General features: G+C 35.3%; 4 protein-coding genes across 5 annotated transcripts in view; 2 read left to right on the top strand and 2 right to left on the bottom strand.

Moving 5' to 3' along the window:
• The first annotated feature begins 1,189 nt into the window (after positions 1–1,189).
• LOC141296003 (XK-related protein 6-like) lies at positions 1,190–24,697 on the top strand. The gene is made up of 3 exons (XM_073827288.1): positions 1,190–1,779; positions 21,309–21,505; positions 23,730–24,697. The coding sequence occupies exons 1-3, from the start codon at positions 1,190–1,192 to the stop codon at positions 24,695–24,697; spliced, it is 1,755 nt and encodes a 584-aa protein (XP_073683389.1).
• An 18,485-nt stretch (positions 24,698–43,182) lies between these two features.
• On the bottom strand, positions 43,183–47,036 carry LOC141296377 (ras-related protein Rab-39A-like). The gene is made up of 2 exons (XM_073827626.1): positions 46,822–47,036; positions 43,183–44,112 (listed from the first exon to the last, which is right to left on the bottom strand). Exons 1-2 carry the CDS (start codon positions 47,034–47,036, stop codon positions 43,695–43,697), a joined length of 633 nt encoding a protein of 210 aa, XP_073683727.1. The 3' UTR covers positions 43,183–43,694.
• Positions 47,037–48,984: 1,948 nt separating this feature from the next.
• Positions 48,985–57,963, bottom strand: LOC141296156 (protein FAM167A-like). Of its 2 annotated transcripts, XM_073827437.1 has the most exons (4): positions 57,841–57,963; positions 55,901–55,996; positions 55,349–55,790; positions 48,985–50,011 (listed from the first exon to the last, which is right to left on the bottom strand). In XM_073827437.1, exons 3-4 carry the CDS (start codon positions 55,685–55,687, stop codon positions 49,751–49,753), a joined length of 600 nt encoding a protein of 199 aa, XP_073683538.1. In that variant the 5' UTR covers positions 55,688–55,790; positions 55,901–55,996; positions 57,841–57,963; the 3' UTR covers positions 48,985–49,750. The 2 variants fall into 2 exon arrangements, with proteins under 2 accessions (XP_073683538.1, XP_073683537.1); XM_073827436.1 differs by having other exon boundaries at positions 55,349–55,996.
• A 2,055-nt stretch (positions 57,964–60,018) lies between these two features.
• The window catches only part of LOC141295761 (bis(5'-adenosyl)-triphosphatase enpp4-like), a 10,493-nt gene continuing 9,226 nt past the window's right edge, over positions 60,019–61,285 (top strand). The window contains exon 1 of the mRNA XM_073827031.1: positions 60,019–60,155. The gene's annotated coding sequence lies outside the window, so the exon portion shown is untranslated. The remainder of the gene's footprint in view (positions 60,156–61,285) is intronic.

Raw genomic sequence — 61,285 nt, 5'->3', positions numbered from 1 at the left:
CATTGCTAAGAACTTCATTTGGACAACTTTTAAGATTTTTAAGATTTTTAAATAGTTGTATTTCAGCCGAATTTTGTTCTATCCTAACAAATACATACATCATCCATACATCAGTAAAAAGCTTATTTATTCAACTTTCAGAAGATCATAAATCAATAAAAAAAAATTGACCCTTATGACTGGTTTTGTGGTCTAGGGTCACATTTAATAATGGCAGAATTTATTTATTTATTTATTTTGTAATGACAAGGGTTAAACCCACCTTCAGAAATATTCATGAAAGTATGATTTTTCCTGAAAAATAATATAAATAATATATATATATATATATATATATATATATATATATATATATATATATATATATATATATATATATATATAATTTAATTAATATATCCTTTTTATTTTTTTAAATATATTACTAAACATGTAATAATAGCGAAATTTATTTATTTTGTAGTCAAAAAAGTTTGTGTACAGATAATGATTTTCACAATAAAGGCCACCTTGAGAAATATTCATGCAAGTATGATTTTTCCTGAATAATAATAGAGGAAATAATTATTCTTTATTTAATTTATTTAAGTATGAGAGTATGAACGTATGATTTTTCCTAGACAATGATGGTGGAAAGATTTATTTTTTGTTAATGTGTACAGAAAATTGACTTTCAACAAAAATAAAGTGCATGGTTTATTTATGGTTATTTATTTTTTTGTTTGTCTATATGTCCATTTAATTATTTGTTTGTTTAGTCAAAAACGTAAATGTTTGTGTACAGAAATAAAAATCAGAATATATATAATAAAAAATAATCAGAATTAGAAATATTTATAAAAATGTTATTTATTAATTTATATTGTCTATACACACACAATAACAAACACAAATATATTTAGCATTTTTCTAATATACAAAATATACTTAGTATAGTAGACATATATATATATATATATATATATATATATATATATATATATGTGTGGCACTACATGACTACTGTGCAATGAGAAAAACTGTTAAAATACAGCATGTTTCCAGACATTTAACTGGTAAATTATTCATGAGTCCTACAAACAATTTTAAGTAGCATCGTCTCACACACCCCCCAGCACAGGTATCGCGGAAGTGACGTCACGGAGCGCGGAAGGAGAGGGGGGGGGGATGAAGCGTTTCAGAGAGCAAGATGGCAGCAAAATCCGATGGCGTGGGGGTCGTTACCGGTTTCGCCCAGCTGCACAACCTGGACGAGGCGGTCGGCGACGATGATGCGCTGGACAGCGCGGCTATACACATCTGCCACTGCTGCAACACGTCGTCGTGTTACTGGGGCTGCAGGAGCGCCTGTCTGCAGTCGCTTCTGGGCGACAGGGATGCTACTGGAGGAGGAGGCAGGCGGCCGAAGCAGCAGCAGCAGCAGCCGGAGGAGCGCCTGTGGCTGGACTGCCTCTGGATCGTCCTGGCGCTGCTCGTCTTCTTCTGGGATGTCGGCACGGACTTGTGGCTAGCCTTGGACTACTACTCCAAACGGGACTATCTGTGGTTCGGGCTCACGCTGTTCTTCGTGCTGGTGCCGTCGGTGCTGGTCCAGATCCTCAGCTTCAGGTGGTTCGTCCAGGATTACACGGGCGGCGGGCTCGGGGCCGTGGAGGGACTCAGCCGGAAAGCCACGGCGGATCTGAGCTCTCGCATCTACAGCAGGGACAGGTGCTGCGTGATCTCCATTTGGGTCTGGCATGCTTGTGTGCACATCCTTCAGATGGGACAAGTGTGGAGGTAAGACGCTGAAGTGATGCACAGAACAGATGTGGTTGTTTACGCCAAGTCAGGCAGTCTAGCTCAGTTGAAACACAATGTTTTCTTTCTGTCGCTTTATGACTCGTTCAGTGTCCTCTAACCATCTGTGTAACGATGCCAAACAGTTCATTTCAGCAGAATGACGGGCTCACTTTGGGCTGGAGAGTGTGAAATCGATAGAGCTTGTAATTAATTTACTTGAATGACCTCTGCAAGAGGAAAACAAACCTCTGTCTGCTTGGGTTGGTTTTGCTGCATCCAGCTTGGGCTTGATCTTGTAGGATGTTGCTTGCACTTTCAGGATGTTGTCAATATTTCAGCCGTGCCAAGGTCATATTTCATGCTGATTGAGAAGCATGTGTGTTTTGGTTGAGGGGTTGCATTGGTCTTGCATTGGCATTCCTCTTTTGAGTTGAATAGGGACAATTTTGGTGTATGGTTTGTTGGGATAGGGCAATATTTGGCTGAGAAACCACTATTTGTAAATCTGGAATCTGAGGGTGCAAAAAATCTAAATATTGAGATAATCGCCTTTAAAGTTGTCCTAATGAAGTTCTTAGCAATGCATATTACTAATCAAAAATGAAGTTTTGATATTTATGGCTGCAATTCTGCTAAATTATATTAGGTTTCTTCTTGCACGCTGCACTCTTTCAAAGTGAAATGAATGAATGAGGCTAAAAGCATATTTGTGACCGTGGACCACAAAACCAGTCATAAGGGTACGTTTTTTGAAATTGAGATTAATACAAACAACCTTTTTAAAAATCTGAAGGTAGAAAAAAATTAAAATATTGTGAAAATCGCCTTTTAAAAAGTTGTCCAAATGAAGTTCTTAGCAATGCATATTACTAATCAAAAATTAAGTTTTGATATATTTATGGTAGGAAATGTACAAAATATCTTCATGGAACATGATCTTAATATTCTAATGATTTTTGCCATTAAAAAAAAAGAAATTTGACCTATGCAATGTATTGTTGGCCATTGCTACAAATATACCTGTGCTACTTAAGATGTGGTCCAGGGTCACATATTTATTATTCTCACAATCGTATTACTTATCTTAAATTTTTCTGATTTTAATATGATACATTTTAATTACAGACAGTGTAAAATAAATAAAACATGATGTATTTTACGATTTTAGTAATATATTTTAGTTTTTTCTACATTCAATTTTTTGGTGAGGTCAAATGTGCTTAATTGACATTAAGTAATGTCAGAATGTTAGTAATAATAATAAGAGTTTAATCCTAAAATTAAACAAGCTATTTTAATAAGTTTTAAGATAATTTTACAGTTTATAAGAGAGTTCATAAAACATACAAATGCAATTGCAATGTTTTTACAACATCACTCTATATATATATATATATAATATTTTAAATTTTTAAGATGTTTTTATTTATTTTACAGTGTATTATTATTATTATTATTATTAAGAATATTTTATTATAAATAATTAAATAAATGTATAAAATATATTTTATTTAATAATAAAATATATTTTATACATTTATTTAATTATTTATAATAAAATATTTTTAATAAAGTAATAAAATATATTACAATGTATTTGGAGTTACTGATTTAAACAAACTAGTAGTCCTAATGTACTTCAATAGTTAGTTTAAAGTAATAAAAAGTAATACAAAATTTATTTATGTATTTTTTTTGGGGGGGGGGGGTTGTGATAAAAATTAATACTTTTATTTAGCAAGGATGCTTTAAATTGATCAAAAGTGACTATTTAAGACATTTATCATGTTAAAAAAGATTTTATTTTTAGATAAATGCTGTTCTTCTGAACTTTCTATTCATCAAAGAAACCTGAAAAAAATCTACTCAGCTGTTTTCAACATAATAAAAATAATAAATCTTTTTTTGAGCAGCAAATCAGACTATTATTATCATGTTATTACTATTATTACTATAGGCTCATGTAACTGGAGTAATGATGCTAAAACTTCAGCTTTGAAATCACAAGAATAAATTACATTTTAAAATATATTCAAATAGAAAACCGTTATTTTAAATAGTAAAAACATTTCAAAATTGTACTTTTTGCTGGAGTTTGGATTAAATAAATGCAGGCTTGGTGAGCAGAAGAGACTTAAAATTTTTAAAAACTTAAACGCTTACTATTCAAAATATTTTGACTAGTAAATTTCTTTTTATTTATTTATTTAATTTTTTAGACGTGGCGCAAACATGTTGTTGACTGATTTTGTGCGGTTCATCTAATTTCCTGCTTTATTTACTGGTGAAATGGTACAGAATCTTATGAAACGGTCGTATAAAGTGGAACATGTGAACATTCACTAAATGGCATTTTCATAGAAATGATTAGATTAGTGAAGGATTCTTGGCTTCATGATTTTTTTTACAGTCAATCCAGTTATCATATTACAGCATTTCCAAGTAATAAATTATAATTTTTGCGCTCTGTTCTGTTCAATATATATAATCGCCTGTGATTAGCTCCATACAGCTCCGTAACCTGTTTCCATTGATATGTAAGAATAGCTTGTTGTTGGTGTTTGGCTTCTTCAGCGGGGCGACAGGAAATGTTTTCGGTGTCTGCAGGCCTGAATAAGACAATTAGTTGACTGTCACGCCGGTTAAGATCATCTGTCGGACTCAGGGGTGACCAGAAGCTGACAGGCGCATGCAGGCAGAGAATTTGTTCCCCGTCGGCGGCGATGGCGGCAGCGCTCACACTCTCTGGATGCACATATGCTTCCCTTGGCAGAGATCTAACACTGATGAGGGCTGATTGCGGTGTTCAGAGTGTAAGACCCCAGCTTGACTCTGAGCTCTCACAGCGTGAGAATCAGTGATGCGCGGGTCAATGTATAAACAACCCGAAACCGACCGACATTTTCAACTAACCCGCCCGCAACTCGGACCGCAAAAAAAAAAAAAAGTATATATTGTACCCGACCCGCTTCCTGACCCGCATGTTTAATATTTGCGACTGACACCAGCGATTATATGCGGCTGCGGTGGAGATGCGTTCACTGTCAAACATCATTCGGCATTAATTAGGTAGGCTAATTTTGTCAAAAGACATGTTCTTGATTACAAGAAAAATACAGATTGTTCTTGTTGTGATTTATTTTGTCTTTCCTTTATACAGATTTAAATAGTTTCATTTTCGAAGTATACCCTAAATGATGTCAGTGATTCTCCGATGTTAAATATGATCAAGAATTATTTTATTTCGATCTACAGTGTAATAAAAGTTAAGAAAAAGATTAGCCTATAGCCCTAAATATATATAGACTACAAGCTAATTCATTTTTTCTTAACTTTTAACTTCTTCTAAAAATGATCAAGAATATTAAATGAACTTAATAGGCTATACGACTTTTCTTATACAAACATAACGAATGCACTTCAAAACGAAGTTTTCATATATAAATTCAGGAATCACGAATATGACAAAATAATATTATTTTATATTTGTATAGCTAGTTGTGTCAAATGAATAAGGAAATTATAGTGCTTTGAATTTATTAAGTAGCCTAATGTTTAATTTCGTTCGTTTCGCTCTCTGGAAATGTAAAGAAAAAATACCGTTTTTACTTGGAATTCGTTTTTAATCACAAACCTAATGTACTTCAATAGATTTTTTTCAACTAAAAAAAATATTTGTTTGTTTGTTTGTTTATTTATTTATTCTACAGTGTATTTGGAATTACTGATTTAAACAAACTACTAAGCCTAACCCTTAATATTGGGCTCTAAATAAATAAAATAAAATATTATTGACATTTATTTATAATAAAATATTTTCTATTAAATATAAAAATAATAAAATATATTACAGTGCATTTGGAGTTACTGATTTTAATAAACTAATAGGCCTAACCCTAAATATTGGCTCCAAAAAAAATCATCCTGTATGGCAAAAAATGATTTTTTAATTTAATATTGTTGTCTTGTTTTCCTGTACAAATCGTCACCTTAGAATTATAAGGTTCTATCTGCATTCTGAGCACTTTTGAGATATTGAGCTTCAAAGTTTTTGCGTTCCATAGACTTCTTAGAACCATTTTTGTTTTCTAAAAAAGAAGGCCCAAAATGTACACAGCTTACAAAAGAAACATCAAATAATGTAAATAAGTTGTAAGAATAAGAATATGTGAATAACTCAATTTTGACAAAAATGTCAGATAGAACCTTATAATTCTAAGGTGACGAAATATCTAAACAATCTTAAATCAAGATATCATTGTAAAATTATTGAATATATTAAGTGTTGTTTTCTGAAAAATGTATCAGAAGTAAGTGCATTTATGCTTAAAATAAGCAAAAATCAGTAAAAAAAAAAAAAACAACAACTTAAAAACCTAAAGTAATTCACCTAGCAATAAAAACAAAAACCTAATTTGCATTCTAGCATCTGTTATTATCCCTCTGGACAGCATCCTAATGAAATGGGTGATTATTTGATTGGAATTAGTTCTTTCTTTTTAAATTTAGTTTAAGCTAAAAAAAAAATACAATTTGCTTTGGCAACTAGCTGAAATAAAATATTCATTATCTTTTAAATTTTATTTCAGTTTTTATTTAATTTAACATTTATTTCATTTCACTGGAAAGTTATTACATTTTTTTTTATTTTATTTTTTTTATTGGAATTAGCTATTTATTAGCTTCAGGGTTATTGTAGTTAACTAAAACTAGAACGAAAACCATACAAATTGTTACTTAAAATAAACATTAACTGAAATGAAACAAAGTATAAAAAAACTTGTTGCCAAGGCAGCATTTCTCATTTTAAATTGGTTTAATTTGATGTACTAAAAAAAACTAAAACATGACCCTGGACCACAAAACCAGTCATGAAGGTCATTTTTTAAAATTGATATTTAATAATAAATAACTGAATAAAAAAAGCTTTCCATTGGTGCATGGTTTGTTAGGATGAGACAATATTTGGCCAAAATACAACTGTTTGAAAATCTGGAATCTGAGGGTGCAATAAAAATCTAAATATTGAAGAAATCGCCTTTAAAGTTGTCCAAATGAAGTTCTTAGCAATGCATATTACTAATCAAAAATTAAGTTTTGATATATTTATGATAGGAAATTTACAAAATATCTAATATCTTAATATCCTCATGATTTTTGGCTATTGCTACAAATATACCTGTGCTACTTAAAAGACTTTTGTGGAATTAAATCAAACAATTAACAAAAAAAAAAAACTATTTAAAAATGACTAAAAATAACAAAAACACAACAAAATTTCTAAAATGTAAACTAAAATTTAAAAAAAAAAAAACTTAAACTTTTTGGCAAATATTTGTTTTAGTTTCAAGAAAAAACATGCTTAATTTTTTATATGATTTTCAGAAACAAAAAATAAAAAATTGCACTGGAAAACAAGACAAAATACTGAGTAAGAACATCATTTTTTGCAATGTGCAATTTTGTGCATGTGGTTCCTCAAATAATTTGGCTTAAAATAGAATATCACAAAGACTTGAGCACTGACTATACAACCAGTAAGGAACCACATACTGTAGCAACCTAAAGTAATTCACCTAGCAATAAAAACAAAAACCTAATTTGCATTCTAGCATCTGTTATTATCCCTCTGGACAGCATCCTAATGAAATGGGTGAGCTGTGGGTCCATGCGGTCCTGTTACACAGGCATGATCTGTAGTCCAGCATCTGGTGTGTCTGTAGATGTTGGCATTGACACACTGACCTGAATTCTCCTGTATCTGTTCCATGCACTTTCAGTCACCCCGAGCCCCAGAGCTCACACCTTTCCCTGGCCCCTTACTGGGCTTTTACTGCCTCCACTTAACCGCAGGCCGAGCAGCTCCTGGGACGAGACAGACACAGCTGCTCTATACACTTCACCGCTACACGGATCTCTGCTTTCATGTTTTCTAGTCCACCCACTTGTGCAACCTTTACCTTGTTAAATGTTCAGCATTTGTACATTGTTTATTTATTTAACTTGAGCTCTTTTTGTAGAATGACATGAGAATACAACAGAAGGTTTCCGGTGTCGTTGCTCATAGCATGAAAATTATAGGTGATGTGTCTAATGTTTTTGATGGTAACATTATTTGATTCTTTGTGCAATTACAGTTTACAGTTATGCATTTTATCTAAAGCAACTTACAATAAAAGGACCATAAACAACTTGCCACAGAGTCAAACTATATTTTCATAGTGTATAATGCCAGGTTTATTAGAAAGCTAGAACAAGTAACGATGAAGAATGAAGATTAATGCTTTTTTTTTTTTCTCTCGAAATATTATTATTTTGGTAACACTTTACAATAAGGTTCATTAGTTAACATGAACTAAGAACAATACTTAAACAGCATTTATTAATCTTAGTTAATGTTAATTTTAGCATACTAATTAAAATCACAAGTTGCATTTATTAACATTAAGAAAGATTAATAAATAATGTAATAAATGTATTCGTCTTTGTTCATTCATGTTAGTTAATACATTAACTAATGTTACTGTTATTTTAGTATTATTGATATACTGTTATAGTTTTAAATAATTTGTTTATATATAAATTTGCAATTTTTGAATTTTCCACTTTTATTTTAATTTTAACAGGGTTTTTTAATTAATTAATTAATTGTATTGTGTTTTTGTCATTTTTATATTTTTTGTGATTATTTTTTTTGTCTCTGTTCAAATTAATTTTTCTTTATTTCTTTTTTTTTTAATTTAGTTTAAGTTTAAAAAAATACAATTTGCTTTGGCAACTAGCTGAAATAAAATATTCTTTATCTTTTTATTTTTATTTCATTGAACATTTATTACATTTCTTTTATTGGAATTAGTTCTTTCTTTTTAAATTTAGTTTAAGCTAAAAAAAAATACAATTTGCTTTGGCAACTAGCTGAAATAAAATATTCTTTATCTTTTAAATTTTATTTCAGTTTTTATTTCATTTAACGTTTATTTCATTTCCCTGGAAAGTTATTAAAATGTTGATTTATTTTATTGGAATTAGTTCTTTCTTTTTAACATTTAGTTTAAGTAAGAAAAAAATACAATTTGCTTTGGCAACTAGCTGAAACAAAATATTCTTTATCTTTTTATTTAAGTTTTTATTTCATTTATCATTTATTTAATTTCCCTGGAAAGTTATTAAAATGTTGATTTCTTTTATTGGAATTAGTTCTTTCTTTTTAAATTTAGTTTAAGCTAAAAAAAATACAATTTGCTTTGGCAACTAGCTGAAATAAAATATTAATTATCTTTTAAATTTTATTTCAGTTTTTATTTAATTTAACATTTATTTCATTTCACTGGAAGGTTATTAAAATTTTTTTTATTTTTTTTATTGGAATTGGCTATCTATATAGCTTCAGGGTTATTGTAGTTAACTAAAACTAGAACGAAAACCATACAAATTGTTACTTAAAATAAACATTAACTGAAATAAAACAAAATATAAAAAACTTGTTGCCAAGGCAGCATTTCTCATTTTAAATTGGTTTAATTTGATGCACTGAAAAACTAAAACATGACCCTGGACCACAAAACCAGTCATGAAGGTCATTTAAAAAAAAAAAAGATATTTAATAATAAATAACTGAATAAAAAGCTTTCCATTGGTGCATGGTTTGTTAGGATGAGACAATATTTGGCCAAAATACAACTGTTTGAAAATCTGGAATCTGAGGGTGCAATAAAAATCAAAATATTGAAGAAATCGCCTTTAAAGTTGTCCAAATGAAGTTCTTAGCAATGCATATTACTAATCAAAAATTAAGTTTTGATATATTTATGATAGGAAATATCTAATATCTTAATATCCTCATGATTTTTGGCTATTGCTACAAATATACCTGTGCTACTTAAAAGACTTTTGTGGAATTAAATCAAACAATTAACAAAAAAAAAAAACTATTTAAAAATTACTAAAAATAACAAAAACACAACAAAATTTCAAAAAATGACAAATATGCAATTAGAAACTATAGCATCTTGATGACACTAAAATAAATTTGGTATGAACTTAAATTCAGTTTGAAACGGTCAATATGCACAGGGATATTTCTGATTTAATAATGTGTTCAGCTTCTAAACCTGAGTAGCTCTTACATCTCCTTGGCCATATAATCCTCCATCATCCATTTAACCTTTCAGATAAATGTGAGCCTCAACTATTGTTTCTTTTTATTGGCGAATTAGATTAATTGGACTTTCAGGGAAGATTGCAGCCATAGTTCCAGCCTTTGCATGTATGAGTGTTCATAAGGGTTATGATTGTTCAATTCATTCTGCAGCTGCGACTAAAAATATCATACAGAATAGAATACAGAAAATTGAAAATGGGATTTGCAGGATAGCGAATAACTTTCAGGGACTGACATAGACAGAAAGTGCTTTATTTTGAGAATCTACTGTTATAGTGAGACTGTTTGAATATCATGCATTTTCTTTTTTTGTGTGTGTTTTTATGTTTTTGTAACTTTTTTGCGAACAGTTAGTATTAAACAGGCTTTTTGCTTCTATAGAGACCAGAATATTTATCTGGCATATTCCTGAAAGTTGCAGAAATTCAGAAAGAGAGACATTTTACGGTGTGTTCACACGGGGCGTCAGCGTCAACGCTGCCCATTGAGTTTGAATGGGTGACGTCAAGCGTTGCCGAAAAGAATTGTGGATCCAAATGACAATTTTCACCTGAAATTTGGAGCCAATTTACAGGGGTGTAAAAATGACTTATGAGATAGGTCTATTAGTAAAATCTGTTGAATTTAGCAATCTTTGTTTCATTATATGCCAATGGTAACAGTTCAAAAATGGCAAAAAGCACTTCTTGTAAAAGTGCTTTTTGACATTTTTGAACTGTCACCAGAGAAATTGTGTACAGTTGTCAAATTTTCTCATGGAGCCATATTAAGATCTCCATATCTCTGGGATCGAACCATCGAGGGCCTTTAAAATGAAGATACCAAAAGGAAAGTTTGTTAAGAACCAGAATCTAAAAGGGCAGTAATATATCTTTAATACCTCTTGAGTTACAGACATGCACACTTGGGGCAAAAAAACACTTTTGCCATTTTTGAACTATCACTAGCCTATAATCAAACAAAAATGGCTAAAGTCAACAGATTTCACTAACAGACCTAGCTATCTCTATGTAAAAATAAAATAATAATGCTGCCATCTTTCTAAAGTCATTTTTAAACCCCTGTAATTTGGCTCCAAATTTCAGGTGAAAATTGTTATTTTGACCCCCATCTACAAAATAGTGGATTACTCAGTGCATATACATCTGTGACATTTAATATTTTGGCTTTCATAACTATATATGTTTGTCTTTTTAAATAAAAAATTTGAGCCAGGGACCTCATTTTTATTTCAGTTGCAAATGGTTCATATTAAACAGGCTTTTTGCTTCTGTAAAGACCAGAATATTCATCTGGCTGATTTTTGAAAGTTTCAGAAATTCAGAAAGACGGACATTTTTATTGTGATCTAAAAATTACAGCATATTTTCATAGTGCATCTGACTTTTAAATGTTTTTATGATCGTTCCCCTTTAATAAATGCTTAGAAACATGTCTCAATAGCTAAAAAACACAAGAAGTGCTTTTTGACATTTTTGAACTGTCACCAGAGAAATTGTGTACAGTTGTCAAGTTTTCTCATGGAGCCATATTAAGATCTCCATATCTCTGGGATTGAACCATTGAAGGCCTTTAAAATGAAGATACCAAAAGGAAAGTTTGTTAAGAGCCAGAATCTAAAAGGGCAGTAAGATATCTTAAATACTACTTGAGTTACAGACATGCACACTTGGGGCAAAAAAACACAAGAAGTGCTTTTTGCCATTTTTGAACTATCACTAGTAGTCTATAATCAAACAAAAATGGCTAAAGTCAACAGATTTCACTAACAGACCTAGCAGTCTCTATGTAAAAATAAAATAATGATGCTGCCATCTTTCTAAAGTCATTTTTAAACCCCTGTAATTTGGCTCCAAATTTCAGGTGAAAATTGTTATTTTGACCCCCATCTACAAAATAGTGGATTACTCAGTGCATATACATCTGTGACATTTAATATTTTGGCTTTCATAACTATATATGTTTGTCTTTCTAAATAAAAAATCTTAATAAAATAAAACATTTGAGCCGGGGACCTCATTTTTATTTCAGTCGCAAACGGTTAGTATTAAACAGTCTTTTTGCTTCTGTAAAGACCAGAATATTCATCTGGCTGATTTCTAAAAAGTTGCAGAAATTCAGAAAGAGAGACATTTTATTGTAATTTATCTAAAAATGACAGCATGTTTTCACAGTGCATCTGACTTTTAGATGTTTTTATGATCATTCCCCTTTAATAAATGCTTAGAAACATGTCTCAATAGCTAAAAAACACAAGAAGTGCTTTTTGACATTTTTGAACTGTCATCAGAGAAATTGTGTACAGTTGTCAAGTTTTCTCATGGAGCCATATTAAGATCTCCATATCTCTGGGATCGAACCATTGAAGGTCTTTAAAATGAAGATACCTAAAGGAAAGTTTGTTAAGAGCCAGAATCTAAAAGGGCAGTAAGATATCTTTAATACCTCTTGAGTTACAGACATGCACACTTGGGGCAAAAAAACACAAGAAGTGCTTTTTGCCATTTTTGAACTATCACTAGTAGTCTATAATCAAACAAAAATGGCTAAAGTCAACAGATTTCACTAACAGACCTAGCAGTCTCTATGTAAAAATAAAATAGTAATGCTGCCATCTTTCTAAAGTCATTTTTAAACCCCTGTAATTTGGCTCCAAATTTCGGGTGAAAATTGTTATTTTGACCCCCATCTACAAAATAGTGGATTACTCAGTGCATATACATCTGTGACATTTAATATTTTGGCTTTCATAACTAAATATGTTTGTCTTTTTAAATAAAAAATTTGAGCCAGGGACCTCATTTTTATTTCATTTGCAAATGGTTCATATTAAACAGGCTTTTTGCTTCTGTAAAGACCAGAATATTCATCTGGCTGATTTTTGAAAGTTTCAGAAATTCAGAAAGACATTTTTATTGTGATCTAAAAATTACAGCATGTTTTCATAGTGCATCTGACTTTTAAATGTTTTTATGATCGTTCCCCTTTAATAAATGTTTAGAAACATGTCTCAGTAGCTCTAAAAGTCTGTTTCCTCAGATTGCTCAACAGACTGTTAAATTGTAAAGCTTTTATGAACTAAACCCAGACTATTTCCTCATAAAAGATTCTGCTGCGAGAACCTGAGCTGCGCACAAGCCTCAGTGTTAAAGTTGTGTTCAATTATTGATTGCAGGCACAATCTGTGAAATTTTCAGGGTAAAAGCATAAAGCCTGTGAACTGAATCTATCCTCCCTGCGGGAGTTTCAGTAACAGCTCTCCAGAAGAGAAAGAGAGAGAGTTTACAGTGTCTCAGCAGGTTCTTTCTCTTAGTCATGATGCACTCGCTGGAAATAGCGCCTGAATACTTCATCTAGGGGTCAAATGAAGGAGCAAACGTCATATTTTCTCGTTTCACAAAAATCTAGATGATTTACCGTAGACATGCATATCTTAAAGAAATAGTTTATTTACCCTCTGGCCATCCAAGATCAGATTTGAAGCATTGCATCTCTTGCTCACCAATGGATGTGAATGGGTGCCATCAGAGTCCAAACAGCTGATAAAAACATCACAATAATCCACAAGTAATCCACACCACTCCAGTCCATGAAGGTTGTGTTATTCCTTGACATTTAGAGACACTTGTTTCTCCATGTGGGAAAACTCTTCGGTGCACGCCAGGATGCATAATTAAAATTTTATTCAAAACTTTTTACAATTTTGACTGTGACATACAGTTTTAGAACTAAGAGACAAATTTAATAAATATCAAACAGCTAAATTATCTTTAAATAATGTATAACATATCATAACAGAATAAACACTCTGCTGGAATGCATTTGAAATCATTTGCCGATCCTCGTGTTGAATTATGCAGGTCTCTGCTGGAATCTGTCACCACACATTTGAATGTATTTGCTGTTTTGCAGTTGTCACAGTGTTTTTAGAGTGTTATTCAGTGTTTTTCCAGCTGATATTTTATGCAATATATGTTGGCCTAGAAAATAATTCACTTGCAGGGGCATTTTTGCTTGTGCGTTTTACATATCTTACATTACATATGTAAAATGCACATACAAAAATGCCAAAACAGCCCCAACCAAGCACAATTTCTGACCCTCGTATTCGGAGTATTTGCTTTAGCTCTTTTTCATGGATGTCGTATCATGTGGTAATATTTTCATATTCTGTGCTGTTGATAAATGTGTGAAGGATAATGTACAGCTATGGTAATTAATCTCATATTACCCTGAAGGGGGTTGTTTTGTGATTAATGACTGACTGTCACTTTTCGTTATATTTGTATAACTAGAATAGAGTTCGTTTTGAATTTGAGGCATTTTTCCAACTCTGGCTCATTAGAAAAACATGCTTGTGGCGGCATTTCTGCAAAATTATATTATGTTTCTTCTTGCACACTGCACTCTTTCAAAGTGAAATGTCTAGTGAATGAATGATGCTAAAAGCATATTTGTGACCGTGGACCACAAAACCAGCCATAAGGGTCAATTTTTGGAAATTGAGATTGATACATACAGCTATTTGAAAATCTGAAATCTGAGGGTGCAAAAAAATCTAAATTTTGAGAAAATCATCTTATAAAGTTGTCCAAATGAAGTTTTAAGCAATGCATGCATATTACTAATCAAACATTAAGTTTTTATATATTTATTGTAGGAACTTTACAAAATGTCTTTATGGAACATGATTTTTGGCATAAATAAAAAATCGATTCTTTTGACCCATACAATGTATTTTTGGCTATTGCTACAAATATACCTGTGCTACTTAAAACGTTTTTTTTGTCCAGGGTCACATATAGTTTCATCCAAAGCATGAAAATGTAAATCTGGCAGTGTTTTTATTACAACGGTTTTGTTACAAATATCATAACACAACACTAAACCCTACTTTAAAGCTCACTGATAATGTTAACTTAAGCAAACATAAGAAAATCTCATTTGCTGAAGCAACAATGGCATTTTAGTTTGTTTCTACAAGTCTTTGAGCTCTTTAATCATGACTGGTGTTTCACAGGACCGTATGCTTTGCATTGAGCAATGCTGAACCAGGTGTGCTAACAAGCAAGTTTACCTCATTAGAAAAGCCATGCATATGGAGCTGTTTATGTGATGCAAACTTCAAAACGTGTTAGTTTACAAATCATGCACCATTATAAAAATGTTTTGAGGTCATAACATAGTATTCCAACTGAAAATAGGGCTTTAAAGCCTTGGAGCCTTTGCAAAAATATAAGTTGAGGCACATATTTCCATTGAGTCAAGGTTGCATTTTTCACTTTACCGAAACGTTCTTAATTTCTAGTCCTGCTCATGAAATGTATTTACTTTTGTGGAGCTCTATAGTATGGAAGCCCATTTCTGCAATGAAACCAAAAAATTAAAAAGGTAATTGCAGGTTAAAGGTTATTTTTATCTTTTTATCAGAGTTTACACTAACAAGTTTTTGGACTGTGAGATTTTTAATGTTTTTTAAAAAAGTCTCTTCTGCTCACCAAGCCTGCACGTATTTGATCTAAAATACAGCAAAAACAGTAATATTGTAAAATATTTGTACCATTTAAAATAACTGCTTGCTATTTGAATATATTTTAAAATGTAATTTATTCCTGTGATTTAAAGCTGCATTTTCAGCATCATTACTGTAGTCTTTAGTGTCACTTTAGAGACTTACTTAAAAAAAAAAAAAAAAATTCATACTGTCCAAAAACTTGACTGGTAGTGTAAACTCAAAACTCACAATTTCTGAGAAAAAAGTCATAGTTGTGAGATAAAAAGTTGCATTTCCTTTTGAATTTTTATTCTGTGGTGAAAACAAAAAGTGATTGCAAGAGTAATGAAGAACAAAATAATGAGAAAAGTCACAACTGCCTTTTTTTTTTTTTGTGGAAACAAGTTTGCATGCTATAGCCATTTTATCATCTTATGAAACTATTCATATTTTGTTTTTGTAAATATATGCAAATGCATATATTTACCTTCAGGTGTGCAATATGTAGAATTTCTTTAGTTATTCAATCTAAAGATATAACACTTTCCTAGTAAGGCTGGGATTCAGGTCTAGATTTCTCTTTCTGAACAGCATGTCTGTCTCTCCGCTTTACAAATTTCTATTTTATGCCTTGTTTGGATTCATTTTACCCATTTTCATTTGATGTCTGCTCAGTCCCATAATTCTGTTGCAGTTTGGTTGTTGTGTGTTCTCCCTCACCCCATCCTCATTTCATGACTCCATTTTGTTCTGTTTGTTTTGCTTTAGTTTCCCTGATGGACTGATGATCTAGACAGAAGCAGTTTGGTTTGGGACAGGGAGGTTTACTCGCTCACAGAGAGAAAGAAAGAAAGAAAGGCACTTCTGGAACAGAGCGAGATGAGTGTAAGTCTACCTCTCTGTCTCTTTATTTTCCACTTTACTTTTGTTTCTGTATTATTAAAGCAAAAACATGTTTCACATTTCATTATCTCTAACAACTTGTTTTACTTTGTAAATGCACTTTGCGCTCAGGAAGTGCTGCAAAGTGAGAGGGAAAGAGAAGAAATTTGGCGTATCACACGCATGCATAATGTTCCCAGTCATTTTTCCATTGTGTCTCTCTGTATGTTTGTTAGATGATATGAAACAGTAAAAATCCTTTTTTCATAGTATCCCGAGGGAGGATTTGACGGGAAAACTCCAGGATTTCACAGAAATGCAAATCTTTCATCCAAGGTGTCAGTCACACTTGTAGATAGAGAGCAAATCTCTGTAATTCTGTTTGTCTGTATTTAGACTCTGGAAAAGATCATTGCTTTATATGAATCTATGTACCGGCAAATTTATTTTTATTTATGGTTTTGTCGCCTGCATGTTAAAGACTGAGAAATTGGAGATCGATGGGTTGCATTAATATGGCTTATCTATTGTATATTCTCTCCTTTCTAGAGCTAGTTCTTCTTTTTCTTGTTTCTTTTTAAAAATAAATTAATGCTTTTATTTAGCAAGAATGGATTAAATGGATCAAAAGTGACAGTAAATACATTTAGAATGTTAGGAAACAAAAATATTTCTATTTCTAGTAAAAAATTCATCCAAAAAATCCGCAAAAATCACTGTTTTCATACTTTTATTCAGCAAAGATGAATTAAATTGATCAAAAGTTACAGTAGATAGATTTATAATGTTAGAAAGCATTAAAATATTTATATTTCTAATAAAAAATGTATCCAAAAATCTGCAGAAATCACGCTTTTTATACTTTTATTCAGCAAGGATGCATTAAATTGATCAGAAGTGACAGTAAATACATTTATAATGTTAGAAAACATTAAAATATTACTATTTCTAATAAAAATGTTTCCAAAAATCTGCAAAAATCAAGATTTTCATACTTTTAATCAGCAAGGATGCATTAAATTGATCAAAAGTGATAGTAAATACATTTTATAATGTTAGAAAACATTAAATTTTACTATTTCTAATAAACATTGATCCAAACATCTGCAAAAATCACTGTTTTCATACTTTTATTCAGCAAGGATGAATTAAATTGATCAAAAGTTACAGTAGATAGATTTATAATGTTAGAAAGCATTAAAGTATTTATATTTCTAACAAAAAATGTATCCAAAAATCTGCAGAAATCACGCTTTTTATACTTTTATTCAGCAAGGATGCATTAAATTGATCAGAAGTCACAGTAAATACATTTATGTTAGAAAACATTAAAATATTTCTATTTCTAATAAACATTGATCCAAAAATCATGTTTTCATGCTTTTATTCAGCAAGGATGCGTTAAATTGACCAAAAGTGACAGTAAATACATTTATAATGTTAGAAAACATTAAAATATTACTATTTCTAATAAAAATGTATCCAAATATCTGCAAAAATCAAGATTTTCATACTTTTAATCAGCAAGGATACATTAAATTGATCAAAAGTGATAGTAAATACATTTTATAATGTTAGAAAACATTAAATTTTACTATTTCTAATAAACATTGATCCAAACATCTGCAAAAATCACTGTTTTCATACTTTTATTCAGCAAGGATGCATTAAATTGATCAAAAGTGACAGTGAATGAATGTATAATGTTTGAAAACATTAAAATATTTCTATTTCTAGTAAAAATTGATTTAAAAAAATCTGCAAAAAATCACGGTTTTCATACTTTTATTCAGCAAGGATGCATTAAATTGATCAAAAGTGACAGTAAATACATTTATAATGTTAGAAAACATTAAAATATTACTATTTCTAATAAAAATGTATCCAAAAATCTGCAAAAATCAAGATTTTCATACTTTTATTCAGCAAGGATGCATTAAATTGATCAAACGTGATAGTAAATACATTTTATAATGTTAGAAAACATTAAATTTTACTATTTCTTATAAACATTGATCCAAACATCTGCAAAAATCACTGTTTTCATACTTTTATTCAGCAAGGATGCATTAAATTGATCAAAAGTGACAGTAAATACATTTATAATGTTAGAAAACATTAAAATATTACTATTTCTAATAAAAATGTATCCAAAAATCTGCAAAAATCAAGATTTTCATACTTTTAATCAGCAAGGATGCATTAAATTTATAAAAAGTGATAGTAAATACATTTTATAATGTTAGAAAACATTAAATTTTACTATTTCTAATAAACATTGATCCAAACATCTGCAAAAATCACTGTTTTCATACTTTTATTCAGCAAGGATGCATTAAATTGATCAAAAGTTACAGTAGATAGATTTATAATGTTAGAAAGCATTAAAATATTTATATTTCTAATAAACATTGATCCAAAAATCATGTTTTCATGCTTTTATTCAGCAAGGATGCATTAAATTGATCAAAAGTGACAGTAAATACATTTATAATGTTAGAAAACATTAAAATATTACTATTTCTAATAAAAATGTATCCAAAAATCAAGATTTTCATACTTTTAATCAGCAAGGATGCATTAAATTGATCAAAAGTGATAGTAAATACATTTTATAATGTTAGAAAACATTAAATTTTACTATTTCTTATAAACATTGATCCAAACATCTGCAAAAATCACTGTTTTCATACTTTTATTCAGCAAGGATGCATTAAATTGATCAAAAGTGACAGTGAATGAATGTATAATGTTTGAAAACATTAAAATATTTCTATTTCTAGTAAAAATTGATTTTAAAAAATCTGCAAAAATCACGGTTTTCATACTTTTATTCAGCAAGGATGCATTAAATTGATCAAAAGTGACAGTAAATACATTTATAATGTTAGAAAACATTAAAATATTACTATTTCTAATAAAAATGTATCCAAATATCTGCAAAAGTCAAGATTTTCATACTTTTATTCAGCAAGAATGCATTAAATTGATCAAAAGTGAAGGTAAATACGCCTATAATGTTAAAAAACTTTATCATATTGATTTTTCAAATAAAAACGGTTCATAAATCCTCGAAAAATGAAGACTGAAGACTGGAGTAATGATGCTGAAAATTCAGCTTTGATCACTGGAATAAAAAATATTCAAATAGAAAACAGTTATTTGAAATTATAAAATATTTAACAAAATACCAGTATTTTTATCAAATAAAAGCAGCCTTGGTGAGCACAAGCCACTCCTTATTTCAAAAATGTTGCTACTAAAATATTTAACTGTGTGTCACGGTCCATCCTATGAATTTGTGGCTAAATTTATCAGCTTTCATACAGTGATTTTAGTACATGCACTCCATGCTTTTAAGGCGGTATCGATTAACACGGGAAATAGCTTGGATGTCATGAAACCCAACATTACTGTAACCTGCACCCATTCCCATCCCATCCGGGTCGATATGAGTGGCACAGCTGTGTACGGTGACTCATTCAGCTGGAAACATAAAGCAAATAAAGGCTGCTCACTGAGTGACTTCCTGTGGTACTGTTAGAGAGATTTGAGATATAACTCTTTCTGACTGCCGTTAGACTCATGCCTGAAGCCTGCCGGATCGCAGAGGCTTTAATATCCCGGTTTAGGCAGTGCAGTATCTACTGGCTATATATCAACACAAAGAGGTTGTCTGTTTGTTTGCATACAGTCAATATTGGCCATTAATCATTATAGTGCAGAAATGTCCTACAGTGACTGTAAATAAATGCAGTGTTAATATGCAAACTGTGAAATTGCTGAGATGCATATGTGGTATAGTGTGAAATCGCACTCTGTTTGTCTGTTTTCACAGCTTTACACACCAGATTATGTGAGCAGGGTGTCGGGTTATTATATAAAATAATACCATAAATTAACTTCTTTTGATACTTGAAATAAATATAAAAAGTATAAAAGCCAAATTTTGCTAATGCAAAATATATACACTAATAGTCAAAAAAAAAATTTTAAATTGTTTTTAAAGAAGTCTCTTCTGCTCACCAAGCCTGCATTTAATTAATCCAAAGTACAGCAAAAATTTACTATTTAAAATGACTGCTTTCTATTTGAATATTGAAATGATAGAAATTTAGCAAGGATGCCTAAAATTGATTAAAAGTAATGATAAAGGTATTTATAATGTTACGAAAGATTTCTAAATCTTAAAATCGTACTGTTCAAAAACTTTTGACTGGTAGTGTGTAACCTAAACTAAAATACTTAACACTGGAGCAAGGATGCCTTCATGTCAACCATAATATGTTAATATTGCTCCAAATATTTGTTATAAAATGAGCATAAGCGTAATGCAAATAAGAGATGTCCAAAACATATCATGTTTGGGTCCTCCAGGAACAAGATGGAGAAACGCTGATGTAACAAGTCTGCCCTTGATGGGAAACTCCTGCTGCCGTGTGCTCGAGGTCATTTTATAGACATAAATAATTCACACTCACGTCCAGAGTTACTGTGCCTGAAGCAGCCTGTGAAAATGATGGGCACATGCGAATGCTACAGTTTATCGCACATCTCTTTTAAATGAGTGATATTCCAAAGTTTTTTTAATAGGATACATCAATGTATTTAAATTATGTATATTTTCAAGTTTTGAGGACAGAAAGGACCCCTGATGTTTTGTAACCATTTCCATTTCTTGTAAAATGCATTGATGGGAAGTCAGATGGTGATGCCAAGTACACAGTTAGAGAAATAGATGGTAAATTGCTTGTTCTTGGATGCAAACCACATACATTTTTTTTAAATCAAAAACTGGAGATTTCCTAAATTTCAGAGCCAATACATTTTTTGACAAGAACGTTACTCATTTTTCCAGAGATGCATATGTTTTTTTTTTTTTTTTTTTTTTTTTTAGCTATGAGTCTCATTGTAAAGGGCCATTGGTCAATTAATAGTGCTAGGTTTTTTAATGCATTTTTTTTAGTAATGTTTTGATCTTCTGAACAGGTATATCCGCACGATGTACCTCGGCATCCAGAGTCGACGGCAGAAGGAACACAGGCGGCGCTTCTACTGGGCGATGATGTACGAGTATGCTGACGTCAACATGCTCCGGCTGTTGGAGACGTTTCTAGAGAGTGCCCCCCAACTGGTGCTACAACTGTGTATAATGATCCAGAAGAACCGGGCTGAGACACTGCAGTGTGAGTGTGAACCGGATATTAGTGGAGTTAGTTCAGACAACTTCAGCCTCTTTGTGTTAATATATAAACAATACTAGTTTAAACAGCAGTTAGATTTTAAATAACAATTGCAAGAGTTGAAGTGATACGAATGTCATGCAAGCTAAATTTAGCTTTTTTATTTAGGCTTCAGAATTCATAAAATGGGCAACTTCCATCCTGGAGGGCCACTGTCCTGTAGAGCTTAGCTCCAACCCTGAACCAGCTAATCAAGGACTTACAAGGCATACTAGAGACTTCTAGGCAGGTGTGTTGAGGCAAGTTGGAGCTAAACTCTACAGAACACCGGCCCTCCAGAACTGAGTTTGGACACCCTTGGTCTAGATCAGGGATGGGCAACTTTGGTCCTGGAGGTCCGGTGTCCTGTAGAGCTTAGCTCCAACCCCAATTAAACACACCTGAACCAGCTAATCAAGGTCTTACTAGGCGTACTAGAAACTTCCAGGCAGGTGCGTTGAGGCAAGTTGGAGCTTAACCCTTCAGGACAGTGGCCCCCTAGAACTGAGTTTGGGCACCCTTGGTTTAAATCATGGAAGGGCAACTTCAATCCTGGAGGGCCACTGTCCTGAGGAGTTTAGCTCCAACCCTAATCAGACACACCTGAACCAGCTAATCTAGGTCTTACTAGGCATACTAGAAACTTCCAGGCAGGTGCATTGAGGCAAGTTGGAGCTAAACTCTACAGAACACCGGCCCTCCAGAACTGAGTTTGGACACCCTTGGTCTAGATCAGGGATGGGCAACTTTGGTCCTGGAGGTCCGGTGTCCTGTAGAGCTTAGCTCCAACCCCAATTAAACACACCTGAACCAGCTAATCAAGGTCTTGCTAGGCATACTAGACACTTCCAGGTAGGTGTGTTAAGGCAAGTTGGAGCTAAACTCTGCAGGACTCTGGCCCTCTAGAACTAAGTTTGGACACCCTTGGTCTAGATCGAGGATTGGAAACTTCGGTCCTGGAGGGCCACAGTCCTGCAGAGTTTAGCTTTAACCCCAATTTAACACCTATACCAGCTAATCAAGGTCCCACTAGGCATACTAGAAACTTCCAGGCAGGTGTGTTGAGGCAAGTTGGATCTTAACTCTTCAAGACACTGGCCCTCCAGAACTGAGTTTCGACACCCTTGGTCTAAATCATGGATGGGCAACTTCGGTCCTGGAGGGGCCACTGTCTTGCAGAGTTTAGCTCCAACCCTAATCAGACACACCTGAACCAGCTAATCTAGGTCTTACTAGGCATACTAGAAACTTCCAGGCAGGTGCGTTGAGGCAAGTTGGAGCTTAACCCTTCAGGACAGTGGCCCCCTAGAACTGAGTTTGGGCACCCTTGGTTTAAATCATGGAAGGGCAACTTCAATCCTGGAGGGCCACTGTCCTGAGGAGTTTAGCTCCAACCCTAATCAGACACACCTGAACCAGCTAATCTAGGTCTTACTAGGCATACTAGAAACTTCCAGGCGGGTGCGTTGAGGCAAGTTGGAGCTAAATTCTGCAGGACAGTGGCCCTCTAGGACCAGATTTAGATGTCACTGGTCTAGATGAAATCCACTGCCACTTTCCTGCAGAGTTTAGCTCCAACCCTAATCAGACACACCTGAACCAGCTAATCTAGGTCTTACTAGGCATACTAGAAACTTCCAGGCAGGTGCGTTGAGGCAAGTTGGAGCTTAACCCTTCAGGACAGTGGCCCTCCAGAACTGAGTTTGGGCACCTTTGGTTTAAATCATGGAAGGGCAACTTCCATCCTGGAGGGCCGCTGTCCTGAGGAGTTTAGCTCCAACCCTAATCAGACACACCTGAACCAGCTAATCTAGGTCTTACTAGGCATACTAGAAACAGAGTTTAGCTCTGTTCCAGCTGTATCCAGCTAAACTCTGCAGGACAGTGGCACTCTAGGGCCAGATTTAGATGTTACTGGTCTAGATGAAATCCGAAAACAAGTGGTCATAGAAGATTAATTTAAAAGCATGTAAATACCCGGTGTAAGTGGTAATATGTCTTGGCTGACTGCCTGTTATAGGATCACTGATAACACTGATAATCTTAATATCAGGTGGAAATGGGGATTATGACATTGGTTCTCAACCACATTTCTGTGCAGTGTTGGGGGCTCCAGGAGCGTGGTTAAGAACCACTGGCTTATAATAAGTATACTGTAGAATGTCTCTGATCATAAACAACTCCACAGGTGTCTCCTCTGTTGCCTCCTTACTCTCACTGGCCTGGGTCCTGGCTTCGTACCACAAGCTCCTGCGTGACTCCAGAGACGACAAAAAGAGCATGAGCTACAGAGGTGCGCTGATCCACATCTTCTGGAGGCTTTTCACCATATCCTCCCGGGTGCTCTCCTTCGCCCTCTTCGCTTCCATCTTCCACATCTACTTCGGCATCTTCGTGGTTGTGCACTGGTGCGCCATGGCGTTCTGGATCGTGCACGGCGGCACAGATTTTTGCATGTCCAAATGGGAAGAGGTGCTCTTCAACATGGTGGTGGGCATCGTGTACATCTTCTGCTGGTTCAACGTGAAAGAAGGCCGAACCCGGTACCGCATGGTGATCTACTACTTTGTGGTGCTTGCCGAGAATACGGTGCTTACTTGCCTGTGGTACGCCTACCGAGACCCGATCACCACCGACTCCTATGCAGTGCCGGTGCTCTGCGGGGTTTACCTAACCTTTGCCTCAGGGGTGGTTTTCATGGGCATCTACTACGGGTTCCTTCATCCGATGGGACCTAAAATAAGGGTGCTAGCCAGCTCCTGTTGTGCCGAGCTTCTTTGGGGACTTCCGTTACCTCCGGAGGCTGAGCCCATGGCGCCCACCCCTGGACCACGAGCGTCCCAACCCACTCCCACCCGGGCTTCCATGGGGGCCTTTGGTCACCAGGATGATGCCTCATTGGACACTTGCCTGCCTGTGTTTCAGGTGCGCTCGCCTGAGCCCACCACTCCCTTGGGCCGCTACCGGCCGGAGGGACCTCTGATCAAGATCGACATGCCCAGGAAACGCTACCCGGCCTGGGATGCGCACTTCGTGGACAGGCGCTTGCGAAGGACGATAAACATCCTGCAGTTCATCACACCCGCCGCCGCCGGGATCAGGTACAGGGACGGACCACTGCTGTATGAGCTCCTGCAGTACGAGTCATCCCTGTGACGTCTGACGTCCACGTTTAGTTTCAGATCTGCCACGTTTCGCAAAATGCATGCCATTTTGGTTATAAATACGTACTTGTGTGTAAAAGAGTGTAAGCATTAAGCACTGCACATTTTTCGTTGACGTGAAAAGCCTCCAGAAGATGTGTATATATTTTATATGTATATACTGTCTCTTTTTTACAATATCCGTTTAGAAATGTGTCCCCATGAAGGGATATGTATGCGTCATGGTGTTTACAGCCAGCGGAAACCATTACATTGGAAAAATGGAGATCGGTTGACCACATCAACACCGCCTTGTGTTCTTAACAACTTTTAATAATCTATACTAGCTAATTTGTTATTTCAGAGCTTATTTTCACACTTGCGTTGATTGATATACGCCTGCTATAACCTAGACTTTGCATTGACCATGCAATCAAAACTCACTTATTTTCAGTAAGAGTTGTTTTGAGTAGGACGTTCTACTAGCAAACTCCAGTAGAGCGATTCGGCGACCTCTAGTGAATAAATCGCTGTACGTGCCCCTTTATACTGACCTCTGCAGGCGAGAATCCACCTTTCAGACAAAATCCAAGTGGCATTCATTGTCTGTTTGCCTTAAAATCTGTATTTAGCTTGTTAATATGTTGATTATTGTATTCTTGGTTATAAAAGAAATACCTCATTTACTATGTATAGCACAGTTCAAATCCATTAAACCCTTTGCACAATAAGTATGGTTAATATTGCACTGAGAATCATCTGTAAAGTTTAGTGGGAATTTATATTAATAATTAAATAATAAAAGCACACAGCTCATGGGCAGTTATGAAGGAAGAGTTTTGTACAGAGAATAGCACACTGAATTGATTTTTAAGTGAATTTCCTCAATTATTGTGATGTTTTCGTTTTTTGTTCACACCGCAAACCTCTTTATTTTTCAATTTTTTATAACAAAATGTTTTTTAAATTAATTTTTAATTATGTTGTCATTTTTAACATGCATTTCTAGTAATTGCATAATTCCACTGAACAACAAATGTCGAGTTGGATTGGTCGCCGTCACTGCGTTCACACATGCGACTGGAAAACAAATCAGATTAAGCCCAGATTCGGATGCGGTGTGAACATAGCACATATTTTATCTCATCAGAAATAAGCACAGAAAACTCTCAACAAGGTGGCGTTGTATGACTGGTCATCTCCATTATTTCAACCTCTTTTCGAGCATTTAGACTGCATAGTGTGCATACAGTTACTACTCTCATCTGTTTGTCTAGTGTCTTCATCCAAAATTCCAAGTAATAAACTTGTGAGGTGCAGAAATGTGGCTGTGGTTCTCCCGAGGAATCCTGGCCCACATATTTTTCCTATGTGTAATGATGTAATTGTCAGTTTTTTAACATTTAATTTTATTCTAAGGTGCAACAAGATGCTAAACTAATGGCATTTGAAGTTATCTTTTCCTGAATATACCTGAGTGTATTTACACCATAGGAGGATTTTGCGATCGTTTGAGAAGAGGATGATAATTGCCTCAACACACAGGGCTTGCTGCCACCTGCAGCGCGAAACAAAGCCAAATCACATCCTCTACTGTAACAGTCTCTCTCTGCTATTGGTGCATCCAGCCGCCTGTCAAGGTCATCCTTCTTGCTGATTGGTGCTTATAGTATAGCATTTGTTTCTTAATATCTAAGCATGCCGTTTCTTTTTTGGTGCTACTTTGATTATTTTGCCATGTGACAACTGTGGGATTATTAAAAGTGCATCAAGTGATTCTTTTTTTTTAAAGAATTGGTTTCGAAAAATTGGTTTTACAACAATTTTAACTCAGAAGGTTGCTCGCAAATTTCACAATTTTCAAGAAATGGAAGTAATGCATTGATTTAAAATGTAAAATGTTATTCTCTTGTAAAATGTACTCATAATAATCTTTTTTTTTTTTTACAGCTTCAGTGTTGGGGAAAGTTACTTTTAAAAGTAATGCATTACAATATTGCGTTACTTCCTAAAAAAGTAACTAATTACGTTACTTAGTTACTTTTTATAGAAAGTAATACATTTACATTACGTTACATTACTTTTGTGTTACTTTTTAAATCTGGGCAGGGTTTGCTTGTTTGTTTTAATATAAAAAGTTGGATTTGTAGCAAATGTAAAAGCCCTTTCACACCAAAAAAGCCTAAGGCTAAAGGAACTTTTTTGAAAAAGTAACTAAGAAGTAACTTACTTTAGTAGTTACTTGGAAAAAGTAATCTGATTATGTAACTCACGTTACTTGCAATGCGTTACCCCCAACAATGTTGACATTAGCTAATATAAATATAAAGAGCTCTCACTAAAAAGGGTAAAATAGTCTATTTTAGTCAGACTGAGCTATTTTAAACTATATATATTTAAAAAAATAAATGTTGAGTATATTTCTATCAACATTTGCCATCTTCAATGTATTAGCGTTTGGGATACATGTAATGCTCCCTTTGAATTTGGCCAAAAGAAAAGTTTTAAGAAGGCAGCATGATTTATTTTTCAAATGTAGCCTTGCATCTCATGCAATATTGCATTATTTCATATTTTAATGCATTGTATCAGCAGTTTTTTGGTGAGTAAAACATGAACAAAAAATTACTTGGTGCACCTTTAACTCTAAATTGTCTTCAGTGTCATGGCCCTTGCTTTTCACACAAATTCATTGTCATTTTCAGTTTAAGAGCAAACCTGAAGCAGCACTGGCTTGGTGCACCACATAGAGGAGATCACATATGTCCTTGACTCCATTGTGCCTGCTTTGATCCCAACAACTAGATGCCATACAGGTGCATCCAGCAGGTGAAAAGGGTTCTTGCCAGGTTGGAAAAAGAGCTCCAATTGGCACGTGTTTCCCCTAAAATTGCTCTTAAGTGCTGAGTCTCTTGCCTCGGCTTCCTCCCTGGTTGCTGCTAGCCCTTCCCTCACATTAACATGTGGCTCAGGTGTATTCTGGTGCAGATATTCATGTTTTAGATTTCCCTGCAAATACAAATCTATAGTAATAGGTCATCCTGAGGACAGTCCAGTTCCTCCAGCGTTCATCTCAAGGCTGTGTGTGTGATTTCTCTGCATGTTTTGCTTTGATTTCGCTCATCCACTGCATTCTGGATCACTGTTGTTTGCTGGAGAAACCTGCATCTTTTCATGCTGTCATTTTGAGTTTTGCCAAAGTATGTTTTTATGTTATTTGATGGCTGCCAGATGTGCCGCACTACGTCCGTCGGTGCATCTTCACTCATGCACATCCGTGCTGTAAATATTAGGCACCTATTGGTCTCCTTTGGGCACTAATACACTGTGATTAGTTCTCCTTCTAACCAAGCAGTGAGCATCCAAGGTTTAGAAACAAGCCTCCACTGCTGAGGACTGTATTATGAAATCTAACCATGCTGAAAACACCTCAGACATTATTGTTGTCCTGTTAGACAGTACTTGCAATGATGAAGTCAAAATTAATTTTTGGTTTACTCAGGCATTTTATTTTCCTCTGACAGACTTGAATCATCTACCGTCAGAGAATGCAAGGGCTTCCTTGATATGGACAGTATTAGATAATATTGCAGCATTCAGTTATTTATATAGCTGTATATTATAATGATACATTTATTATTATACATTGTATTGTAAAATATAATATATAATAATGAAGCTTATACCACTATGTTAAACTAGAGCCTTATTTATTGGTTCCATAAAGAACCTTTAACACCCATGGAACCTTTCCAGGTTCTTTATAGTGGAAAAACACTCTTAAAAATAAAGTTTCTTTATTGGAATCTGTGGTTCCATTAAGAACGTTTTACCATCCATTGAACAAAAGTGTAAATGTTCATTACACTTAAAAATGAAGGTTCTCTATTGGCATCGATGATTCCATGAAGAACCGTTAACATCTATGGAATCTTTCAATTCCACAATTTCTTTATAGTGGAAAAAAGGTTCTTGTGATTATTCTATCATTCGAGGAACCTTTTCATAGTTCCTAGAACTATTGACAGAAGTTCCCACTTATTGGCGCATTCGCACCGTAGTAACTAGGGATGTATTTAGTTATAGGAACTCTGTTTGGGGAACTAAATTAGATCCTATTTCAGAGTAGAGTCTAAAACAGTTCTATCCATCTTATTCTTCAATGTGCAAGTAAGTCTATGGGCACTTATCTACCTGGATGCATCCTCGGATGTAAACAACAGCATGGATTGCACGGTTAATCTACTACTGAATATGTTCTGCTAATTTATGCTGTCTAAACCACAGAAAAAACATGTGGAAGCTGCTCAATTGTATAAACAAGACTTAATAAGCAGGAAAGGGCGCAATAGTTTGGCAAATGTTAATAAGTTAATAGGAGGTAATACATAAAAGCAGTATTAATTAAGATATTAGCATAATATTTCACCTACCTTACTGGAAATTATAAGCAAACACAAATTCTTGCTCTGGAAATCCTAGTTCAGTTTGGCCAACCACAAACTCCTTTTGTCCCTTAGACAATGTTTTGCACTCTTCTTCTTGATTTGATCTAACTTTTGGCAGTCCATAGTACTCTTAGTATTAGTACAGTCCAAAACATGGCAATAATTGACCACATTCAGCAGCAATAATCAGCAAACTATGCGAGTTTCGTTCCCTTCACTGGCATTGCTTAAATTCAGTGCCGCCAATATGGCTGATTGATGATGAGTTGTGGAAACACTATAGAGAAATAATGAGAAGAATGACAAAATGCAGTAAACAGTAAAACTGTTTGTACTACAAACCGGTGTGTTCATAATTAAAATAATACATTAAAATAACATGGTAAGACACACTGATTTGCAATATTAAGCAGTAAAAGATGTTTATACAGCTACAAATAGCAGGACGTGGATGAGACCGGAAGCCTGACCCATAAAATTGTCAAATTTACAGGAAAAATAATGTGGATTATAGGAACTACCAGAGACGTAAGTAGGCAATACGCTGATTGGCCAAATGCATACAAAACACTGTCTACCCAACATTTTTCCACAAACATGGAAAATAGCAATTATGGCATTTATATACCTGTTGTCTGCAGCATTGTGTTCTTTTCTCAGACTCGATCATGTTTAACAATGCAAGCTATCATCGCCCTGCTGAAAAAAAACAGCTAAAACCAGCTTAGGCTGGTTGGTGGGTCTTAGCTGGTTTAAGCTGGTCTACCTGGCCAGGCTGGGAAAGTGGCCAAAACCCCTTCTAAAACCAGCCTGCTGACCAGCTAAAACTAGCCTAAAACCCGCCAACCAGCCTAGGCTGGTTTTAGCTGTTTTTTTCAGCAGGACGGAGATTTAGTTAAATTTTAATGCTCTTTCAATCGTGCGAATCGTGTGTTTACATTCCACCTCCATTATTACAACAGCTCGGATCACACCATCCTCCATTTACCTTTTGTTGGCGTTCAGGGTTGCCAGGTTTTCACAACAAAACCTGCCCAATTGCTACTCAAAACTAGCCCAAAAGCAGCCCAATCGCATTTTGAAAGGGAGGTCCCTCCCAGTAAAAAAAACTATTTTTTTTTGGTGGTGGGGTTCCCCTGGGAAAATTAGCATTCCAAGGGCTAAATATTACGTTATTGGAGTCGCTTCAATTTGCGGACATGACAAATAACCTGCAGCAACAGCGTTAAAGTAGCTCAACTTGGCAACACTGTTGATGTTCATAAAAATGCCCGAGTAAAGGCGTCACTAGCTGCATTTCCATTATAGATTTGCGCAAAACGTTGGCGCTATTTTATAAAGTATTCCGAAGTGACAGCGTTTCCATTAACTGATGTTATGCGACTGAAGCTTAATTTTTTCCTCTCGCGATAAGTCATGGAAATGGATTTTTGTAGGATTTTGGCTATGTTTAATCGAATGACCTGTAAATGTGAAAAAAAAAAAAAAAAAAAAACATTTCCATTGCTGTTTTGCGAAATATTCCTTTATTGAATTGCCTGAAAAACCACCTCATGCAAGCGTAAAAACTTTTTTGCGATATATGGGAGATTCCGTTTGGCGTATTTTCAGTTCACAATTTCAATTTGCACAATTTCAAGGTAATGGAAACACAGCTACTGTTGGCCCCTTCAGAGTTCCTGCTTCCGGTGCGAATGCAACCAGGAAAAAACGTCCAGAAAGGGAAATTGGTTCTCTAGGAACCACCATAGAACTAACTAAGTTGCGAAAGCCCCTTTTAGATAAAAATGGTTTGTTTTTAGAACTGTTTACTGAAAGGTTCTTTGGGAAACTGAAAATGGTTCTTCTATGGCATCGCTGTAAAACATCTTTTGGGACCTTTATTTTTAAGAATGAAGGGATTTTAGAATATTAAAATGCCCTTCACACTTAGACAAAAAAAAAATATATTTTATGAACTGTTCAGCTTTTGGAAGCTTTATTTTTAAGACTGTACTTGATTTTCACAGGCATCTTAAAGATGGCTTCCGCCAGGATGCCATCATTAGGATGTGATGTCGGTAGGAATTTCATTTGCCATTATTCCATTTTCCACCCATTTATTTTACCCCGTGGTGCCTTAAAACGTCGGTGCTTCTAACCGCCAAGGCAACCAGTTCAGCAAACAACAATGCCAGTAATATTTCTATTTTTTGTTTTTGTTTTCAAACGTGCCAATGCAGTAAATGGAAACTGTACATAAACACATGTAACATAGCAACACGCCAGAACGATGATGTAAACATTCCAGCGTTGGCATGGTTATGTGACTGCATTGGAATAGACGCTCCACAGACGGCGGCGAAGCAGTACTAGACATCGGCCTTTACTAGCCCCTTAAGAGAGGCAAACGTTAGGGCTAATGTTCATTGCTTTGTGATGTCCAGTACTGCTTCGCCTGTGATGAGAACAATATCTTCAAGGTGCTAAAACTGAACCATATTTTGTATATTAAGTTTTAAATGTATAGATTTGTTCTTGTAAAGCCTTACCTTGTACTGATCGACGTATCAGACTGTTCATCCAAAAAAAATTACAGAACACAAATGTCTTGTATATAATGTACAGTAGAAGTATGTTTCTGTTGTTATGTACAGATGAAGATGTTTTTATCTATATTGTTTTGTTTTTGTGATTCGGTGGGAACTGCTTGATGAATATGATATAGACATTACAGTGTTGCTTATGTATAGAATGTTTCTGGTAACCCTGTAATGCTACATTAGCAGTTAGAATAGGCGTCAAATATTGTTTTATTTATTTTCTGTTTTAAACTCTCCTCGGCACTGAAATATTAGAGGACGAGGTCTTTTTTCGGGTTTAAAACATTGGTTTTTCACCTCATTGTAAGACGTTTGCACATTTTGTTGTCAATTCGACATAAATATGTTTTAGTAAAATGGTGTAAATAAGTTACTTTATGTTCAAGCAGGATTGTGAAAAGAACAGGTTCAAAGCTCAAATGGACAACTACGGTTAATGAATACAAATTCAACAATCAAAATGCAGTTCCTCAATTCCAGACTATGCAATTTAAAAAATGTATATTTTGATTTTGATTTACTTCAAAGTAGGCATTAAATATGGCATTGGATTTAAATGTTCTCTATCTTTAAGTTTAGAGTATTTCTGGTTTGTTTTCTTTATTTTACTTCGACATATGTTGGACAGTTATGCCAAGTGCATTGAATAATTTCTTTTTTAAGGGTTTATGAGCACGACTGGTGAAACGGTTACTGTTTAGAAGAACGCAGAAACTCAAACAGTAAAGCTGAATTTTATTAAATTGGTTAAGCTTTATATTTACATGCAGATTTCCTTATTACCCAAGTCGTATCCTTTTACATTGAAGCTATTCAGTGTAAAATGCAATGCAAGCTAAGCTGTCATGTATATTTTCAGCTTCAGTATAGTGTTATAAAAACCAGCTGTCACTTCTGATGACATCTGTAGGGTGGCAAACCAAAGTTGTTTCAGAAATACCCTTTCAGCTTATAAATATTACCTTTGCTGTAATATTTCAGATTTCTGATCCTGTCAAACACAAGAGCGTATTCTTTGGTATCCAAACAGTACAAATAGTGAAGCTGCTTTGAGAAGGAATGTCACTTTTATTTTCATCCCACATATGATTTATTCACATGGAAATAGAAACTTGTTATACAATATAATATATATATATATATATATATGCTGAAAAGCAGAGTGCAATATATTTTACCAATACTGATGGTCTAAAGGTACATTTGTTATGCGTATGTTCATTTACGATAAACTTTTATGGTTTATTCATGTCTCACAGTAAGTTTTGAGTGTATAATAGAAACTGAATATTATGTTTGTCATAAAACAGATTGACTTCAAAGTATAAAATAGTTTGATGGGACAAAAGAACAGCACAATAAGAGGTTCCTGCGATTAGATTTGGAAATGCATTCATATAAATTCATGTTGAGATTCTTCTTGATGAATGTTTATTTATAGATTGATTTAGTTTTTCGACCAACAGGAGTGTGATGTACTGTAGTGCATGAACGATTTCATGGTAGCCTTTAAATGATATTGGGACTTGCATAAAGAATAAGTTGTATTTGTAAAATCTAAATAACGTCAAGCAGAACTACAGGTTATGTTTGGATATTGAATATAAAGTGTTTTAGCTCTCTTATGGCCTCAAACGATTATTCAGGTTCTTTGGTGAGACGTGGATTGTCGCTTTTCACGTTTTCACCGAGTAAAATCTCAACATGCGTCATGATGTAATATACAAGACTTTTATTTCATGCAACACGTGTAATTCACACAACGTAGTCGTTCCGAGCAGGAGTCTGAATTGTCTGAGGTCAAAGTGTGTGCTGTGTAAAGGACATCTCTGTTGTATGTATTAACGAATCTTAGATTTTGCTATATGCATCCTTGTGGAATGTGAAATTGAATGTTTTGTGTGTTTATGTATCAGTCTGTACTGAAAGCGAAGCACATCTGAACTCCGAACCGGCTGGTTAAACATGCAGGGAATGTTACTTGATTAAATTGTGTTTTCGTTTGTTGTTTGTTGTTTGTTGCATTTTATTTGCTTTTGGATCACCCAAAAATTAAATATGCCAAAAATGTCCTTCCCCCTCAGGCCATTCAAGATTCAGAAGAGTTTGTTTCATCATCAGATTTGAAGAAATGATTCATTACATCACTTGCTCACCAACGGATCCTTTGCAGTGGATGGGTACCGTCAGAATGTCTAAACAGCTGATGAAAACATCCACAAGTAATCCACACCACTCCAATCTATCAATTAACATCTTGTGTTTCTAAGAAACAAATCCATCATTAGGATGTTTTAACTTGAAACTGTCACTTCAGGCTAAAATATGAGTTCATAATAAAACTTCCTCCAGTGTTAAAGTCCATCCCCTGTTGTTTCTCACATTAAAATCCACCCACATACAGTATGTCACAAAAGTGAGTACACTCCTCACATTTCAGCGACCATTTTAGTATATCTTCTCAAGTGAAAATACTATAGAAATGAAACTTGGAAATATTTTAATGTAGTCAATGTCCAGCTTGTGTAGCAGTATACATTTACTGTCCTCTGAAAATAACTCAACATACAGCCATTATTGTCGGAATAGCTGGCAACAAAAGTGAGTACACCCTAAGTGAAAATAGCAGTATGTTGTTTATCCATGCAAAGCCACATGTCCTATTCATCATGTTTGTTTTCGTCTGCTTGACAGGACCATACAAACTTGTGTATCTTGCATTAGAGCAGTTCAAATTTAGTGCTTCAAGCACAATCTCTCATGACCACTGGATGTTCAACATGGCATCTCATGGCAAAGAACTCTCTGAGGATTTGAGAATTAGAATTGTTGCTCTCCACAAAGATGGCCAAATCTATTAGAGGTTCAGTAACACCCTGAAACCGAGTTACACTACAGTGATCAGGGTCAAACAGAGGTTTTCCAAGATGGGTTCCATTCAAAACCATACTTGGAAGAGTCGATCAATGAAGTTGAGCACTCGTTTTGTGCGTCAGGTGCAGAAGGTGCCGCACACTGCAACAAGTCAGTTTGCATAGGTGTCGTCCCAGAAGGAAGCCTCATCTGAAGCTGGCTCACAAGAAAACCTGCAAAACAGTTTGCTGAAGACAACCTGTCCAAGAGCATGAATTACTGGAACCATGTCCTGTGGTCTGATGAGGCTATAAGATAAACTTGTTTGGCTCAGATGGTGTCCAGCATGTGTGGAGATGCCCTGGTGAGGAGTACCAAGAAAATTGTGTCTTGCCTACAGTCAGGCATGGTGGTGGTAGCATCATGGTCTGGGGCTGCAGGAGCTGCTGTTCATTGAGGGAAACATGGATTCCATTATGTACTGTACATTCTAAAGCAGAACATGATGCCTTCCCTCCAGAAACTAGGCCAACATGATAACGATCCCAAACCAGTGTTGTTTTCGTCAACGATGACGATGACGAAATCATTTCGTTGACGCCACTTTTTTTCATGACGATAACGAGACGATGACGAGATAAAAATGGCTCGTTGATGACTAAAACATGACGAGACGTGTGTGAGTTTTCGTTGACGAGACGAGAATAGACGAAAATGTTAGTGGGTGGTCCGTCAGACGTTTAAAATGCATGACATTTCCGCTTATTGTGCATGCCAATTAAAGGTTGTATCAGCGATTTCTAGCCTAAAACATGAAGTGTCAATTTCAGCTGACCTTTCTTCACGATCCGCTCGCTGCCTGCCCCATAAATTGTCTGTGAAAAAAACGCGTCTCTCTGGTCAGCCTAGGGTCCGAGATATGCCAAAAAAACAATCGGCGCTATCAACTATTCCACAGATAAACAAACAGTGTTCCAACCAATCAGCGTCAGGGGTTTGGTGTTGTGGACTTTCCTACTGGTGCTGGGATGTGAGGGAGGCGGAGCGAAAGTCCACAACACCAAACCCCTGACTTAAAAAGTATCTGCCGCTATGGCAAGCCGTTTTAGCATTAAATACTCTTTGCTATACTAGTATGGCAAGCCGTTTTAGCATTCCATCCTTGTTTGTCTTTTATGTTCTAAAACATTCCTTCATTATTGTAATTATTGGTGAAAATGGTCGATCCGGAAGTTCACATTGTGTTGAACTATAGATCTGCTATTTTCAGAACTTATAAGTGACACTACCCAACAGCAAAATACTTACTGACCTACATTAATTTGTTAAAAGACTATTTTTTTTCCCTTTTTTTGACTAAAACTAGACTAAAACCTTTTTGACTTTTCGTCGACTAAAACTAGACTAAAACCTTTTTGACTTTTCGTCGACTAAAATTGGACTAAAACTATCACATATAGAAGTGACTAAAATTTGACTAAAACTAAGAAGCATTTTAGTCCAAAAGACTAAAACTAAGACTAAATCTAAGATGGTTGTCAAAAACAACACTGTCCCAAACACACCACCAAGATGACAACTACCTTGCTTGAGGAAGCTGAAGGTGAAGGTGACGGGGTGGCCAAGTATGTCTCCAGACCTGAACCCTATTAAGCACCTAATGGGCAGTGCCAGATAACAATACTGTTATACAAAATATTAACACTTTGGACAAGTTCACTTAGGGTGTACTCACTTTTGTTGCCAGCTATTTTGACAATAATGGCTGTATGTTGAGTTATTTTCAGAGTACATCAAATCTATACTGCTATACAAGCTGCACATTGACTATTTTAAAATATATCCAAGTTTCATTTCTATAGTATTGTCCCTTGAGAAGATATTCTAAAATGGTTGCTGAAATGTGAGGTGTCTGTTTTGGTTTGTAACTGGTGCTTGATCCGTGCAGATTTCTCTCCTGATTCAGACCAGACAACCGTTTAATGGAGAGAGCAAGTTTTGAAGCAATGATTTTAAGTAAAAATGTCTTAATGATTGATTTGTTTCTTGCAAACATGCAACTTTTGACTTTTCAAGATTTTAGCTGATGGACTGGACGGCACCCATTCACTGCAGAGTGCTGTAATGCTGCATTTCTCCAAATCTGGATGGCCTGAGGGTGAGTACATTTTTAGCAAATCTTCATTTTTTTTTTTTACTTCAACTATTCCTTGAAGTTAAATATTTTAAGATAAATTATGGGTTCAAAACAAGTTCAACTATGGACAGGGTTGTCAGTCACCACAGAAAATGATTTAATCTCATCTTTCCGTTTGTAAAAACAACAGTACATTTACAATGGAAGTCAGTGTAGAGAGTAAACGCAGAGTTGTGCAACATTTTATTTTTTAGCGCCAATAATGTTATTTAAGATGTAGTGTAAAAGTTAGTTACTGGGGTTACTGGCTTCACATGGTCCGAAGATGAAATGTTGATTATAGCTTTGCACAGACCAGGTTAGTAAGCAATTTTCTCAGACATTGTGGCTGCAATATATATTTGTTTTAGTGCAATGCCTCATTGACTTCCATTGTAAGTGCATTACTGTACACATAATACCAAGCTAACAAAATTATGTTCTAAGAATGTTTTGCTAATGTTCCCATTCATTTATTTCTTAATATTCTCTGAGCATTCAAAACGTCCAGTTTTGTAAAATACAGATTAACATTCTATTTTATTATTTTGCAAACATTATGGAAAGCATTTAAAATATCCAACTCAAATGCTTCAGAAGTTTGTTCCATAAATGTTTTTGTGCAACATTTTGAGGATCAACCTCTATTAATGTTGCTGTTTATAGCGTTGAGAGAACCTTGCCAAAACATTCCGAGAACGTTCCATGTTAACTGAGTACTTGTTTGCTGTGAATTAAAATCATTTTCTGATGCTGTCAGTAGAACTGGTTTTGAACGTGGAACATGAAAATGTAATGTTTTTGTTTGTTAGCTTGTTAGTCTATTTCTCACCACTAAAAGTATAAATACTAGAGAGAAACCATTTATCACTTTTGTGAGACCAAATATAACTTGCAACAAACCTTGTATTTATTTATTACCATTTATTAATAAAGCAGTGCAGGGCGACCCCAAGTTAAAATACCTACAGGAGACATCTGACGTACGACCGCGGTTGATTTCTCAGTAAGGGGTGATTGTATTTACCCATAAATGTGTTTTAAGGATATTCTATTACTTGAAAGGTAGTTTAGCAGTTAGTTGTCTGGTCAGGGTTTATATTCTAAAGTATGTGTTTGAAACGTTTGGTAGTTTCTGTTTTTAGAGAAAAGGCTGTTTTTTACTTGTCAGACTGATTATAGTTTATTTTTGACTGGATCTATGGATTGTATTAATGTAATTGCGTTTATCCGAATGTTAAAAATGGATTCAAGAAATCTAGGTATAAATTTATTTTTTAATTTCGTGTGGCGTGTTGTCTGAACATGTACGGAATCTGAAAATGTATATTATTCTTTAGATATGACTGTTTCGATTTGGCTGTATCTTTGATATGAAAAATCGTCTGTGTTTCAGTAGCTTTTACGATTTTATATTTAAAAAAAAAAAAAAGAGAGAGAAGCCCAAAAAAGAATTATTAGAAAAACAACAATTGTCTGTGTAATTTTGCATGGGTGTGCCATAGTTGATGATTTAACAGCATAAAGGGTATTTTGAAGATTCGGGTATATTACCATTTATTATTTTAGTGACTTTTGTTCTTATTTTGTCTGGTGTCTTTGTAATTCAGAGGATTTATCATTTCATCATGTCAGATTGTGAATGGTTTTCTGTGGTCTCGTCTCATAAAGAGAAAGTATCTGATTTCATGAGGCTGCTCTTCAACAATCACCAGCAAAAAATCAACGTCTTTGTTTAGTTACTGTTTTCAATTTGACGCAGGTTTTTGATTCTGAAATAGAAATAGTTGAAGTTTTAGTTTTGTTTTGCAATATTGCTACATCTCAGTCTTAACCTCAAACTGTATTTTAATGGACTAACATCAGCCGGCCGCTACACACCGTGTGTACAGGGCAGATCAGGGTAAATAGCAGCGTAGTTCATGTGGTTTATTTTGTAACTTACAGAAATACAGTTGTCTCCACAGGCATAAGTGAAGACATACAGTTATTTTGTTAATTTTTTACACTGTTTATGGATTTGGGGAATGTGCCAGGTTTTCAATTTAGACACATGCCATTATGAGTTCAAATATCTTTATGTCTGTTCTGTTGTTGGAAATTTTATGCAACATCTAAAGTTTTGTTATGAAGATGATACAAAGCTTATATGTATTGTACAGATTCCACAGATGAACAAGATACAAATGTACACATGGACAGATGCTTAAATTTTGTATCTTTGTCATTTTAATACAATAAAATGTGACGGAAAACATTTAGACTCATTTTTTTCATTTGTTTCCTGAACAATACAGTTTCAAAATCTAGTCTAAATACAAGAGAAACCATCATTCAATGGCCATTTAGTATAGTCACATTAGTTTCATTATCACCAAATGTATTATAGAATTAATGCAAGTTTAAATACTGCAATATCTACCTTATTTATCGCAGAATTAAGCAATTTTCTGTTAAAGTGTGAGAGCTCCAATTCATACTAATAACTAAAAGTAGGCCTATAATAAAGTACAGTAAACTGTAAAAATATTTGCACTACAAACCAGTGAATTTATGATTGATAAATTAAAATAATATGGTAAAAGATAGTCAAGCCTGAAATTATTCATACCCCTGGCAAATCCTGACTTAAAGTTACTTTTATTCAACCAGCAAGGTTTTTTTTTACCGGCAACGACACAGGCTTCTCCCAAAAGATAAATACAAAGATAATACAAGAGGCATCATTGTGTAAAAAAATATCACTCATCTTTTATTTACATTTGAACAAAAAGTGGCATGTCCAAAATTATTCATACCCTTCTCAATAATCAATAGAAAAGCCTTTATTGGCTATTACAGCAATCAAACTCTTCCTATAATTGCTGAGCAGCTTTTTGCATGTCTCCACTGGTATTTTTGCCCATTCATCTTTAGCGATGAGCTCCAACTCTTTCAGGTTCGAGGGTCTCCTTGCCATTACCCTGATCTTTAGCTCCCTCCACAGATTCTCAATTGGATTTAAGTCAGGACTCTGTCTGGGCCACTGCAAAATGCTTTTGTCTGCTAACCACTCCTTTTGGGTCGTTGTCATGCTGAAATGTCCACTGGTGCCCAAGGCCAAGTTTCTCTGCAGACTGCCTGATGTTGTTGTTGAGAATTTTGATGTATTGCTCCTTTTTCATGGTGCCGTTTACTATGATTAGGCTCCCTGGTCCACCGGCTGAAAAACAACCCCCGAAACATTAGGTTCCCACCACCATGTTTGACAGTGGGGATGGTGTTCTTAGGGTTGAAGGCTTCTCATTTTTTACGCCAAATGAAGGCTACATCATTGTGGCTAAACAATTCCATTTTTGTTTCATTTGACCATAAAACAGAAGACCAGAAGTCTTCTTCTTTGTCCAGATGAGCATTTGCAAAGGCAAAGCGAGCTTTTGTGTGCCTTATCTGGAGAAGTGGTGTCCTCCTTGGTCTGCGTCCGTGGAACCCAGCGGTGTTCAGTGTCCGTTGGACTGTCTGCCTTGAGATGTTGCCACCAGCAGAGCCCAGATTCATCAGGATGGCCTTGGTGCTGATCCTTGGATTCTTCTTTACCTCTCTCACTATCCTCCTGGCCAGCACAGGTGTCACTTTTGGCTTCTGACCACGTCCTCTGAGATTTTTCACAGTGCGGAGCGTCTTGTATTTTTTAATAATACTTTGCACTGTAGCCACTGGAACTTTTCAAAAACATTTAGATATGGTCTTATAACCCTTTCCTGACTTGTGAGCAGCCACAATGCGCAGCCGCAGGTCCTCAATGAGCTCCTTTGTCTTAGCCATGACTGTCCACAAACCAACAGCAGAGAGCTTTTGTTTTTCATCTGTTGAGTTGATTAAAACAGCTGTTCCCAATGAATCAGGGTAATTAGGATGCTTTAGAACAGCTTGGACTATTTGGAATGGTATAGAACTTTGGATTTTCCCATAGACTGTGACAGTTTGCAAAGGGTATGAATAATTTTGGACATGCCACTTTTTGTTCAAATGTAAATAAAAGCTGAGATTTTTTTTTTTTTTTTTTTTTTTTTTTTTCACAATGATGCCTCTTGTACATCAAATTATCTTTTAGGAGAAGCCTGTGTAATTTCCGGTGAAAAAATAATAATAATAAACTTGCTGGTTGAATAAAAGAAACTTTAAGTCAGAATTTGCCAGGGGTATGAATAATTTCGGGCTTGACTGTACCTGTTTGCAATATCAAGCAGCATAACGAGCTGTTTCGTTTCACTAAAATACATTGATGAAACCGCAAGTCTCACATTCACATTGCAAAATGGCAGTACCCGATCTTAGGTTATAATTAAAGGATTAGTTCACTTCCAGAAGAAAAATTTACAGATAATGTGCTCACCCCGTTGTCATCCAAGATGCTCCAGTCTTTCTTTCTTCAGTTGTAAAGAAATATATAAAATATCAGGATAGTGGACTTAAAGGTTGTATCAGCGATTTCTAGCCTAAAACATAAAGTGTCAATTTCAGCTGTTGTGGACTTTCCTACTGGTGCAGGGATGTGAGGGAGGCGGAGCGAAAGTCCACAACACCAATCCCCTGACGCTGATTGGTTGGAACACTGTTTATCTGTGGAAAGGTTGGTAGTGCCGATTGTTTTTTTGGCATATCTCGGACCCTAGGCTGACCAGAGAGACGCGTTTTTTTCACAGACAATTTATGGGGCAGGCAGCGAGCGGATCGTGATGAAAGGTCAGCTGAAATTGACACTTTATGTTTCAGGCTAGAAATCGCTGATACAACTGTAACCCTTATTTTCTGCTTTGAATGCTCCAGTCTCTTCCGCGTGGATAACATAAATAAAACACGGGTTACCAGGGTGATAATTCTCGTTTCTTTCTTTAATCAGAAGCATCGGCATTACAGCATGAACAGCCGAACTCGCACAACTCGCTTCCACTTCTTCTCTCCCTTTCCCTAAGCACGCACTGCCTTAAAGGGGCAGGGGCACAAAATATCTTTCGGACTAACATATATAAAACTTTGCATTAGACACATGAAAATGCATGAAAAACCTTTGTAAACAGATTCATTCACATTTCTTCTTATTCCTTTTTTTTTTTTAAACTATGAATTGACAAAATAAAATAAAACAATGAATTCAACATAAGGTTACACAACCTTTAAGACACTAGTCAACAAATTTGAACGTGCTCCCTTTAAACCAAGGCCATAGGTTGTATATATTATAAAAATGACTGATCGTTTCGCTAAAAAAAAACTTCTTTCTCAGCTGGGATTGTTTGAAGCTGCATTTAAACTGCAGTTTGGAAGTTCAAACTCGGGGGCACCACTGAAGTCCACTTTCCTGAAATGTTTTCCTCAAAAAACAAAATAATAAAAAAAAAAAATTTCTTTACAACTGAAGAAAGAAAGACTGGAGCATCTTGGATGACAGTGGTGCCCCCGAGTTTGAACTTCCAAACTGCAGTTTAAATGCAGCTTCAAACAATCCCAGCTGAGAAAGAAGGTTTTTTTTAGCGAAACGATCAGTCATTTTTATAATATATATATATATACTATCAATATATATAAATCAATAAATTATATACTTTTTAACCTCAACGCTCGTTTTGTCTAGCACTGCCATGCTGAGGGTAGTCGAAACAGTTCCCTTTTCTCTCTCCTTCTGTTCCCAGTATCCCCATCAGATTCCATTCCCTTCCTGCCTCCTGAACCCTATCTTGGAGCACACCTCGTGTGATGCACAGTGTAAAATAACATGGTTCAGTGTTTTTTGTAACCCCACAGTTTTCACAATTGACTTCAAAATGGTCCTACATCGCTGTTTTTGTAAAGAGCGTTTGACCTTTTTTGCATGTCCACTTTGTAAACACTGGGTTGGTACTTCTGCAGTTTGGTAGGACGATTTTAATGTTGGAGGAGAAAATGGGAGATGGGAGTTTTTCGATATACCCTAACTGTATTGACCCGGATTACATAAAGTATGCATGCGCATGGCAGTGTTAGATAAAACGAGCGTTTGAGGTTAAAAAGTATATTATTTTTATTTATTTTTTTTAGAAAATGGCCCTTCTTCCTTAGCTGGGATCGTTTAGAATCATTTGAAGCTGCATTTAAACTGCATTTTGGACATTTAAACTCGGGGGAACCATTGAAATCTTCTATATGTAGAAAATTCCTGAAAATTCCTTTTAGGTGGAAGAGGTGGAAAGTGCTCAATAGTGTTAATAAATTACAAAAAAATTATTCAAACACATGCTTTTATTGCATTAAAATTGTTTTATCTTAGTTTACTGCAATAAAAGTAATGTTACTGTCTGAATTAAAGTCAATCGGTCTGTATAACTATTTTCATTGGAAGTTGCTTATCAATGCCTTTAGATGGCGCTGAAGTATTTGAGACCTATTTCTATAGAAACAAGTTTTGTGAAAAACAAAATAACTTTAAACAAAATAATTGTTAATAAAGGTAATTTTTACAAATGTGCAGGTTTTTCTGAGCATTTATTTGTGTGTGCAAATGACAGCTGTAAACATAATGTTGATAATGTAAGTCAGCAAAACCAAAATACTATTAAAATCTGTCTGAAGGTAGTTTTAGTTCCACTGAACAGGTGCACCATTTCCTCTTTCACCAAATGAATACCAGACACAGACATGCAAAAAAAAACTTAAAGGGCTCATGTTAAAAAAAAAAAAAAAAAAAAAAAAATATATATATATATATATATATGATTTAAAATGATTTTGTATTTTTAACATTTTTTTACTGAGCTTCACAGTTTAAAGCATATATATAGCATATTAAAATATATTTTGCACAGATTTTTTTATGTGATGCCATATTGGATTCCTGATATAAGCCCTTTAACTACATACTGTTCAGTGCTGTTTTAATATGCATGTAAAATACTGTAGTAAACATCATTTTCAAGTCTGAATCACACATTAAATTCATCTGCAGCAAGCAGACTTTTTGGTCACAGATGGCTCTTTTGCAATAGTGGCCCCGACCGTAAACCCCTGCCAGTCGTCTCGGCTGTGTATTTTGCCTCGCTGGTAGATGTTATATATGCCTTTGGTCAGAGTCTCAAACGCCTCACTGACATTAATGTTCTCTTTTGTGGACACCTCAATATAAGCCACCATGTTGAGTTTTTTAGCCACAGCTTCTCCTTCGCTCTTCCTGACCTGTCGTCCCACGGCTAGATCAGATTTGTGACCCACGAGCAGGAAGAACATTGGGTTCGGTTTCACGTAGTCCAGGACTTCCTGATGCCAGCTGCCCACACGGTCAAACGTCTGTCGCTGCGAGACATCAAACATCAGGATGCAGCCCACGGAGTTCCTCATGTAAGACTTGCATATGGACCTGCAGAAAAAAAAGTCAAAGTCATGCTCTTTGAAAAACTGAGTCTGCACAATTCAGCACTTAAGATCAATTAAAATAAATAAAACAGACATGTTATAAAAGTTGTAATTCCTAAAATGATATTTCAGCAAGAGCTGTAAAGATCAGAAGGTTTTTAATTTCCTTTATTTACAAGGTAAGGTGTTTAAAGTGATTGAAGTAGCCTACTTGAATTTGAATTAGATGCCTGGATGCTTTCAACTTCAGTGCTAAAACTATTTTAAATATAGTGAATTCAACTACAAACTCTATCATAATGCGCAATGTTTCTATCTAACATGTATTTTGAGGTGCAGCTTGTCAAATTAATGGTTTCACTAGTTAGCAGTAAACCGGTTTCCTGACCTGAATATTCGTAAATTTGTGATGTTATCTTTAGAATGCAAATATTTTATTTGTAAATATCATGCTGTTTTCGCTTATTTCAGTTAATGTCATAAAACTAGCCAGCTAAGCCAGAAGTAGTACCAGACTGACCGTGTCGTATAAACAGCTGAAGAGGAACAGACAAACCGAATCAATTGTCATTTATGCTGGAACCTGATTTGATTCAGATCGGTACTTCAGATCGTGAATTATTTGATTCAGAACGATACTTAGGATCGCAAATAATTTTTTTAGATTGGAGCTTTGGATCAGAAACCATTTGATTTCAATTGGTATTTCGGATCACAAATCATTTGATTCGGATCATTACTTCGGAGTGCAAATCATTTGATTCAGATCGAAACTTTGGATCACAAATCTTTTGATTCAGATCGGTACTCCGGATCGTGAATCATTTGATTCAGATCTGTACATGGGATCACAAATCATTTGATTCAGATCGGAACTTTGAAAGGTGAATCATTTGATTCAGATCGGAACTTCGGATCGCAAATAATTTGATTCAGATCGGAACTTTGAAATGCAAATGATATGATTCAGATCGGAACTTTGAAATGCAAATGATATGATTCAGACCGGAACTTTGAAACACGAATCATTTGATTCAGATTGGAACTTTGGATCGGAAATTATTTGATTCAGATCGGAATATTGAAATGCAAATGATTTGATTCAGATCGGAACTTTGAAACGCGAATCATTTGATTTAGATCGGAACTTCGGATCGCAAATGATTTGATTCAGATCGGAACTTTGAAATGCAAATATTTGATTCAGATCAGAACTTTGAAATGCAAATGATTTGATTCAGATCGGAACTTTGAAATGCAAATGATTTGATTCAGATCGGAACTTTGAAATGCAAATGATTTGATTCAGATCGGAACTTTGAAATGCAAATGATTTGATTCAGATCGGAACTTTGAAATGCAAATGATTTGATTCAGATCGGAACTTTGAAATACAAATGATTTGATTCAGATCGGAACTTTGAAATACAAATGATTTGATTCAGATCGGAACTTTGAAATGCAAATGATTTGATTCAGATCGGAACTTTGAAATACAAATGATTTGATTCAGATCGGAACTTTGAAACGCGAATCATTTGATTCAGATCGGAACTTTGGATCGCAAATGATTTGATTCAGATCGGAATATTGAAATGCAAATGATTTGATTCAGATCGGAACTTTGAAACGCGAATCATTTGATTCAGATCAGAACTTCGGATCGCAAATCATTTGATTCAGATCAGAACTTAGGATCACAAATCATTTGATTCAGATCGGAACTTTGAAACGCAAGTGATTTGATTCAGATCAGAACTTCGGATCGCAAATCATTTGATTCAGATCGGAACTTTGAAACGCGAATCATTTGATTCAGATCAGAACTTTGAAATGCAAATCATTTGATTCAGATCGGAACTTCGGATCGCAAATCAGTTAATTCAGATCGGAACTTTGAAACGAGAGTCATTTAGATTGGAATTTTTGAGAGCGGGTTCGACAATCCTTTGATTCAGATAACAGTCCATTTGAAACGTTATGTGCTTAATTTCTCTTTTTGTTCTTGACATGATTACATAGTTTTGTTATATTAGTCTATTTTTATTTACCTGTTTTATCTTTTTTAAAATCTGAAAGATAAGACAGTGTTTGATAAATGAGATCCAAAGTCCTGGAATTTCATTTTACAGTATCTGTTCAAACCCATTTAAAAATAATAAGAATAATGATAAAAATTAAAATTAAAACAAAAATATTTATATTATAATTAAAATAGTGAAATATGTTTAAATGAGTGAAATATATTATATAATATTTAAAATAGTTAAAATGTGAAAGGTAACACAAAATCATCAGACCAGTTTTGGCCAATAGAAAAGTTAAAGAACTGCATTAAAATTAAAACATTTAAAACATCTGTGACAACTTGACCTGACTTGATTTATAAGATATATAAATTTCATCCAGAGAGCAGTTCAACCTTTAATTTATGATATTATAATGACTTCTGTCTTATCATTGTGTTCTATTGTGTACCCAAAAATGCTGATACTGAAATTGAACTTTGGAGGACAAAAAAGTTTTGAATTATGATTTTAAAAAGCCTTGGCTTCCCTTATAATTCATCTGTAGTCTGTTGTCCCTCTTCTATAATATATAATCAGCAGGTTTTGAATTCAAACTTGTTGTAAAAAGAGAGACATTACAATAAAATAACATCAGTAAGCATCAGTGTAAACTCGTGTATTAGGTTTCATTGACAAAAACTCACCTAAATCTCTCCTGTCCTGCAGTGTCCCACAGAAGCAGTTTGATCACAACATTAGGGTCAAGGTTCATGTTATGCACCTTAAAATCGATTCCCAATGGCGACTGGCGGGATTCATCAAATGTTCCTTCAGTGAAGCGATGCAGAAGAGATGATTTCCCTACAGCAGAGTCTCCGAGAATGACTATCCCGAATCTGAAGTTCCACGGCACTTCCATCGTGTGCGGCTTTGTTACAAGCTCTGTCAGTGTCTTCAAAGTCTTTTCTATAGGCCTTTCCCTCTGGTGACTGAACAAACAGGTTGAAAAGTACAAAGAGGGAGAGGTTTGCAGAATAACGATGCATACACACCTATTTCATAACAATAGGTGCCTGTGAAAATGGGGCAATGCAAACAACCGAAATCTTTTACTGTCGCATAATGAGAAACAGTATATCTGTGAGAGGACGCGATATGTGCTGCAGAATGTTGTGAAATATGATATGCAACACTATACTGTCAAAGCTTTCATAAGACAAATGCTGCAGGATATTAGTTTGAATCTAAGTTCAATTAGTGTTTGATCACCACACTAATACTAATATGAATGGTAATGGTGATGCTTAACACCACTTTTATAAACAGCAGTATTATAATTAATTAAGTATATTGTTTGTGGCTGCTCCTGACCTTTTGTGAACTTTCCCCTCAGGCTCTGATCTCAAAATAGAAGGAATTGCAGAAGAAAACGGTGTTTGGGAGAACCGGTTTGAACTGTTGGCAATGCTTTCTTAAAACTAGTTAATGGTGTTTTCCTCTGATAAAATATGACAACAGATGTGTTAGAAAGGTTTTAATTATACTAATACTTCAGCTAGTGATTTGCAGTAGCTACTGCAGAAGGTTTTTAGTTTTAATAATAAAATAAAATAAAAATCATATATTCTCAAATTAATAGTAGTTCACCACAAAATGAAATGTTTTGTATAATATGCTGGTTTTTAATTTATTTAATGTTAATAAATAAATATAAATAAAAAAAAGATTAAAAAATAATTGAAAAAAAATTGAAAAAAAAAAACATAAAATAAAATAAATTTTAAATAAAATAAAAATGAAATAAATAAAAACATATTAAAATATCATAAAGCAGTTTGTCTTTAAAAGTAGTTCACCCAAATAATAAAATAAAATAAATTCATATATACCCAAAAATGCAGTATGTCTTTAATAGTAGTTCACCTAAAAGAATGAAAATTCTTGTATAATATGCTGCAGAAGGTTTTTAATGTCAAATAATCAATAAAAAAAAAAATAAAAAAAAAATTAAAATAAATGTATAAAATAAACAATAATATACTGTAGAAGTTTTGTAATGTCTTATTGAAAAATAAATAAAATCAAATAATAAAATAAAAGTAATTTTTAAAAAATCATAATGCAGTTTAAAATTAATTAAAAACATTTAAAAATCATAAAGCAGTTTGTTTTTAATAGTAGTTCACCCAAAAAATGAAAATTCTGGTATAATATACTGCCGAAGTTTTTTATTGTCATATTAAAAAAATAAAATAAAATAATAAAATAAAAAATAATTTAAACAAAAACATAATGCAGTATAAAATAAAAATTCTGGTATAATATACTGCAGAAGTTTTGTAAAGTCATATTGAAAATCAAACAAAATAAAATAAAAGTAATTTTAAAAAATCATAATGCAGTTTAAAATAAAATAAAATGAAATAAATAAAAACATTTAAAATCATAAATAATAAAGCAGTTTGTTTTTAATAGTAGTTCACTTAAAAAAAATTCTGGTATAATATACTGCATACGTTTTTATTGTCATATTAAAAAATAAAATAAAATAATAAAATGAAAATGAAATAAATAAAAACCATAAATAAATTAAAAATCATAAAGTTGTTTTTAATAGTAGTTAAAAACTATTAAACTACCCAAAAAAAACAACAACAAAAAAATATATACAGTTTTTTAAAAATCAGCAATAGTAATTTTTATTCTGGTATAATATACTGCAGAAGGTTTTTAATGTGATGTTGAAAAATAAAAAACATGAAAAAATAAAATAAATAAATACCCAAAATGCAGTTTGTCTTAATAATAGTTCACCCAAAAAATGAAAATTCTGGTATAATATAATTTTTTAATGTCATATTGGAAAATAAAATAAATGAATTATAAACATTTTTTTTTTAAATCATAATGCAGTTTGTCTTTAATAGTAGTTGAAAATTAAAAGTCTGGTGTACTATACTGCAGAAGGTTTTTGATGTCACATTGAAAATAGAATAAAACAAATCATAACATTTTAAAATGCAGTTTGTCTTTAACAGTAGTTCGCCCAAAAATGAAAATTCTGTCATCATTTACTAACAAATATTTGCCATCATATACTCACATAAATATTTCTAGTTTAGAAAAGAGTGTGTTCAATGTTGTTAATTTCACACTGAAAAATAAAATACAATTCAAATGAATTACAGTTAAATAATAAACAAGATTAGATTTCAACATTTGCTTAATAAAATAATCACTTATTATTTGCTGTTGTTTTATTGACCCTGGGAAGTTCAGTTGTATGAAACAAATAGTAAGCTCTAAAGAATTAAAAGATAAAGATGGACATAAAAACAGCTGGTAAGAGGCCTTTTAGATAAGAATTCAGTTGCTGTTAATAAAATTACAGAAATAAATGGCAAAACAGTTTTAAACATAAAATTTACATTTTCATGTGTCATATAATAATAAACACAAATTACACTGTACAGATGATTAAGGTTAAAATTAACTCGTTGCACTTTAAGGCAATGTAAGCACAACTACAGAAACAATCAGAGACATCCTGAAAATACCATTATCCTATAATATTTTATAAAACCACTCACAATCCTTAACCAAAGATAAAAACCCACTCCTTTGCGTGCTGCGTTAGCTGAGGGAGAACCGGCGAGAGTTGATGTTCATCTTGGTGACCCCGATGACCTTAAGCGGCGCAGAGAGGCCTAATCCAGGAGACATGGGGACGTCACACAAATCTGACATATCGTCTCGCTCCTCCAGCTCAAATGTGGCGTCGTTCAGCATCTTGCGATGTTGGTTACATGTCTGAACGATCCTCAGGTTGTTGATGTCGCTGCGTAGGCGCAATAGCTGACGGGCAAGCTGCTGGTCCTGCAAACGCATCTCAGACTGCAAAAGAATGGGAAGAGTTACAAAAAAAATTCATATCCAATTCAATTCATGTCTATATGATACTTTTTGTATGCCATTTCTGCAGCTCATGTGGCAGTAAATAGACATATAAGACAAATAACTGTTTCTAGACAGGTTGTAGCCTTCTCTTGAGCCAAAATTTGCCATTGTTTAGCTTGGAAGTCAAAGATTTGCGAACCTGTTCTGAAGTCCCGATCTGAATCAAATGATTTGTAATCTACACTTTGAAGCTCCAATCTGAATCAAATGATCCACAATCCACACTGCAAAGTCCTGATCTGAATCAAATAATTTGCAATCTGCACTTTGAAGCTCCAATCTGAATCAAATGATCCACAATCCACACTGCAAAGTCCTGATCTGAATCAAATAATTTGCAATCTGCCCTTAAAGTCCCATTTTGAAACGAATGATTTACGAACCCACTCCAAAGTCACGGTCTAAACCAAATGATTTGCAATCCACGCTTTTAAGTACCAATCTGAATCAAAAACTCACGCTCCACACTCCGAAATCCCGATCTGAATCAAAAGATTTGCGAACCCACTCCAAAGCTCCAAACTAAATCAAATGAATTGCGATCTGCCCTTAAAGTCCCATTTTGAAACGAATGATTTACGAACCCACTCCAAAGTCACGGTCTAAACCAAATGATTTGCAATCCACGCTTTTAAGTACCAATCTGAATCAAAAACTCACAAACCGCACTTTGAAGTCCCGATCTGAATCAAAGATTTGCGCTCCGCACACTGAAGTTCCGATCTGAACCAAAAGATTTGCGCACCCACTCCGAAGTCCCGATCTGAATCAAATTATTCGCGATCTGCGCTCCGAAGTCCCGATCTGAATCAAAAGATTTGCGAACCCACTCTGTAGCTCCAATCTGTATCAAATGATTCATGATCCGCTCTCCAAAGTACTGATCTAAATCAAATAATTTGCAATCCGCAGTTTGATATCCCGATCTAAATTAAAAAAATTGTGAACCCGCTCCAAAGTTCTGATTAATTTAATTTAAATTAAATGATTTGTGATCTGCCTTTAAAGTCCCGTTCTGAAACTAATGATTTGGGAAACCACTCCAAAGTCACGGTCTAAATCAAATAATTTGCGATCCACGCTTTGAAGTACCAATCTGAATCAAAAACTCACAATCCACGCTTTGAAGTACCAATCTGAATCAAAAACTCACTGTCATGATCGGGGCTGTGGGTTTTCCCTCAGCCACCTGAGGTCGCTGTTTGCACTGCACTCTGATTCATCACGTCTGTTTTGTCATTACCACTGATTCACACACAGCTGTTCACAATCTGGACTCTGTATAAGAACACTCACACTTCATTCCGTTTTCAGGTCTGCATTGTCTTATGTCTCCTGTTTTGTCTGTTCACTCTGCGTTCCTGAATTCCTGGCTCAAGATCATGTTCCCTGTTTAGTTTATTTAGTGTTTCAGTTTGTTACGTTTGTGCCGTGTTGGCCTTTTGTTTTGTTTATTTTCTGTTAATAAAATACTTACCTGCATCTGGACCCAGACCTCATTGTACGTAACGTGACAGAATGCAGACCTCCCTGATGGGTCCAGCGGGGAGTAATTTTTTTTCTGAGGAGGCGGAGGCGGCGTCGGCCACCCGCTTTGAGACCATCTACGCCTGTTTGGCGGCGATGGAGGCCATTAACGCTGAGGCGGAGCGGAAGCGCCCCTACTATAGGGCCAGGGCGGAGGCGTTTTTTCGGGAGAGGGCGTCCGCTCAATCTGCTCCTGACGCGGCGGTGACCGCTCTCTCTGCTCCTGACGCGGCGGTGACCGCTCTCTCTGTTCCTGACGCGGCAGTGACCGCTCTCTCTGTGCCGGACGCGGCGGTGACCGCTCTCTCTGTGCCGGACGCGGCGGTGACCGCTCTCTCTGTTCCTGACGCGGCAGTGACCGCTCTCTCTGTGCCGGACGCGGCGGTGACCGCTCTCTCTGTGCCGGACGCGGCGGTGACCGCTCTCTCTGTGCCGGACGCGGCGGTGACCGCACTATCTGTTCCGGACGCGGCGGTGACCGCGCTCTCTGCTACGGACGCACCGGTGACCGCTCTCTCTGCTCCTGACGCGGCGGTGACCGCTCTCTCTGCTCCTGACGCGGCGGTGACCGCTCTCTCTGTTCCTGACGCGGCAGTGACCGCTCTCTCTGTGCCGGACGCGGCGGTGACCGCTCTCTCTGTGCCGGACGCGGCGGTGACCGCTCTCTCTGTTCCTGACGCGGCGGTGACCGCTCTCTCTGTGCCGGACGCGGCGGTGACCGCTCTCTCTGTGCCGGACGCGGCGGTGACCGCTCTCTCTGTGCCGGACGCGGCGGTGACCGCACTATCTGTTCCGGACGCGGCGGTGACCGCGTTCTCTGCTACGGACGCACCGGTGACCGCTCTCTCTGCTCCTGACGCGGCGGTGACCGCTCTCTCTGCTCCGGACGCGGCGGTGACCGCTCTCTCTGTTCCGGACGCGGCGGTGACCGCTCTCTCTGCTCCGGACGCGGCGGTGACCGCTCTCTCTGCTCCTGACGCGGCGGTGACCGCTCTCTCTGCTCCGGACGCGGCGGTGACCGCTCTCTCTGTTCCGGACGCGGCGGTGACCGCTCTCTCTGTTCCGGACGCGGCGGTGACCGCTCTCTCTGTTCCGGACGCGGCGGTGACCGCTCTCTCTGCTCCGGACGCGGCGGTGACCGCTCTCTCTGCTCCGGACGCGGCGAGGCCAGCTCACGTTCCACTGGCGGCGAGGCCAGCTCACGTTCCTCTGGCGGCGGTGTCCGCTTACGTCCCTCCGCTGCACGGGCCAGGCCCGCCATCCCTCCCCCTTATGCACCTTCCACCGTTCCTCCTCCCTCCAGAAATTTTGTTTTGGGAACGTCTGGTAGCCGTTCCCTCGAGAGGGGGTACTGTCATGATCGGGGCTGTGGGTTTTCCCTCAGCCACCTGAGGTCGCTGTTTGCACTGCACTCTGATTCATCACGTCTGTTTTGTCATTACCACTGATTCACACACAGCTGTTCACAATCTGGACTCTGTATAAGAACACTCACACTTCATTCCGTTTTCAGGTCTGCATTGTCTTATGTCTCCTGTTTTGTCTGTTCACTCTGCGTTCCTGAATTCCTGGCTCAAGATCATGTTCCCTGTTTAGTTTATTTAGTGTTTCAGTTTGTTACGTTTGTGCCGTGTTGGCCTTTTGTTTTGTTTATTTTCTGTTAATAAAATACTTACCTGCATCTGGACCCAGACCTCATTGTACGTAACGTGACACTCACAATCCACGCTTTGAAGTACCAATCTGAATCAAAAGCTCACGCTCCACACTCCGAAGTCCTGATCTGAATCAAAAGATTTGCGAACCCACTCCAAAGCTCCAAACTAAATCAAATGATTTGTGATCTGCCCTTAAAGTCCCATTTTGAAACTAATGATTTATGAACCCACTCCAAAGTCACGGTCTAAACCAAATGATTTGCAATCCACACTTTGAAGTACCAATCTGAATCAAAAACTCACAAACCGCACTTTGAAGTCCTGATCTGAATCAAAGATTTGCGCTCCGCACACTGAAGTTCCGATCTGAACCAAAAGATTTGCGCACCCACTCCGAAGCTCCAATCTGAATCAAATGATTCACGATCTGCGCTCCGAAGTCCCGATCTGAATCAAAAGATTTGCGAACCCACTCTGTAGCTCCAATCTGTATCAAATGATTCATGATCCGCTCTCCAAAGTACTGATCTAAATCAAATAATTTGCAATCCGCAGTTTGATATCCCGATCTAAATTAAAAAAAATTTTGAACCTGCTCCAAAGTTCTGATTAATTTAATTTAAATTAAATTAAATGATTTGTGATCTGCCTTTAAAGTCCCGTTCTGAAACTAATGATTTACGAACCCACTCCAAAATCACGGTCTAAACCAAATGATTTGCGATCCACGCTTTGAAGTACCAATCTGAATCAAAAACTCACGCTCCACACTCCGAAATCCCGATCTGAATCAAAAACTCACGATCCACACTCCGAAATCCCGATCTGAATCAAAAGATTTGCGAACCCACTCCAAAGCTCCAAACTAAATCAAATGATTTGCGATCTGCCCTTAAAGTCCCATTTTGAAACAAATGATTTACGAACCCACTCCAAAGTCACGGTCTAAACCAAATGATTTGCAATCCACGCTTTTAAGTACCAATCTGAATCAAAAACTCACAAATCGCACTTTGAAGTCCTGATCTGAATCAAAGATTTGCGCTCCGCACACTGAAGTTCCAATCTGAACCAAAAGATTTGCGATCTGCGCTCCGAAGTCCCGATCTGAATCAAAAACTCACGCTCCACACTCCGAAGTCCCGATCTGAATCAAAAGATTTGCGAACCCACTCCAAAGCTCCAAACTAAATCAAATGATTTGCGATCTGCCCTTAAAGTCTCATTTTGAAACTAATGATTTACGAACCCACTCCAAAGTCACGGTCTAAACCAAATGATTTGCGATCCACGCTTTGAAGTACCAATCTGAATCAAAAACTCACAAACCGCACTTTGAAGTCCCGATCTGAATCAAAAGATTTGAAAAAACACTCCGAAGTTCCGATCTAAATCAAAAGATTCATGATCCACACTGCAAAGTACTGATCTAAATCAAATAATTTGTTATCCGCAATTTGAAATCCCCATCACAATAAAAAAAAATTGTGAAACCGCTCCTCATTCATGCGCCAAAATCCCAATCTGAGTAATGAGTATTTGAAAGTGAATCACTTGAACTAAATAATCAAAGTCACGAGTTTGAATCAACCAGAGCGGTTCCAGCGTAAATGACTCACTCAGTTGATTTAGTTTGTCTGTTCCGCTTTTTGCGTGAACTGAAATAAGCGAAAAAGTATGATGTTTACAAATAAAATATCAATATTTCCATTTACAAATCTACGAACATATTGAGGTGAGGTAACCGGTTTACTGCTAACTAGTGAAAACACTCCATTAATATGACGAGCTACACCTCAATATACATGTTAGATGGAAACATTGTGCATTTTAGCTGAATTCACTATATTTGAAATAGTTTGACCACTGCAGTTCAGTTGGTGACAGTTCAATAGGAAATCAGTTGAAAGCATCCGGTCATCTCATACCATTAAAGTGAATGTTCAATTTATCAGTATATAATAATGTAATAACTATTTTATAATTTTTATCAATAGTTATCATGAGCATTGTAATGTTTAAAGCAGCACTGTAAATATTTGTTTTATTTTTCATTTATTTATACAGAAACCAAGTTGTAAAAACTCACCAGCTCTTTCCTGAGCCACTCCAGCGCTTGGTCTATACTTCCAAATCCCAGCGTGTTTTCTGACGGCTGCCTCCCTTCATGGACAACATTAACGCTCAGCGACGGCTTCATCCATTTAACAGGGCCTGCTGTTCTCTGCCTTTCAGGTTCACCAAGCGCCGCTGGCAACTCTGAGTCTCTGTGGCTCTGAGCGAGCATCGCCTCCAGCTGCGCTCTCCAGTCCAGGTAAGACGGCTTTCTGGTCTCCAGCTTGAGCTTCTCAGTCAAAGCCTTCAGACTGGAGAGGTGGTCAACCTGCGATCCAGCAAGGCTTTCTGGGCTGTTAGATGCATGTGACATTTCCACTGGCTTTTCAGTGTTGCTTGCAGAAAAACTAAAAAGCGTTCAGTGGAAAATCAGGAAAAGTTGGAAAACCAACATCACTGGATATTGTGTGAGAAACCTGGATCCATAGATGCAAAAATGCAAATACCTTTTGTTTTAGATAACTTTAGATTTCAGATTTCATTACTGAAGATGATAGAAAAACATTACTAATGCAGTTTTTCATACTTCTGCTCTCAGTGTCGTTGAAAGTCCTTTGCTGTTTCTCCAAACAAGACTTGCAGACAATGTTTCACTTCTGAGACTGTTGAAATAATGAGGCATCTGAAATACAAATAACATCAAACCATGCAACAAGTAAATATTAAAATCTACTGTATGATTCAATGCGGTGACTGCCTAATAATGTAAAATCTACAAATCGGCTTGTAAAAGAATCATACCTGTGCCGTTCTGTAATGATGACAGTTTTGATCAACAGTAGTGCACTAACACTTGAATTACTAGTTAGTCTTCTTTTATAATAACCACTTCCTTGTGTCTTTGTTCTTGACTCATCGTTGACTCTTGTAAAATGACAAGCACTAATCCTTGTGCGTAAAATATCAGAGAAAACAAACTGACACCAAGAAAATACTTACAATCTTACAAAAAAACATGCCATGTGTTGTAGTTGCACTGGACATAGTGTTTACTATCGTTAATATACTGTATTAGTTTTAGTTATTATTTTTAATTATATTTTTAATTATATATATACACATATAAAATTTTCAGAAACATGTCTAAATATAAATTTCATGTTTTACATTTTTAGTTTTAGTTATTTTAATACTTCAACTTAAACTAAATGTCTTAATATATACACGCATGTGTGTAATGTTTAATTTATCCACCTTTTTCATTAATGTGGAAGTCACTGTAGGGAAATAATGAGAAGAATAAGAACGTGCAGTTAACATAAAACTGTTTGCACTACAAACTAGTGTGCTAATAATTAAGATAATACATTAAAATAATATGGCACGCCAATTTGCAATATTAAGCAGCAAAATTTGCTATTTCGTATAGCTAAAAAGTTCAAAAGTTTTAGGTACTTGAGTAAAAATGCTATACAATGAGGATGCTGTAAACGTAATTTCAATAATGCAAAAGCTGCTTTGCATTTAAAGCAGCTTTTGCCATATAGGTGAACTTGTGCATATAATAGTTTTTTCAGTATAAGCTTGGCATGTCTTGAAGCATCTTGGAGACGTTGCCACAGTTCTTCTGGATTTAGTCTGTCTCAGTTTGTTCTGTTTCTTAATTTCATTCCAGACAAACTGGCTGTTGTCAGACTCCTTGTGCAAACACAAATCTCACTGGTTTATTACAATTAATGGCAAAATGAATGTTAAAGATAGAGATAACTGACTTAAAACCATTTTTAGCTGATGAAAATACTAGTGTTCAAATCATTTTGGCCACCACTCTACATATATATTTTTTTCTATCTATATAGTTTTATTTTTAGTATTATTAGAATATTTTATTTTATTTCACTTAAGGTTTATTTTATTTCAAGTAATGAATGAGTTGACGTATCCATCATATGATGCAACATAATGCATGAGCGAACAGCAGCTTTTGCATAAATGGATGAACAGATGCATTGTAAACTGAACACAGTATTTATTGTGGTGACAATTTGTCTGCTTTTTACACAGGTGATTTGTGCAACCATTTCATTACATTCAGGAGATTCCCATATACCTCTATCATGACAGTACCACTTAAGAACCAATTTTCAAAATTTAAATTAACATTCTTTTTGGAATTTTGACAAGTAGCACAGTTACACAATAAAGTCTTTCTTTAAATGCATCAAGCCCCTATATATATATATAGGAACAGATTGTTTACATGTGATATTGGTCACAGTCTGCTGGACTGCATATGACTGTGGTTGAGGTTGAGCAGTGAACTAGGACACAGCAGCTGCCTGCTAAACTGGGAACCCCTTGAGTCCAGTGTGTCTCTGAGTGATTCTAGTTCTTATCAACCAGAGCAGACCAGACAAACTCCTTATATGACCATTATGCTTTTATCATGTCATTTCGTATGATATTTTATCATATCATGTCCTGGTTCTTATAGGAAAATGAAAATGTGCTAAAAAATGTACTCACCCTCAGGCCAACCAAGATGCAGATGAGGTTGTTTCTTCATCAGATTTGGAGAAATGCATCACTTGCTCATCAATGGATCCTCTGCAGTGAATGGGTGCCGTCAGAATGAGAGTCCAAACTGCAGATAAAAACATCATAATGATCCACAAGTAATCTACACCACTCCAGTACATCAATTAACATCTTGAGAAGCAAAAAGCTCTGTATTCGTAAGAAACAAATTCATCATTAAGGTGTTTCTAATCAAAATATGAGTCCATAATCCATTATAACACTCCCTCCAGTGAAAACGTCTATCCCTTGTTGTCATCTCATTAACATCCACCCACATATTTGTTGTTTTTGCTTGTAAACAGTGCTTGATCTGTGCATATTTCTCTCATGATTCAGATGAAACAACTTTTTCACTGGAAAAAGCAGTATAATGGATTATGGACTCTGGATATTTTAGCCAGAAGCAACAGTTTGAAGTTAAAAAGTCTTCATGAAGGATTTGTTACTTACAAACACAAAGCTTTTTACTTCACATGTAATTTGTGCTTTACTTTGGGGTCAATTTTCAGAAAAAAAAAAAAAAAATCCTTTTTGGGTGAACTATTCCTTTAAAACGGGGAAACCACTAGTTACAGACTTTCCACGGGACTGTGCGAGTTTTGTAAAGAAATGCAACTCATTATATTAAGATGCTTGGAGGACCAACTAAAGAAAAAGTTGGCTAACTAAACAGAGAGTCCACTGTGGAAAATGTAATGGATGAAATGGCTACAAAAACTTTCCCGCTGCTCAGAATTTCATGGATTCATGGAAAAGTCACCATTACGCTGAGCAACAGGATGCTGTCCCTCAAAGACAATGACTATAATGTGAACATGCTGAGTGTGTGCTGATCATCGTGATGTCTAAACCAATGAACCACTCAAATCTACTGAAAACTGTCACTGTTCACAATTAAAAATATATTTAAAATAAATAATTAAAAATATATTTTTATTTAATAAATGCAATATTTTAATTATTAGATTATTAAAACATTTAAATATTTAAAAAATACTTTAATTACTAATATATATTTTTATTTTTATTCTATTTTCTCACATATTTTTAGTTTAAATAATATTTGTCACTAAAACACATCAATATAGAATGTACATCGTATACAATAGCGTTGTATGCAACACAGTCTCACTCTCTGACTGTGTTTCTTCGATTCTAACCAGTTGGAAAGCAAAACTAACCTGCAACTGTTTGTGTAGTTTATCAACTACAATGTTTAGGACATTTTATAAAAAATACAGATCAAACAACAGCCTTGATAAACACTCAGCACTCTCTAAAAACTAATTCTCATATTTTCTTAGAGGGTTAAAAGCTCGAAATTAGCCGTGACGTCATTTCTTCAAAGACCACAGAGGAAATATAACAGACGACACGCTGAGATTAAAATACAGACTAATTCAGTGCTGCATTTCAGTGACAGCGCTCGTGAAGACTGTGTAGTGATCCATATATATGTTATTTTAGAGATATGACGAATAAAAAGGTTTTAATAACAACCTACCTTCACCAAGCCGCATTTAGTGACTGAGTCAAACCCCATATACTGCAAATGAACGCGTCCGTGCCGCGCCGCGTAAAGGAGGTCGTTCATTGGTCGACTGAGTACTGATAGACGCGTCGCGCTACGCTCATTATAATACGAGCGCTCTGATTGGTTGACGTCGGGATTCCATCGCATGCAGTGCACGCGTCGCGTCACACAGGAACGTTTACATACAAGAAGACGTTTTATTTTATTAATCGATAGCGCATGTGTGAAAACTAAAGTATCAGAAAGGTGTAGACAAATGTGTGTCCTTACGGGTGTAGTTGTCACATTTGTTACTCAGGTGCTAGATTTATTGGTTTATTATTTTTTTTTTAATTCGTTAAAAAATCGTTAAAAGCGTGTTTTTATTGTTTATTCAACAGCTATTATAAATATATGCAATAAGGAAGAGAAAAATTAAAATAAATTATTCTAAGATCGTTCTAAACCGGATGTTTATTTACACATTAGACAAAAAGTGTCGTATATACATAAAAAAATAAATAAAAAATAGTGATAGTGAAAGTGAAGAGCACCTGCAGTGGGACGTACCTCGTTTCTATTGGCTGCTGGATCTGTCAGTTACGCGGTGACGTCATGCGTGTTTGAGGAAGCGCAAGAAACTGCATCAAACCCAGAACAAATGACTTTCTCAATCACATCGAAATCACCGGAGAGTTTAATGTGACTGCAGTTACAATATACGGCTTCCAACGTCCCGAGCAGAAAGGTACGTTAATATTTCGTCTTTTTTGACTTCCTTGGTGGCTAAGTTTGGCCAAAACCGCCGTTAATGATCATCTATCTCATAATTAATGCATCATCAGAAATAATGTGATCACCAAGAGTCGTAACGTTTTTCAGTTACTAGACTAGTGTTTTTCTTTTAGGTTAAATTTTTCATAGTTTATCGTGAACAATTTTGTCTTCGAAACGTCGGTGTATAGAATTACATTGTATTATAAATGAGTTTTAAGCAGGCGTGTATTGATTATTGATCAGCTCCAGTAAATGTGATCCAAGACTGTGTATGTTTTGCACCTGCTCACTATTAGTTTTATATTTTAGAGCCACTTTTTGTCCTCAGGTTCTTCCTGTTTCACTTCCTTGTTATGCAAAACACATAGTACTTACACAAAAGTTAATAATAATTAATATATATAATTGACAGTTATATGTAATTCATTTTCAAATTGAAGTAAGAGAAAGTGCACATTTATTAGCTAAAACATCCTCTGGACTCTCCAGTATTGACTAACAGGTGAAGTTCCTGGTCATGGGTTCAGAGCTGCAATAAGTCTATAAATATACAAGTGTATAAGTGTCTCTCTGCAATTGAAGGCACCTTCAAGAAGAGTTTATTATAGATCTTGTGATGGCTTGATAATGCTTAAACTTGCTAACTTTTAATGTAAGAAAAGTAAATCGACTTTGAATTCAAATTATTGATTTTTTTTGATATGTAATAAATTAGTCAGTAAATCAAATGAACTTGATATTTTTTTTAAATGTTTTTTAATTATAGATACATTCATTTTAATCCATCATTTACAAAATTGTTATTCCACATCTTGCCCCCGATTTGATGACAATGAAAGCAAATATATTAAAAATATCTATGTATGCCACGTACAATGAAACATTATGTGCAATTATCACAATTATCAATTATTATAAAGTTAATCTTTTAGTGATTTCAGCCCTATTACTAAGCCTAAGTCTCTCCCTTATATTAGTTAAACCCCTATGACTGTAGGTAAAATATTTCACATCGTCTGGAGTCTGGAAAAAATAAGAAAATTACTGTGGAAAACAATATTTGCAAGTGTTGCATGTGTAGTGTATATTAGATTTTGGTAA

Source organism: Garra rufa, chromosome 21 (assembly GCF_049309525.1).
Source record: "Garra rufa chromosome 21, GarRuf1.0, whole genome shotgun sequence".
NCBI lineage: Eukaryota > Metazoa > Chordata > Actinopteri > Cypriniformes > Cyprinidae > Garra > Garra rufa.
This window is presented reverse-complemented; position numbering and strand designations above follow the sequence as displayed.

Coding starts and splice junctions, on each gene's coding strand:
- LOC141296156 (XM_073827436.1), bottom strand. CDS start 55,687: ATGTCACATGCATCTAACAGCCCAGAAAGCCTTGCTGGATCGCAGGTT. Junction 50,012..55,348: donor AGTGGCTCAGGAAAGAGCTG/GTGAGTTTTTAC, acceptor ATTCTTTTGCAG/TCTGAGATGCGTTTGCAGGA.
- LOC141296377 (XM_073827626.1), bottom strand. CDS start 47,036: ATGGAAGTGCCGTGGAACTTCAGATTCGGGATAGTCATTCTCGGAGAC. Junction 44,113..46,821: donor GCAGGACAGGAGAGATTTAG/GTGAGTTTTTGT, acceptor TTTTTTCTGCAG/GTCCATATGCAAGTCTTACA.
- LOC141296003 (XM_073827288.1), top strand. CDS start 1,190: ATGGCAGCAAAATCCGATGGCGTGGGGGTCGTTACCGGTTTCGCCCAG. Junction 1,780..21,308: donor CAGATGGGACAAGTGTGGAG/GTAAGACGCTGA, acceptor TCTTCTGAACAG/GTATATCCGCACGATGTACC. Junction 21,506..23,729: donor CCGGGCTGAGACACTGCAGT/GTGAGTGTGAAC, acceptor ACAACTCCACAG/GTGTCTCCTCTGTTGCCTCC.